We start from the raw sequence: 72,089 nt of genomic DNA on the forward strand, positions 1-72,089 counted from the left end.
CTCCATCTCCTGTAACACCACAGCACATGGGGCTGCCCAGAGGGCATGACCACCCTTAGGCCAAAGGAGATGCTTCCAGAAGCAGTGCCAGGTGTCAGCACAGTCAGCCCCAGGGCAATGCAGGATAGCTACAGACACACGGAGAGCTGGGGGACTGCTCTCAAACCTCTCCCAGACAGTCCCAACTCTTTGGCCTGTGCTAATACCTTCTGGCTCCTTCTATCACTGCTTGGCCAGCCAGGTGTCCAGCCCTGCTCTTATGTGTAAGGTCTCTCATAAGAAATTGTATACAAATCCTAAGGATACATAAATAAGGACTAGAAGGCACTTGAGTGAATCAGGCCCCATCACTCATCTTACAAACCACTGTATCTGATGAGGGTTTCATGCTGAAGGTTCAGAGGCTGTTAGTGAAGAGCTCCTAGAGCTCCAGAAAGCAGCTGAAAGTCCTGGAGTTCCACCCCACTGACAGAGACTTCCCATTCCTAGCTCAAAGGCATTCATGGACATCAGTCAGCCAATTGTTCTTGCACCATTCAGTTCCTTTAGGTCAAATAAATTAATATCTGCCATCACTCTTTAAATTCCCAGTCTTTATTTTCAAAGGGTGAATAGACCAAACCCTCAATCCCTTTGCATCAGGACAGGCAGAACAACCCCAAGAGTTTTTTCCATGTACTATTTTTAACCCAAATCAAACCCTTCCTGAATAGGGTGGTATTTGGCCATACTTCTTTCAAACAGGGAAAACATCAAACAGGGTTTCTTGGAATGGCAATTAAAGTGCCCAGACCTGAGCCCTGCTCCTTGTAACTGTGTATACCCTGTTGTTGATGTGATATATAGACAGTGCATTCCCGTTTATCTCTTTCATAATCCACATGGAGTGACCTGGATGAATTGGACCATCTGGAAAGCAGAGTTACTCACAGCCCATTCCTCCACCTACCTGCTCTGCTCAAAGTGAGACATTTGGAAATGGGCAAACTGTAAACCATTTGCTTGTCTGTGGCATTACTCAGGCCAACATTTTCCACATGGCAGCAGCTGAAAATCATCCTGATGAGCCCCTGCAGCCCAAAGAAGCCTCTGTCAGAAACAAACCCCTCAAGGCACATCAACAAAAGCAAGGAGCACAGGCTGGCTGATCTCCTCTTCACAGGTCTCATTCAAAGTGTAGCTCCCTGGCACCTCAGGCTCCTTCTCACTCATCCTGGACCAAAGCACTGAGCAGGAGAATGTCAGCCACAGTGGTTCATCCTGACAGTGCAAACACAGCCATAGAGCCAGAGCTGTCTTGTCCCAGCAGGCTGAGGCAGGTGGGATGCAAAGATTTGGGGCTCACCCTTCTGAACCTCAGGGCAAGCACAGCCTCTCTACACAGGTAACACATCAAACCACCACCACCGCCCCCAATCAAATTTTGGCAGAGTAGTGCTTGGAGAACTTGCCTGTGCCTGCCTCAGGGGACCCCTTCACACACATCCTTGCAGAAGAGGTGCTCCAGAGTAGAGCCAAGTGTGTTCACCACTGCTCTGCTGCAGGTAAACAACAGCTTGAGAGTCCTCAGGAAAATACTCTGGGCAGCAGCCTTAGCCTCCTGGGACACAGGTGTCTCCCTGCTTCCTGCACGTGGCTGACAGCTCCCTGAATGCAGTCTCCCAACCCATCTGCTCAGGACTATGTTAATTTCTTGTTTCACTAACTCAAAACAAACTGACAGTGAAACTGAGTCAAACGTGACTGACAGTGAAGCCTTTGCCTGTGATGGATTGTGAGCAGCTCCAGGTCCTGCTGCTGGACAGTGACTGCTCTGTGAGTTTCCCAGCTCTGCTCCTGCCCCTGACCCCACAGCCTGCATTGCTGACCATAGCACTTCAAAGCTGAACTTTCCAGAAAGGTTTGGATGGCGAAGCTGGGGCACTCATGAGCCCGTGCAAGGGGCAGTGACACAAATGAGATGCATGCTGGAATTCAATCAGAGAGAAATGGTTTCCTTGTCATTCAGATCCATGCTGGAATTGAGTGAGAGAGAAGTGGTTTCCTTGTAATTCGCTCTGCTCCCAGTGCCTCAGGGCATGTATCACCATGTGTTTGAGCATGGCTGCATCCACACAAATCCAAAATGAGTCAGTCTGCTCCCTGCTTCCAGAGATTCCCTCTGACCACTGCAGATGCAGGGACATCTCAAAGCAAGCATGTTTAATCCAGGGGGAACAAGGGACTGGGTTTCTGGGTTACACCCAGCTGGGAGAAAGACTGGAACTGAGCACTGAAAATATACAAAATCTTCCTTGCTTCAGGTGTTCAGAACATGGCAAATCACTTATTCACCCAAATAAATGTCATCTGGAATACTGGCTTGAGCTGTTGAAATACCACAGAAATTAAACCAGCAGCAGGGCTGCAGCAAGCAGGCTGTTGCTGCATTTCCCTGCAGACAAATGCCAAAGTACCTGCTGAGTCACTGCATGGAGCCTAACAGGTTTAACAGTGCAGAGTCAAGAACGCAACCTAAACTCCAGATCAGATATTCCAGAAACACTCTGGGTTTTAAGTGTGCTTTTTGGGCATGCCCACTCTGCGATTATGTATCTATATGTTGTATCTGCAGGACGGACGCTGCCCCCACCCCAAACAGTTGCTCAATAAGATTAGCAGTCCTTCAGCGGCGCTAATTAGCGCTGACGCAAGCAGGGATTTCTCCAAGCCCTCGGGGCTGCTGCCTGGAGGTGAGGATGCTCCGGGCTCTGCTGCCCTGCCACAGGGTCGCCCATTCATGTCCCTGCCCCGCTGCTTCGACAAAAAAGTTCCTCCTTTGTCCTCCCGAGGGGCTGCCCGGGTTCAAACGGCGTTCTGCAGGTGAGGAGGAGGTGGGGGAGTGAGGACAGGGGAGGTTTGGTCTCCTAAGCACCATTGTAAGGGGATTTTTGAGAATGCCACTGTCCCATGATGTGAGACACCCGCTGCCTCCAGCTGAGGGCAGTGCCAGGGTGACATTTGGGGACACCAGTAGACTAGAGCAGCCCAGCCTGCAAGGCAGCTCCAGAGGAGTCAGGCTGGCTTGAACAAAACATGCCAGTTCTCATTTGGTAACCAGACAGATTCTAAGACTGCTCCAGGAAAACCTCCAGGAAAACCAGTTACAAACCTTCTCACACCTGGACAGTGCACTCCCCTGCAGAACAAACACCTGGACCTTGCTTAGGAGAAAATTTGGGCCCATGGACACAGGAACAGCACTGCAGAGCCTGCATACCCCAAAGGAGCTCTGCTGCCTTACAGAAGCATGAGATGCCTGTGAAAAAAGCACTACAAACTTTTAAAATTTAAAAAAAGAAGACAACAGCACAAGAGGCTTGTGGAGCAGCTTGTTAAACTGAGGAGAAGCACACAGCAATGGGACAAGCAGTGGTGACTCCAGGACACCCAGCATCCCTGCTGGGACTCCATAAGCCAGTGCCTTGGATGACATAATGCTTTATGCAGGGAACTCAGGAAGGAGGAACGTGCCTGTCTGCTTTTCCACTTTCCCTCACATTACCCTGCCAAAGTAAAGCTTATGAAAGTTGGGCTTAACGATTTTGCCTGAAAAGAGGGTATTTACATCCTTAAGAGCATCTGGCATAATTCTGTATTTCATCTTCCTTTCAAAGGATAATGCAGCTTCTAAAAATTCCTTCCAAGAGCCATTATGATTTTATGCTGCTCCTGATACAATAAACAACTTCATTCGTCAGGCTCCAGGCATTTTGCAAAGAAGCCAGCATGACAATTTACATCTTGCAGAAAGGAACCTGAAGCAGCACAGCTTTCCTAGCAGCAACCAAGACAGCCTGGGAGACACCCACACTGGCCCTGCAGCCTCCACACTGCAATGCCCCCATTCCTACACAGCCACAGGACGACCCAACCCTCTGGAAATCTTCTGCCTGGAAGAGTTTAGAAACCTGGCCGTGCCATCCATGGTGCTTTTAAAGTCCCAGTATTCACAAGTGTAAGAAACTGGCTCTGTATTCATGAGAGCTCAACTTCTTCCTTCTTTTTAAGAGCAAGAAAATACTGTATTTACTACATATATATATATATATATATATGATGTGTATGCTATACTTGCTCTATAGAGAATATTATAATTACTAAAGCAGAGGAAGTCCACAGCAGTGTGGGTGCTGCTCTGTATTTTTGTAGCAGGCTCAGTCTCCCTCATGGACCATATTGCTGCAAGGACAGTATGGTGGTTTCATCCATCTGTACACTGTGAACTGCTAAGGCAGTCTCTTAGTAATTCATTAGCTCTTTTCATCCTCTACTCCTCTCTGAAATATATCCTGATTTCCCACATGTACAGAAATGGTGGGACATAAAACACAAGACTGTGCCAATGGAGGAGTATAGTGGCCTTCTGTCAGGTATTGCTTTGCTCATCAATAAAAATAAAAAGCTGAAATATAAAAATTGCTCTGACAATGTGGAGTTTCCCTTGTGTTAAAGAAGGCACAAAGCAGCTCTGAACAAGGATGCTCCAACCCACCATGTTCCCCTTCTCTGGGACACCAGCAGCCTCCCAGTGCTTCCCTCAAGGCAGCAGCAGCTTGTGTCAGCCCTGGCAGCCCTCAGGAGCCAGCTGGCAGTGCCACTCTTTGGGAAATTCCAGTCCCCATCTGCTGGGGATTTTTATATTGCATTCATCCCTCTGGACTAGCATCCTCCTATCCAGGAAAGAAGTCCTAAGCTTCACAAACTGAAATTCAGGTCCAACAAAATGACAATAGTTGGGTTTTTTCTCAACTTATGCTACAGGAGCAATGGCATCAGCCCCAGTACAGAACCAGGTGTTAGTAAAGGTGTTTTAAATCCCTGCCCTGCACTACCTGTGTTGTTCCCATTCCTGTTCCTCCTTGGTTCCTGCTGGCTCCAGCATTCAGAAGGAAACTGTTGATGCCCCGTTTGGTTGTGTCCTCAAACAGATACTGACATTCCCAGATTTCTGCAGCTACCACAGACAGTGGCTAAGTAGCCAGCCAGGCAGCCCTGTCCTGAACAAGGACTGACACTGACTGGCTTCTAACACAGAGATTTTAAACCCTAGGATGGTTTGGGTTGGAAGGGAAACCAAAGAGCATCTCATTCCAACCCCCTGCCATAGGCAGTGACACCTCCCACTAGACCAGGCTGCTCAAGGCCTGCCTGGCTTTGAACACTTCAGGGAAGAGGCATCCACAGCTTCTCTGGGCAACCTGTTCCAGTGCCTCAGCACCCTCACAGTAAAGAATTATACTTTCTTCCATAAGGCACTTTGGTAGAGAAAGAATTCACTACCAGGAACATTAAAAAAGGCTCCTCGGGCTTTATAAATCAGAATCAGGAAGAAGGGGTGGGGGTGGGGGGCAGAAATAGCAAAATAAATTAAAAATCCAATAATTTACTCTTTTAAAAATTAATTTTTAAAGCTTACAAAATACATGATCATTGTTTAAATGTCATGAGAAATTTGGATTACTTTAGGTAAACAGAACATGAAAATACCAAAAAGTGGTTTTGAAATCCAGACACATGCCCCACATGCATCAGGCTGTGCCCTCTACTGGAAAGTGGGAATTTTGTCACCTCAGTGTAGGGACACAAGCCAAAAATTAGGTGGTGACCACATTTGAAAGGGCAAAAAACGCTGTCATTTTCAGTAGAGCAGGCAAAAAAACATCAACAAATCTCCCTGCAGCCATCAACCCTTTCACATCTCAGGTTTGTGAAAAACAGTGACAGATTTCACCCTGGAACACAACACTTACGCTTGCCAGGCTTTTAATGTTGTTCTGAAATTAATAATGTAATTGCCAGATATGGAAAAAAGTCATTTGATGCTGCTCAGGCTGAGAGGAGTTTTGAATTACAAAATCCTTCACTAGACCATAAAACCACAGTAGAGGTCTGCTCTTGTGCAGGGCATTATTTCAGAGGATCCATGTATGGATATTAAAGTAGAATCTTCTGGCAGGTGATCAGTTGGAAACCAAACTGCAAAAGCCTTGTAATGTATTTATTCCTCATTCATAGGCAGCAGCTCATAATTAAAGACCAAAGCCCCTTGTCCTTCTGCACACAAAGTACAATACCTATTTCATGGTTCACTTAAAACATCTGAGCCTGAGCTGCAAGACTTCACCATTTGTCTCCTTGACATCCCACTCAACAATCAGCTCCTCTGAAATGGGAAGCAGCATTTCACACATTCTAAAATATAACAGAAGTATCTGATTAACCCCCTAAAACACATCAGCTGCACAAGCCACTGCTCCTGTTTCTGGATCTCTGATGAGCTGGAGCCAGCAATGCAAGCCTGGCATGCTCTGGGCAGCCACCATGGTCCAGTACAACCTTCTGGCATGCACAAGCACAAACCTGACCCCCAGGTAAGCCACGGAGCTCTGCTGGAGTTCTAAGCTGCTTTAAAGAAAACTTCTGATTTTAAAAAGGTCTTTTCCTTTGTCCTTGTAAAATTCCATGGGCTCCCACTGACCTGTTCCTCCAGCAGCCCCATGCCCAAGTTCACCAGCTGGCTCTCCCCAGCATGGTGTCACTTGCAAACCTGTTTAGAGTGCACCGAGTTGGCTCCTTCAGATCAGGAAAATGTTCAGGAAGCCAGGTGAGACCCTGCAGCCTTTCCCTTGTCACCAGACTCTGCCTGGAGGTCAGCCTGGCACACACTGAGGGCCTCCACTCCCTCTGAGTCCATCAGTCAGTGCTTTACCCAGCCCACAACACCCTGAACCTTGATATCAAAACAGGGTGGGAACAGTGCTGAAAGGCTTGCTGAGCTGAGGTAAAAGCATACACTGCTCTCGCCTCACCCACAGGTTCAGTCACTTCATCACAGAGGGCAATCCTGGTGGGCAGGTGGGGCTGACTCCAGTAAATCCATACATTTACACAGACCATTCCCAACCACTTCTTTTATCTGCCCAAAAACTTGTTCCAGGAGGATTCATTGCATGACTTCCCATGCAACGAAGCAAGGATGACTCCCTGCAGTGCTCTACATTGTTTCCCAGGCCTTGCTTGAAGAGGGGGGCAGCACTTGCTTTCCTCCAGCCACCAGGAATTTCCCTGGAATTTCTGTTAGTTCCCAATGGAATTTCCATTAAAGATGCTCATGAAAGATGTCCCAGAGGGCATCAGCAGGTTCTCTCTCCATCTTGGATGGGCTCCATCAGGTCCCTGTGCATTTGTATGGGTCAAGTCCTCCAAAATAACCCTTGCCTTGATCCTTACCCACTGCTCCTGCCTCTTCTCTCCTCATTCTACCTCCTCACACAGACCTTAGAAACCAGGTTAGTCAAGAGACATCTGGGTACTGTGTCTACTGTCACTAAATCACCCAGCAACAGCTCCCCATCTTCCTTGTCCAGCACCTAACTCCTGAAAGACAGAGGGGAATGGTCTAGAATATGTCACATTCAGTCCTAGCAATATCAAGATGTAAACAAGGAGTTCTAAGGGGTTGCTCTGGTGCTACAAGTGAGAAACAGGTGTGTATTTTCTATTTCCACAGCCCTTCAAGGACATTCAACAAGTAATACTGCTGGAAAGAAATCATCACAAAGCACCTCCTGGCAGCAATGGAAGAGCCCAAACCTTAGAGCCAGGCAGTGACAGATGCCTTCCCAGATACCCTACAAACAAAATTTAGTTTCAGTAATCATGGATGCATTATTTAGCTGAACATGAAGTGTTTATACATAACTTTCTGACTGCAAATTGTATGTTCATTGTTATTATTGTTACTAATGATACACAAATATCACTCATTTTTGCCTTGTCTTTGATATTCCCCACACAGCTGGCAACTATAAAAACTGGCAAACTATTAAGAAATTAAGAATTTGTACAATGTTTTAATTAACACACATCTAATGTTTTAGACTTGGAAGCATCCTTCCTGCTTTTCAAACCAATTTCTTCAGAACCACTATTTATAAACCCATTGTTTTTCCCCAGGTAATTTTACAGAATGCATCCAGATTTTTTTTACAGACCATCCAGATTTTACAGAATGCAAGGAAAATAATTACTCTGAAATAGCCCTGACACACGGTCCCTTTTAACTACAGATCAACAGCTTTGCATTCCTACTCTGTCTGTAGGAGCAGGCACTTGGGCTGTGTGCGGGATCCCGGGAGAGCAGCACTTCCAGCTGCAGCAGGGCTGCCCCTGGTGCCATCTCGTGGTGGGCTGAAGGAGATCCCGGGGCGTTCAGAGCACTCGTGCTCCACTGCTCTTCTGTTCAGTTTAACTGATGTGAAAACTGGGTTTAGCACACCCTAATCCACGCTTTGCACTAAGAGATAGGGAATTATGAGGTTTAATCACTGTCTCTGCTTGCAGTTTTTGGTGTTTGCACTTTGCTTGCTAATTTCTCCCTCTACAATGTCAGAAGCATTTTTTTTAAATGCAGTAATTTAAGAGTGCTAAGGTCACTATAAATAAGAGTCTCTCAAACCCTTAATAAATCAAGTCTTAAATTCCAGAATAGCAAGCAAGAAACAGCAAAGTCTAGAACAGAAAGCAAGCCGAGCACATATTCACAATGTTGTCCCCAAACATTAAGTTTTCCTTGTGGTTTAATCCCTTGCCTTTTCCACATCTGTGGTTTCTCATTTAAAGCTTTTTATCTTCCCAGCTAAAGGCTACTCTAAATACCCCCATCCTCATTTCTGCACCTGACCTGTTGCATCCAAGTGTTCCCATGGTCAGAGCTCTACGAGGATATTTAAGGATCAAGAATTTTCCAAAGTTTTCTGGCCTTCCAACGTGTGTACACAACTTTGGGATTAAGATTTCTACTTGCCACTAAGCAAAACCCAGAATTTGCTTCAAGCCTGCAATTTTAACTTGACTTTACAACAGACCCAGGTAAGAAGCAAAAAAGCCACACTTACAAAGCGATAAACAGTGCATTTCCCATCCAGCATGCCCTAAGCAAGAGCCCATCTTGACAATTTCAAGCCTTCATGTTTTGGCAGGCTGCTGCCCTGCTGTGGTCAGTGCAGTAATGAAGCAAACACTCCCATGCCCCCTATTTCCAGCTCGGTTCTTTTCTTAAATTCTGTTTGAGTGTTTCTTTTATCATGGTTCTGGTATGTGAGGGTAACCAACATCAAAATCTGCACCTAAATCAAGTGCAAATGCCTGACCTTTCCCAGCAATGAACTTCTGAAGAATAAGTGCAGATAATTTTTGGCACTGCTGGGCTTGTGGTGACTGCCTTCAAAAGCCTCCTGTTTGGAATAAGTTCATCAAGGTCGTGTAACAAGATGTGGCAAGGCCAGTCAGCGACTACACACCACCACGGGTGAAATCGTGTCACATAAATGATGTCAGAAGAACCTCAGCCAATATTTTTGTTATAATCCAGACTTGAACTTTATCAATGATGACTAACCACAAGGCCATGCATTAAAGTCAGAGTTTTCCTTGGCATTAGTGGGAGTTAACACCTTCCAAATGCGTTTTGTTTTATTAACCCTTTCACAACAGCTCATCTCATGCTCCCATACATAGAACGGCTTTTGCCCATGAGCACAACAACCCCACTCCTCATCCAGCAGAGCAGCAGGTTCAGCAGTGTGAGAGGCCAGCAAGAGCTGCTACTTTGTGCTTTGAAATACAGATGCAGACCCTACCCTGGGCTCTAGGAAGAACAGGACATCATTGCTGGGTACATTTCAAACTCTCTAGATTCCTGAACTGCAAGTTTAATAGATTTATGGATGCAGCCTTGAACTAAGTGACAAATGTTAAAGCATTTCTTCTGCCAGGAAAAGTTGTAAGAATCTCTCTTGGGCTGTCAGCTAAACCCTATCCTACAGCAAGGTGGCAATGCTGTAAATTCACAACCAATCCAAGGCCTAAGGATGAGGGCTATTACTTTTAAAAAGACTGACAAGGTCCCTATTCTATTGTTTCAAGCAGCACACCAGGGCCAGAAGCATCATTTTTCACCATTACTTTCAGCTACAACAATTAGAAAAGCAAATCACTGAAATACCTTCGGCTGTTTTGAACTCACAACCACCTAGATCACCATTACAGACCAAAAACCCCTACTGCCTTTCTAAAGACTTACTTCATGTCTGAAGAGTAGGATCCAAATGCCTCCATTTAACATCTCCTTAAAGTGCCACAGTCCAGAAAAGAGATGATACCACATAGATTTCTCTGCACATTCTCTCCAACAGAAGCCTTAAAAAGCACATGCACATGTCTTAGTTAATAAACTTTGCACAGCAGGTGCTGGTGGTGCCAGGGTTGTTTATTTTGTTTGTAAGGTTCACCATGTTTACAGCGTGGCTTAGCAGGTGTCGGTTCTTTAGCATCAACCTCCTCAAAGTTATCCATCTCTCCAGGTGGAGCTCTACCACCTTCTCTATCAGCTATGAGGAGCTGCATGTTAAAAAACTTCTTTTTCTAACTCCACTTTTTAAAGCCATTTTACCATGAGTGAAAGGTTTAAAAATAAAGAAAAAAAAGTTATAAAATCTAAAGATATGCTCACTGAACAAGTTCAGTCTCAGCACACATGCTGTAATCTGTTGTCTTAACTCATTCTAAAGCCACATATTCAGTGATTTACCTCCAGAGAGCTTTACATAGTTAAGAAAACACGTGGTGTTTGCACAGGCTGTAATTTCTTACATTTGACTTGAAAAATGCAATGCATCTCCCAAATGTGTTTCCACTGTAACTCCTTGTTTGAATCTTCCACACACTCCTCCTAAGTAGCCTTTCATCAACCAATAAATCCAGCAGGGAGGGGAAGCTCCCCACTCTCTCAAAACTGCATTACACAAGCTAATCTAAATTACATTTAAAAAAAATTAAATTCCTCTGCAATGCCTGGCAGGAGTTTGAATCCAAGGTTTAATGCCTTGCTGCTGTAAAGGTACCTGGAACTTGTTTCAGCCCTGTTTTCTCAGGAGACACTTCCAGATTTATGGCAGAGCACCTGACAGTGAGCACAGCCTGAAAACACAAGGATTGTTTACTGGACCACTGACTACACATTTCAAGCCAAAGCAAACATCAGCTTTTGTCATCTATAATGGTTTAAGCTGAAATGTTTCTTGAAAGTAAAGTTTCTTTCCTTCCAAGCTTGAGGCAAATGCTGTTGCAGGTATGTATTGCTCTTCCCCAGCCAGGTTCCATGACTCCCTTTTCCCCCCTATCCCCCCAAAAATGCAGCTTTTGGAAGAGATTCAGAAAGAGGCAGTGTGTTTACCCCCCGAAAATGGTTAGATCATCTTTAATTCTAGCACCTGAAGTTATACAAGGGTTTGCTTAATCAAGTTTCAAAGAACTGTTGGACACATTCAGTTAAGGTGACAACTGTGCAATACCACTCAGTATTTCAATATCAGGGACCATACTCTTGAATTGTTTAAACACAATCCACAGAACTCAAAATTAAACAACCATCCACAGTTTAACTAAACAATCAGTTAAAAGTCTTACAGTTTAATAATTCACATAATGGTCAGTCTTTAGTAAGGGATACTGAAATTCATTAAAACACAACACTAGATTTTACTCTATAGGTGTGCTGGGCAGGCACGTAATTGGCCATTCTTGGGTATAACCGGGAGAGTAAGGAGAAATTTACCACAGTTTGGCAAATCCCACATTTTGTCAGTTAAAAGTGAACTGTGAGAATTAAATACTCATCTTTACATATACACAAGTTATGCTGTGAAAGCATATTTGCTTACAAACATATAAAAATACTTGTTAACTAGTTTGATAAGAAAATAATGTATAAAAGTATATAGCAAAAACATTTAATCATCTCTGACAATGGAAAGATCAAATTCATTTTTATATCACATGAAACAAAAACAGCTACAATTTTAGTTTTCCTTAATCCCTTACCCAGAAATACAAAGGAAGACACAATTTGTTTTCAAACATAATGTGAAATTTCTTAATAAGCTGAAATGCCTCAATCCAGAATGAGCTCAGGTATTTGGCCATATCCTAATAGTAGTAGTAATCATCCTGTAGCTGTTCTGGATTCAAAAAATAAATACAGTAGAATGTTTTGGCCACCGAAATAAAACTGCAGCATAAATGAGAGATGAAAATTTTTGCTGACAATGAAATTCAGTGTAGGTTTCTTAAGGCTAGCTGAATACTCAAGTCTAATTTAACTGAGGGCAGAAACAAACAAACAAAAAAAAGCCAATCCACCCCTTTTTTAAAAAGTATTCTCTATACCCCAATATAGGTCTCTGTAATAGCTAATGAAATGTCAGAAGTAAAAATAAATTAATTCACAAGAGACAACTTATGCATGACTTCAACACCTCGTTCTACATGGTTTTGTTTCATCTCCTTTGCGAATAAAACTCCACAAGGTGCAAGCTCAGAAGGGACAGAAGGAAGGAACTGTGGTATTAGAGAAGCAGCCTTAGTGTTTTGGTTTGAAGTCTGCCCCAGGATGACCGAGTCTTCTTCAAGAACTATTCTGCCAGCTTCTTGGACTAAGGCTATTCTGGTGACCACTTTTAGGACATGCACATATAAGGCTAGACCAATACCAGAAGTGATGTAAAATGATGGAAAGAAAAAATATGATCTGGCAGTTGATAGCTTGGTTCTTGGGATTCTCAGAAAATAACACAATGGCAGCCTTTCTTGTCTTTTTCTTTCCGTGTTGGCTCTGGTGAAGGAGGGCACTCTTGTTCCTGAAATTTCCTGGAAACAGGTATTTCAAATTAAATTCATAGAATGATTTTCAGGTAAATAAACACAACTACTGTATTCCAACACTTTCTTTTTATACTTTCATAGGGAATGCACTTCCTTTTTATACTCAAATTACTGATAAAGTAAGTAATAGTTTTTGAGTTCACATTCTAGGATTGTTTTTTTTAAGAAACTAAATTTTTTACAGAAGGCCAGTCTGAGATGCAGTTTATCATATTTACTGACTGAGTGACCAATAAAATCCAAAGATTAAAACAACAAAATTATCATTCAAATATATATTAAATTAATGTAAGCATTTTTCCTAATGCACCTGAGTGTTTTATAATGGAGATTATTGGCTAAAGCTTAAAGGTAACAGCAGGCAGAATCCTCCCAGCAATTTCCCACTGCATTTCAACACCTTTGCTGCAGCTATCCATTAATACATGGACATGAATTATCAGGTCTCAATTACCATACCTTATAACTCTGACAAGTTCATGAAAAGCTTGGTCTACATTCATTCTGATTTTTGCTGAGGCTTCCATGTACATTACTTTAAGTTGCCGTGCCAGCTGCTGGCCTTCCTCGAGTGTCACCTGCAACAGACAGCAGTCATTAAGCACTAGGGTTCTGCAAGCAGCTTTGTGCCACTACACTCTGCATCTTAAGGCATGTTAGGGATCCAGCTCCCTCAAAAAATAATGGTTATTTGGGCACAGCTTTCACCTTGCCCACGTTACACAGCTGGGAAACAGTTTTTTTTAAGGAAGTTTCTGCAATAGACAAAGACTGACTTTCCAAGAAATCCCCCTCACTCCGGGTGCCTCCAGTTCTGCATAAGACCAAGTTTTCTTCCCCAGGCAGACATTAGTCCCTTGCTCCTCCTCAAAGCAAGTGCTTCAGTCAGCATCTGCTGGATTACTAACAGAATTCTGAATATTATTACTAAATTCACCTTTCATTGTCCCAGCTAAATCCAGAGAAACAAACAAACAAAAATCAGACTACTCTTAAAACAACTGCTTTAACTTCTAAGTCTTTTTTTAAAATAATTTAAAAAAGATCTATTAATGACATAGCAAAACACAGCCAGTTTTAAACATAGCTTAGATTATCAGAGTTCTAAAAATCCATGAGGCCTTCAAGCAATTCAGAAATACTAAAGAAACCCTGGTTACATAATGACTCCTTGAGACAACAGTGGAAAAGGAGATGAACAGGAAACAATGAGCCTTGTGAAAAGTTGGTACAAATTTAAAGTGATGAGGCAGAAGGCAGGAGGGCAGTGGACCATTCTAGGAAGGAGGAATAAGTCAGGCACAAGGCAAAACCAAAGGAGACCACAGTGTATTTTTGGATGAGGTGGAAAGCAGTGAGGTCAGAGAACAGAGGCCACCCTGAGTGGTGCAAGGCTCCAAAGGGAAGGTCACCCCCAGGGCCAGGGAGGAAAGGGCAGCTCTCAGTGACAAAAGGAAGTACAACAGATCTTGCCAAGACAATGCCTCATGAAGAAATGTCAAAGATTACACTGCTGTCACAGAAAAACATTAAACCAGCACGTAGATGACTGATACAAGAACAAAAAAAAAGGAGGGTTTATTTTAAAATTAGTTCTGAAAAGGAACTCAGAGTATTCATTAGATTAAGCAGCTGCACAGAAATGGAAATAGATGGGAATAGAAAAGTAGTGGCAGCATGACCACAGTGCATGGTCTAGAAGTACTTTTCAGCTTGCAAAATAGTTTCTTAACAGCTTCACAGTGGTTTAAGAGCCTCCATGCATGGCATCTCCACATGGTTGATTTCTCTGTCCTTAGCATCCCACTGGCACCATATCCATACACCTCCTGCTGAAATCAAGGCTGCTCCCAGTAAACCCTGGGAAGCTCTACAAAATGCTCCCAGCACCCTGTGCCATTAGCTGGAGTAATCCAGGATGCATCTGCTGATCTCAAACACTCACAGCAACTCTGCACTCATTTCAGTGTTATCACCACCAGCTGAAGCCAAAAAAGAAACCCTCAGGACCAACTCAGCCCCAAATCAACCACTGGAGCTGCCTTTTTAACTGCAGGGCACTCAAGGAGAACTGGAAGACCTGGAACTGCAGTCCTCTACTACTGTTTGAAAACTGAAAAATAATGAAAACTCCTGTTCCCCCAGCCAGAACTGGGAAAGCCAGAATTCCACTTCAGCTCTCCACTCTGACCTCTGATGTTGAAATATTCCAATTGCAAAGCTTATGAAGGCTGCACTTGGACAAATATTTGGCACTTCAATGACTGTAGAATCTCCTGAAGTTTGCACCAGTGCTTCCAGAGCCTTCTGCACATCACTACCTCAGACTAATAAGTTATATCTATAACAGTTCTACCAAAATTAACTCTTTTTACTTTTCTTCATCCCTGCATAGTTTACTGCAGCCCCAGAAAGTGAGAGGCTGAAGTTCAACAAAAATAAATAATTGGCAAGGAATGTTTAATTCTGAGGAGACGCTGAACTCAATCTTTAAACACGTTTAAAGAATTTGTTGTACCTAAAGAACTTTACAGGTACAAGTCAAACTAACACTAATGAAGTTAAGCTACACTTCCACAATATCCTGTATCTAAAACACTATAAATACACTGAAGTTCTTGTTGTATTTACTAGAATATCTGTAACTGTTAAATTCCAAAATAATTTTTTTTCCAGACTCACAAGTATATTGTCAAGTTACTGGTGGTAAATTTTGGTGACCTCAAAAGTCAGTTTAAAACAATATTTAGTTTGGAAACACTATGGAAACGTGTGCAGTGCCCAAGATGTTAATTAGAGGCCAGAACATACCAGTTCCATCTTCAAAGCTGAGGGAAATGTAAGTACAAACATAGAAATACTTGTAAATAAAAACATGAATTTTTCTATTTTTGTTGTCCCTTCTTGAGTACGACAACCCTGTAGCACAACAAGTTTTCCAGGATGTGTGATGGGACAGCTTATTTAACACCACCACCAAAATAAAAACTAAATCCTTTTTCTTCAAAGACGACTGGATGTTATTTTGACAGAGTTAAAGAGAGCCACAGATTTGATGGCAGTGATTGTGTGTACATCTGTGTGTGTTGGTTCTGCAGTTTTACTGAGCTTAAGGCTGAATGCAAATGAGAACCACCCATAATGCTCACCCTTTTGCTATAGGATATTTCACTGTTTGTTTCTGGATATCACTCATTCTCCCTGTTCTGACAGTTAGTAAAAGTTTCTCAAATGAAAACTCATTACAGAAGATGTGAGCCAGTCAGACATGGAAAAGTTTATTCCCCACCTCCCTAAACTAACATTCTTCTTCTGAAACAGTTTCCATTTGAGTATCTGCACAATAATCCTGTGAACATAGGTCCTCCTCTCTTCACTATTCTGTCTGGTATCTGTCAGAAATACATTAATTTCTGAAGTTTTCATGCTTTCCTCCACCTAAATCAACTCTACAAGGCTGCCTAACCTAACACTGCACCTGTGTTTTGCCTGGACACTTACACAAGACTAAAGGACACACCACACAGGTAACAATTAAATGTTTCCTCAAGTTTGAGAGAAATCCATTTCTACCACTCTATGGTCACCCTACACTGCTCCCAACACAAAAACACTGTCCATTTCTGCCAAGACTTCCATCACTCCTGAAGAGTGCACCTGTCATCCCAATTGTCCTACAGGGATAATTCACTGTCCCCTAACTCCAGTTTGTCCACACTCTCCTGTCAAAGCTACAATTTGTCTGTGGGCACAGAGCTGTCCCTGGACATAGTCCCAACATCTACCACTGCAAGTAGTTATTGTCACACTTTCATACAAGAAAGAGATGGTTAAGAGTTAAGTCAGATGGATCTCTCTTTCTCTTCTTGCTTAAAAGGTAACAGAGGTGATCTCAGCTCTAGGTCATTGTGTTAGTTCAGTCATGATATAAAAGCAAGAACTGGCATTTAATGAAACCCAAGCACTTTCCTGTTGCAACTTGGATTTTCCTTGAAATCCTGCCATCTGGGGAATGATCAGACTTGACCCAGTTTAAGCTAGCAGTTATCTACAGAAAGTCAGACATATCCTGCACTGGCAAGTCTACTCCTCCACCACTAGTGGTTATTATTAAAACATCTGGTGCTCTACTGAATTATCTTACAGTAGAAACATCCAGTGTTGAGTTCTAAGGAATTAACCCATTTAACAGAAAGACTGCTACACAGCATTTACTTTAGGAAAGAGCAGTGAAGAGATGGTGCTTCAATTCTGGTTTCAGAGTCAGCAATTTGTGACTGGGGAATTCGGAAACACTGGCAGCCTCACTGCTTATCATACATTCTAAAGATTAATGCTTCCTTGTCCTCTAAAGACTCACTTTTCTTTGTCAATGTAACCCATGGAGATTGAGAGATGAAAATCACAAGAAAGCTGCTTAACTCTATTTATCTATACAATTATTACCATGACAAATTGCCATTTCAAACTTGCTCTTTCACGTCCCTCCCAAAACCACTTGTGAGTTGGTCTCTGGTTTATAAAGCCCCACTAATTTGCACCACACCTTTGGTGAGCCCCAACAATTCATCAAGATCATACCATTGTTTGTGCACTTCTGCTGTACAACCCAGTTCATGTATTTCCTGAGAAACAGTTGCCACCACACGAGCATGATTAGCTATGCATCATTAGCCTCCAGATTTATGGTGTCACAACGACAGTACTCTGTACTCTGCTCAACCTCAACACATATTTACTTGGATAAAGGTGTGGCCAGACCCTTGAGACAGCCAGAACTCTTCCACATGTTTAACTCCTTTGGGTTCTGGGAAGATTGGTTGTTGAGTATTATCTGCTGATCCAAACACACACTAAATTACTTTAACTGGGTTTAAGTCTTTCAGAGATTGCATGTGTTTCACTGGTCTGCCTCCTGCCTTTAGGAAAAAGCAGGCAGATGCCCAGTACAAGCAGTTTTGCCCTAAAAACTGATACCCAGCTTCCTGACTTTCTAGAAATGTTACCTTAATGAAAAGTGTACAGTTGGGATTAAACAAGAGAGAAAAAAAACAGATAAGTAAAAGATAAGCATGGCCTAGCAGGTTTTTGGTGGTGCCCAATGGGGCCTGACACATCAGCAGGCAAAGTGTAAAAATGCAGAGGACTTGCCCTTATCACACTTCTGCCCACAAGTTACAGCCTGGGGCTGCCCCACACTCCCCACTGAGCCAGCACTCCCAGCCAAGGGGAGGGAGCACTCTCTCCTTTGACCCCACTGCTCCCAGCACAGCTCCCTGCCAGGAAACCTGCAGCCACAGCAGGGTGACTTTGCTTGTCAGGCTGAAGTTTTCCTCACTTTTGGACTGGTTGTTTTAGCTGGTGGCAGGACTGGTTGACAAGTTTTCAGGCAGATGAACAAGCTGGTGCCCCTCAGAGAGTGCAACACCCAGCTGATAACATCTCCCTGCTGGCTGCTGCAAAGGGCGAGGTCTCACTGCTCCCCCAGCCCAGCTCCTGCCTGCTCTGCCCCAAGCCACAGTCCCACCCCTTCCCATGCTACCAGCACTGGCACTCCAATCTTGCTGCAAGCTCATTTAGCTCACACAGCTCCCAGGAAGCCATTCCTGCTCCTCCCCATCCAGAGAGATGATTCAACTCTAAAAGTGCTTCAAGTGAGATCTGGGAAAGAATGGGAATGTGAAGTCAAGTGGGAGGGGAGCCTCTCCCTTGTGGGGTCCAATTATGTCAGCTCAGCATCCCACAATCATTCCTTCACACTGACTGAAGCCCAAGTGAAACACACCATATGATGGGGAAGGGGCAGGGAAGAGTTAAGAACATGTAGTAGCTGTTTAAGCAAACCCAGAAAAGTTTTCTCTGCTATATCTGCCTAAGCCCTAGCTTGTGATGGCAGTGACAAGTCCACCAATTGGTATATAAATGGTGAGTGAGAGCAACAAAAAATAATGCCCATCAGCATTTAATCAATTAAGGTAATTAATATAGCCATATAAAGCAAAAGGAGATTTTGGAGCCATATATTGTTATAAGCAGCAAAATTGCAAAGTTAGGCAATTCAGAAAAAGCTGCTCTAAGCCTGAATGTGTTCCAGCCCATCTCCACCTGAAAAAGCAGCTTGGAACAGGGCAGAGGGAGCAGCAGAACAGGAGACAGGCACCTCTCTGCCTTTAAGGGAGAAACAGAGGCAGTGTAATTAATTACATGAGGAGGGTGGAGGAGAGAGCAAAGTTCACAGCTGTTGCTAGAAATGGATGTCCAGGGTTACCAGCTACAATTGCAGGGATCCTGAGAGCTGAGGCTGAGAGCCACGATATTATTTCCCTCCCAAAGCATCTGGGGGTTTCTCCTTCAGCAATTACAATTAGCAGAATAGTTTAGTTTCACCTCCATAATTTCAATGCCAACATTTGTGCAGGAGATGAAGTACAGATGTTCCAGGACCTGCAAGGTTAAATCTAGGGATTTTGATGAGGGCATGATGGTAAGTGAAGAATGAAATGTCCCTGTCTCAGGGACAGACTGTTCTCTGAATGTGTGAGTACTCAAAGTTATTTCAGAGGAATTTGTGAGCTACTTCTGTGAAAACTTCTTTCGATGCAGCATCTTTCAGCATAGCATTTAATTTAGTCATGATCTTTCTACACAGCTTCTGGGATGAAGAGGCTGTGACAGCCAAGGGACCATATTCAACAGGAAATTTTCTGTACTGTAATTGCAATACAGAATTGCACAAACTAAGTCACTGAGCTCTTTAAACCGTGGGGGTTTTTCCTTGTGAAACTCTTAGAACAATTACAGCAATTTTTACTTTTTTCTCAGAAAATTATGTGTTGCCACCAAGCTTTCAATGTCCTCTAACTGTCTCAAGAAAAAAATATTAAGCTTCTCAAATTAGTTGCTGAAGAAAATACAAGTTTGACATCCTCCTTTCCTGCTGCTATAGTAAGATTATTTTCATTTCAGCCCAAATTAGGTTGATTCATTAAAAATCAACAGCAACTAAGAAAAATATATTTGAAAGTCCTTTAAATAATTCTAAATTAAATATTTTAAGTAGTCTTGTGACTAGAGGTGAGGTTGAAAACTATTGGTTTCAAAACTTTAGGTACATAAATGCAACAGAAATTGTGTTGAAGTACTTCCAACTTTTAAAGCTTTAAGTCACTTCTGCAGAAGATGAGTGGACAAAGAGAAAACAGTGACTAACCACTAATTTATACATAACAGCAGTGAAAGGTAAAAGCAAGAGCATTGAAGGCTAAGGATGGCTGGAGTTAGTGCTGGAATGCACTCTGCTGGCACAGTGCAGTGTGAGTAACAGAACTGAAGAATTAGACACGTTCATGCCTGAGTAATCAAGTCATGACAGCAAGCTCTCAGCTCTGTGAATAGACTTGGTCTCCACATAACCCCACTGAGTCAGACAGAAGATGTGCTGGGTATGGAATGCCATCATGCTCCTAAGGTTCTTCAAGTACAGAAACTGAGTGGAGTTTCTTGCATTGGAATTAGTTTGCATGATAGGACTTTTTCCATTTGTTTGTTCCCATTCTGGAAGGAAGTTTAATTTTGGGGGAAAACTGAATTTTCTGGAAGAAAGTGAGCAGTAACTAAGAGCAAGTGAATTACCTGTCTTTGGTGGTCCAGATCTGCTTTATTACCAATGAGAATCATTGGAAACTCATCGCGATCTTTCACTCTAAGAATCTGTCGCTGAAACTTGTAGATTTCTTCAAAGCTGTGAAAGAACACAAGCAGAGCATCAGTGCACTAATTCACAGATTCTCAGGTTCTGAAAAAGTTCAGAAATTATGAGTCATATACTGGGACTTGCCCTGCCATGACACACAAGCACAGACAGCTGCAGGCACTCCAGAGTCACAGCATGACCAGTTAGAGAACCATCCAACACTCAAACCAAAAAAATCCCCAAGTGAGCAGTGTCCTCTGCACTGGGCTGAGGTGGGGCTGCAGGGTGAGCAAAACACTGACTGTGTCTCAGTCCATAGGGACCCAGGGCCAGCGTGCTGCAGAGAGTCAAGCAACCACAGTCCATTCTACAAATACTGACCCTGGAGTTCTGCTCCATCTAGAATATTCAAACCACAGCATAGAGACCCTGGTGATCAATATCAGCTGGCAACCTCCACAGCTACTTATAAGAATTTTGGGGGAAGCTATCAAAGCTGGAAAGCCTTGTTTTGTCAAGGACAGAAAAATGGCAGGGCTAAACAAGCAGAAGGCTTTCCAGTTACCAACTAAGTTAAACCAGGTACTGATGCTTTTCAAGCATAAGGAATATTCCAGCAGTGTTTAAAGCAAGGTGAGCAGAGCAGAAAACTTCTTCCAGGATGGTATGCTAAACAAGATAATTCTGGCCTAAGCAAGGATTTTTGGAGAATGAATAATTCAGTGATTTAATGAATGAATGAAAATACAGTGATTTAACTGTAAACACTGTTAAAGCCACATCACTACATAAGGACCTTCAGCACAGACATTTGCAGATAATCACATACTCTTTGTAGCCTTCCAGACATATAGCCTGAAGGTATTTACACCTAATTTGCCAGCTAAAGTTTAAAAGCAAGATGATCACCAGTAAAAAAGTCACATTGAAAAGAACCAGGTGCCAGAAGGGATGTATGTCACTAAGCACAGCTCTCCATCAGCTTCTAAGAAGATGTTTCATCTGCATTCTGCAGTTATTCAGTCAATGCATGGGGAAAGCAGAGGGACCTCTGCCTGCAAAAGAGTGCAGGCACATACCCTAAACCCACTCAGAAACCCAGGGTCAGCTACTTGATGCTGCACATGGCACAGGGATATTCCTAAGGACTGACTGAATACCAGACACTCCCAGGAAAATGGTATTCTGGACTGTAATAAAGTTCTTGAACAGAGCTGTCCTCTTTTTTTTTGTATGCTTTCAAGTCATCTATTGAAAAAAATAAGACGCTTTCACAAAATGATTGGTTCAAAATTGTTCTTCAGTGCTGAAGGAGCATCACATCTTGCACCTAAAAATGAACACATGCTTAATGTTTTGTTTGAGATAATTTCAGTTAAGGATCATGTGCAATTTAAGAATAATTAAAACTTGTTTGTTTTAATTACTTGACCTCAGGCTTACCTTCCTCTATCTGTGACTGAGAAAACAAGCAGAAAACCTTCCCCTGTCCTCATGTACTGCTCACGCATGGCTCCGAATTCTTCTTGTCCTGCTGTATCCAGAACTGAACACAAGCAAAAATATGGATTATTACATTTCATGTTCTGACAGACTGAAAAAAAAGTTATTCCTGATAAGATATTGTGAAAGTCTGTCCTGTGCATCATAGCCAAGCAGAAACCACTTTTGGCAGATACTACTGGATATTTTTCCAATATTCCCAACAAGTTTTTGCACTGACTGAACAATTCAAGACCTACCAAACAAACTGAACAACAAAACACCTGAGGACTTCTGCTAATTTCTGACCATCTGAAACAGATGGAAAATGCTCAGAGATACATGAGGATGAGGGTTGTTGGTTTATTCATAAAGAAACCACCAACATGCAAGAATTGCAATTTTTAAAGCAAAGCATTTCTATTGCACTTGGGAGAGGCAGCACAGAGGTGTGTTTTCCATGTCACCCAGGTAACTCCTAGGAATCAAAACAATTCCCAATCCTAGTTTTGTGGGCACTGTGGGCGGGATACTTACTGTCCAAGCGCGCGGCTCTGTCGTCGATCACGCATTGCTTGGTGTAGGAGTCCTCAATGGTCGGGTCATAATCCGTAACAAAGTAGGACTGCAGAGAAGAAAACAGGTTTGTGGCTTAGACAAGCACAGGACACTCACAGAGGGAGATGCTAAAACTGGACACTTGGCAGCATGAGGAATAAGTGAGTGTGTTTATCCATGTACAACCATTTGGTTCTTCATCCAAAGATATCCAGGAATGGTTTTCCTATTCCTAGTAAATGCTCATAAATTGTAGGGATTACTAGCAGGGTCACTGAGTTAACTGGATTCCTACAGCCTTTCCAACATTTTGTAGACATTACTGGTAACTCCTACGATTTCTCAGAAATCCTTAGAAATTTTCAGTTTCTATGGACTTCTAAGGTCTCTTGTAATTTCTGTGAACTTCTGGTAGGGTTTAGAAGTTCTTTGACATTCTCAAGTTTACAGGACTTCCTCTCCCCATCCCAGAGCCAGAGATTTCTAGGAAGTGCCAGGACTTTCTCAGCTGTTCCTACAATTCCCCAGCAGTTCTAGAACAATGTCTAGCAACAGTTCCTCACAGCACAAGTAGCACTTAGTTTGCTAGCTGAAAGAAGTTTGGTGGAACATCCTGGGTTCCCAGGATTTCTCTCCTGGTTTAAATGACTTTAAGCACTCACAGCCCCCAGACAGACAACCCCTGAAAGCAGAATTAGCCATGAAATGCCTGTGCCACCCATGGTCTAAGTACAAGGCTCCACCAGACCCTGCCAGGCTGTTGCTCATCACCCACACTGTAGAGCAAAGCACATTCTGGTACATTTCTCTAGAGACTGGGTGATCTGGTACTGAATACTGGGTTAACAACACCATCAGAAGGCAAGTTTAGAATTCAAAGGATGAAGTTTTAGCTTGCATGCAGTCATAGTAAAGTTAACTTCACCTAAAACTGAAGGAATCACATTAGCATAACAAATCTAAACCCTGATCAAATTCCTTCCCATCTATGTTCCCAGCAGGCACTCAGTGCACAATTTGTGCAGAACTGCAGGTGTACCATGTGTACATTATTGAGTTCTGTAAACCAGGAAGGAATTAGGAACATTTTGACACTACATATTGGCTCCTAGGATGAAAAAAAAAAAGAAGGGGACTTTGCTGAAGCACCTTTCCAACCACACAAACCTAAAGACACTGGTCTTCTCAACTTACTGAAATCAAGTTAACAGATGTCACAGTTGGGAAAAGAAAAAAAAAAAAGAGGGGGAAAAAAAAAGAACTGAAATCACAGCACTAGCCCACTAACCTTCTCCAGACACACCACTGGCAGTGCAGAACACAGTTAAAACTCTGTTCCTTGCAGATCATTTACGTGGCTGTTTTTGCCCGTGTCCAGTCCAGGTGAGGAGCTGCTCATGAGGACAGCCTGCAGGACACTGTCCTGGCTGCACCCAGCTGAGCCCAGCACTGGGAAATGGCCATGCCAGGCTCCTGGCTCAGCAGCATTCAGGACAGGGGTTCCCCAGCAGAGCTCCTGGGCTGAGCTGCAGCTCCCTTGCTGGGAGAAGCACATCCCCAGCTGTGGGTGCTGTGTATAACCTGGGCTCATCACCACAGCCACCATGCAGCTGGCTGCAGGAGGAGTTTGTACAGGCTGCTGTTGATCTGTTCCTTCAGAGCTGGCACCACACTAAAAATCTGCTGCCCCCAGAGCAGAGGCCCTGAGAGCTCCTTTGCATTTCAGGCAGACAGCAGTGTCCTCTCAGGATACACCTACACAGCAGCCACAGCTGCTCTGCACTGATGCACCCAGGCTAAACAGTCACCCTGCTGCAACCCCACCCACACCAAGCAAAACAAAAAAACCCTCCAACAAACCCTCTACCACTAAAAAATTCCAGTAAACCAACAGGCATGGGATCCTAAATGCAACACACAGCCGAAGTGCCCATCTATAGGCAGCAGAACACTCACCTCAGAACAAGAAGCTCAACTCATCCCTTTACCTTGCTTCCCTTTAAGATTTAAAGAGGAGAAAATTCAGCCTTCAAAAGTGTACTCTATCATTCCTTTTGCCTGTGTCCATGACTCAAAACCTGTTATCCAGGAGCTTAGGAAGAGACTTTGAGGAATGAATTTACACAAACTCAATTCTTCTGTGGCCTTTAACAAACCTTAAAGGATGGATGAGAAACTGCGGTGAACATACAAATGTATAAATAAAATAATTTACAGAATCTGACTTTAAAGGGATGATCACAAGGAAGGGAATTTAAATCCTCTGTTTCACTAAGGAAACAATGTGATATTGATAAAAAGCATTAGGTGACTAAACCATGGAAAATAAAGCACTCTGAAATTACTCCAGCTTCAGCTTTTATTCCTCCATCCTGCAGAATTCAAAGTTACTGTTTAAACCTTTACATCTACAAAATGATAAAGGATAGCAGCTTTTATTTAAAAGGGAGATTTTGGAATCAATTTATTTTTCTCTAATGAATCAGTGTTAGTAGAACATCTAAAGCAGCAAGTTTATATCCAGCAAGGGCAGTATTTTTCACCAAGAGAGTTCAGAAAAAGAAAGCCATAATGATCTCAGATGGATTCTTCTTATTTTCCTCATTATCTGTCCAAGGGCCAACAACTACAGCATGTTCTGTAATCTGCAGGGCATTTCTGTGATTCCCTCCACCCTTTTTAGTTTGTTTTTTTTTTTTTTAATTTAATTTAAAAAACCTGACTATATACAAAGCAAGAGTGCAAGACTAGGTACAGAGACATGGAACATGGTTCCTCCCTCAAAAAGGGAAACAAGATTAAGTCATCCTGATCCAGCATCAGCCACATGTCAAATTCAGAACGAGCAGATGCCACAGATCCTCCATGTAACAATTGCTCTTACAAGTATTTTCTTCCCTCCCATGGAGCTGGCACAGCCAAATCTGCTGTCACAGCCACTATGGGAGAGCTTTGCAAAGCAATTAGTGCTGAGGTTTAGCTCCAGGCACTGGGCAAGGCTTATGTGCCTCAAACAGCTGCTGGTTTTGAAGGAGCCTTCCTTCCCAAATTGCACTGGGACTATGTGCAGCAGGACACACAAACACCACAGCTCGCAGGCTTTATCCAGCTTTGGTTGATCTACAAAAAATAGATGTAGCAGACACAGTATTTATCAATTTGAGCAGAAATGGACCCTCCTCCTGCTGCTCAGGCAGTGTTTAAAGAATTAAGGCATGGCAGATATGCTGAAACATTCCATGAGGCCATCCCTTCACTCCTGAATGCTGTCTGGGCAAGGTGCCTGCTCACCCAGCAAGCCCAAGACCCTACACCAGCACAAATAACTCTGCTGAGGTCAAGGAGTTTGTGGCACAACTGCCTAAAAGCCCAACAGGAGCCCAGTCACAGCAGACACAAACCACTGACAGCCTACTGGCTTCAAAGTGATGCCAAGCCCCGAGAAATCAGAGGAGCCAGCACACGCAGAGTGCTGGAATAGCCAGGCCTGCCTAGTGCTGGGTGTTTATGAGAGCTGTCAGTGCAAGCCCTGACACCTCAGGGCAGCCACCCTGCCAGGCCACAGCAGCTCCAGAAGCAGAGCAGGAGCTGGGATGGGAGCTGGCATGGAACATGGGGCATGGCTCTCTAGGGTGGCCCCACACAGCCCAGGGTGTCAGATCCCCTCCTCTAGGACTCATTGAGCTCCTCTGACAAATCCAAGGAGCCACAACTCATTCAGCTGGCTCCACTGCAGCTGGCCACTGCCTGCAGGAAATAATTAGAAGCAGTTAAATTTCTTCTAAGGAGATAGTAACTTGAACATGCTCTCCTGTTACACCACTCCCTTAATCACCAGCAAAATCAAAGTTCTTTCCACCCATCTCCTAGAAGGGAAACGAGAAGCTGAGCCCAGTACTCTCATCAACCATTCAATTCACCCAGAATATTATGCAACAGGTTTTCTAGGTTTTCTCTTTCTATGACTGCTGAGGCAATCAAACCCAGAGATGGGAAAGCTGGGAAAGCCTGCTGCCAAGGGCTTTTGTAAAGGGGGAAAAAAACAAAAGAGCATAAAAATACCCAATCCCACACCACCTACATCACTTAGAGCTGGGGAACCCACCACTAAAATCCCTTATGTACACATTTGTCATCTTAAAATGCATTTCAAACGATCTCCTGACCTTCACAGGAGTTTCTACTCACAGTGCATGGAAACAGTGACACTACACAGAATACTGCTCCAGCAGTCTTTGCTTAAGGCAATAGCAATCCCTAAATCAGTGTTTCAATCACTCAAGTATTTTGGTAAGATATGAAAACCTGCTCTTAAGTTTATCCTCTTCCTCCATTTATTTGTTTCCTTTAGTACACATAGAGAAATTCCTCCATTAGCTGACAAGCTTGGAGTCCCACTCCATAAATTAATAAAAATGACTAAGTAAAGACACCTTTGATGGAAAACCTCAATGCAAATTCATGGCTCTTATGCCACTTTTCATAAAGTAATTAACAGTGCACAAAATGAAAAGTAAGGAGATAACTTTCTTTTGCACTTTGTGTTTTAGGGTGGGGAGAAGTAGGATGCTGTTGACAGGAAGCTGCCTCCCTAAGCTGCAGAACATTCCCCCCTTTCTCTTTACACCAGGCTGGAAGGGCATGCAATGAAAGGCAGCCCAGCACAGTGAGAGCACACCACCACTGTGAGTGAGTTAAAGGAGAGGTACATGCCAAAATATATATTCACCCTTGCTGTCTCTATAATCTCCATCTGTATTTACTAAACATACACATAATGTTTCAAAGAGCCACTGGTTGCTTATTTAAATTTTTTCCACATGTTTTAAGTTTTTGGTTCAAACCCAGCAAAGGCAAGGAAATAGAAGGGTTTCCACCCTCCAGCTACAGTTACAGACCAGCTCTGGATTTAAATAAGCATCTGCAATTTGAGCATTGCAAACAGCCCAAAAATCCTCCCTAGCTATAATTTTTATGCTAGGACTTAAAACAAACATGTGTAGCATCCACCAACACCAAAGCTTCGACTTCAGACTTGAATAAATTACCAAATACCTGGAATGTAAGATCCCAAGACATTCCTGTGCTGTGCTCCTTGACAGAGTATTTCTTCTGGCAGTCTCTCCTTTGCCTGCCTTTTACACTATCATCTCTTCTCTAGGTTTTACCTCATTTCTCCTGCATTTCACCAAGAATATGCCTGCTCCTGAGCCACTCAACCATTGTGAAGCCCAGTTCACTCCCTGCACTGCCAGGTCTTCACCATGGGCATATAACACACAGTTGTATGTAGCAGTACCAGGTACAGCCCCATCACACACCACACTGATCACATCAGAAATATTTAACCCAGAAAGACAGACACCTAAGCTCTCTTCATTTAAATAAGTATTTCCAGCATTCATTCCAAGCCATAGACAAAGCCAGTGTCAGAGGTTAAGACCAGAGCTCCACTGCCATGGCCAAAAGTGGACACCTTTCTCTTTGAGGTACTTGGCTACACCATAAAAGTCTTCCCAGACCATGAATTAAGATCTAAATGACTGATTGCATAACTCAGTTTGCAACTTCCATTGTCCTTCCACCCATGACATCTGATAGCCTCTGCCATCAACTCTTCTCCCTAAGAGTGGCAGGGAAGCCAAGTCTGTACTAAAGTGACCCCAGTGACACACTGTGCCCTCCTCCAGCTGGCAAAGGAAGTGAGAGACCATTTCTAGGAGTTCTGATCTATGTTCCTGTCTCTGGAGGAGGAGGAAGCAGACAGGTTCTATGTCACCACAGGCAAGTTGCTGGAGTAACCTGTCACCTTGCCCAAGCACCGTGCTGCCCTGGTCCAGGGCTAACCTGCCCAGCAGCAGGGGCAATCAGGCAAAGCAGCAGCCCAGGGCCCCAGCACCTCAAGGGATTTAAAGAACCTCCTTTCACAGCACAAAGGAGAAGTCACTCCTTTAGACTACGTGAGTTGGCTGGCTAGAAAACAAGGAAAACATGCAGTAAAAAAACCCTGACTTCTAGAAGCAAACATAAACCCAGACTGCATTCCAGAATAAAGGAACAGACAGAGCAAAACACACGAATTTAGCATTTCACAGAGCCCCAAGCACTTGGGTCACAGCAAAACCCAAACAAACTAAGAGCACACCACTAATCAGAGAGTCTCTGACAAGCTTGTTCCAACAGCAAACACACACCTCCCCAAGAGCAGGTGCTTCACTAGGACCCACTATTTCCAGACAGGGTGAATTGGTTGGTGCTGGAAAAGCAGGAGGAGGATGCTGTTAGGGTTGATGACAGCTTTGCCACCTCTGCAAAGGTTTTGTGCAATGCTCAAACCAGTGACAGTAAAGGACTGCAGGAGGGACCCACAGCAACCCAGCAGCACTTCAAACACAAACTGCACTCAGCAGGCTTTGCTGGCATAATTTACAGAACGAGGGCAAATATTTTGCTGTTGAATGTTGGGAGAATAGGAGACCAAAGGTCTAGCCTTATCCTGATAAAGACCAGACTAAAGAAACAATGATTAGAAAACTGCCTCATGCTACAGAAGGCTAAGTGTGTCATCATCCAATCATCCCATATTCCTACAAATCTTTAAGAGGTTCTTTCTTTTAATTATACAAACAGTAAGAGCACCCATTCCTTTCTTCCAAGAAATATAAATTAAAAGATAGTCAGTGCTTGCAAGTAATCAATGATGCTTCCCTCAATTTGCACTAATTCCCAGCGCCCTAATGTGTACTGTCAGCATTGTTATGGCTGTCCAGGGAAACAGATGTCATTTGTAACTTCAATTACTGCCATTACCCAGTGATGTGAAACACTTCATGAAGTCACAAAGACAGAAGGGGATTAAGCTGAAGGAAGTTATAGTGAAAGAAAGATGACATGAGACATGTACAAGCTAAGCCCTTTGGAAATTCATACACAAGCTGAAAATTTTTATTTGTTCCTGAAAAAATAACAACACACATATATAAAATACCAAACAACACATGCTTAATCAAACATTAACAGATCTACTAAAGAAGAAAATAATAATGGAAAATGAAAAGTTGTTGTACCAGCCATGGCAGCCTCAGAGTACATCCATTAGATTACTCCCCTGCCAACATACAACTGGAAGACAGAGGAGAGTAGGATACAGAAATAAACACCTGACTTGGTTAAGTAGAGGTAAGTCTTCTCCTTAATTTTTTTTTTGTGCAATGCAAGGATTCTCAAAAGCTGTGCTTAGCCTGGAAACACTAAAAGTGTCAGTCCTATTACACATCACTCAGTGTCCATGGAGGGAGAGGGACACCTCTGTCCCTCTCCCTCCATGGACACTGAGTGAGCACACCAGAAAAAGAAAACTGCTAAGAAAACTCTGTTCAGTGCATGGGCATATTTTAGGCACATAGCTAAATATAACATGGCTCTCTTCTGTATGGGCTTTGTTCTGCTCACTACCCAGAATACCTAATAACAAAAGTGGTTTTGCATCCCTCACAGGTGTGGGGAAAGATGAGCTGGGATGGGGGGACAAGGGGGAAGGGGTATGGAAGGTAAAGTATCTTCAGTTTGAATGTGAACACATAAATCTGTCTGTGCACCTTTAATTTTTGCATTTCCTAAATGAACACTTGGATTTTGTATCCATCAGCACACTCATTTCCAATGATATTTCTCCAGATAGCTGTATGCTAGGAAATTTCAGATTTCATCCCCAGTTAAGCAGGACTGGCTTGTGTGACAGATTTAGAAACCAGATTGGTTCTGGAGCATCAACTTATTCTGCAGTCAAGTACTGGACCAACACTCAGGGATACGAAAGACTGAAATCAAACTGAATTTTGTGCACTGAAAGGGAACAATCCATCAGCTCTTACACATTTCAACATGCCTAAAAAACTGTCTGCTAATTTTTGCCCTTTCCCTAACTGCTACTTAAAATAAAGCAGCTTTACTTTCTCCAACCCCACCCTTCTTTTCTCCCTGGCACCTAAGGCATGGCTGGCAAAATAGCTTGGATTTACAGGTAGAAATCTGGAGAGTGTAACTGCTAAAGAGATAATTACAAGATCCAGTGGAAAAAAAAAATAAACCCAGCTATAGTAGATTTGCTTGGGGAACAGAAAGTGTCTTTGCCACTTTGACTAATACAGCCTTTCAGAGAATGTTCAAATCATAGAACTGAATTATTTCAATTGCAAAAAAGTGTCTTGAAAATTAACAATATTCGAGAATATTCATTCTTGAATGAATAATTCAATTATAATCATTAAAACTATTTTTCTGAAAAATTAGGTGCCCTTTTACTAACACACTGCCAAGCTTAAACACACCATCAGATGCCAGGACAGTCTCAACTTGAGGGCCTTAAATGCCTTTTCCAATCTAAAGGATTATATGATTCAAATTATGGGTGCTGGCCACATGAACATCATGTGAATACTGATGAGAGTGGGTTTTCTTTTCATATATGTTTTGCAGTGCACGTGAACATCTTTTAAAAAATTAACTTCCTTAAAAAACAGCAAATTGATACTTTTTAAAGACAGCTTCCACCTTTTAAACTCAAACTGAATCTGCACTGTGCTTAGGTCTCCTTTCAGTTCCCAGCTTACAGCTCTCCCCATGGGACAGCAGCTTGGTATGAACAGCTCACCACCCTGTGAGCATTTCCCTCCAATTTATAATTCTCCAAAACCAAACCACACCAAACACACTCACTCAGACACCTGGTCTAGGCAATATGTGCACTAAACTTTGGCCTCTCTGGTACTTCCTAGTGGTGCAGTTTTCATTGCTCAAGATCAGAGGAGGTGCACTTTCACTGTCTGAGCAGACTTCTTTGTAATGCCTTCAGTTAATGCCCTTTAATGCCAGTAAGCACCTCCAGAGTTCTTTGAAGGCAGCTCTGCAATTTCTCAAGTTGAAACACGTCTGACTGTAAAGCATATTCTATACTGCAAGCTTAGTTGAGTCTTGATTTAATTTCACTTCATTTTTGTTTCTCAGTAAATATGTGCAGGAACTATGAACACACCAGGTACTTCATCTTCCTCATCTTAACCACTTGCAATTCAAAGAATGTTAAAAACATTCACAACACACCATCTTTTAATCTAGAAAGTTTTATCAGGCTTAGATAGCTTTCAAACTAGCAGCTCACACAGGCTCTTCACTATGAACTCAAGGTTTTTCTCAAGAAAGCAGTGATTTTTTTTTAAAGTACATATCTGATTTTAGGACTGTGTATAACCAGCCTACAGCTGTAAGAGAAAAAGTAAGGCTGCTTCAAAAATCCCCTGGTGAGGCAAGTCATAGATTACTTTTTCCCTGTACACAAGAAATCATTATCAAATCAACCTCAAGATAGACAGTGTAATTAAGAGATTTTGGTTTATAAACTAAGTAACTGGAGGAGACTTAGTCAATTAAAATCTCTCTTCACTTCTGTAATTTAGATGTATCTGTACCACAGTGAGCAACAGTCTTCAGCCTAGTGGCTGCAAGGAGACCCGTGTTTAGGGCATTTCCAGCCTATTCACAAAGAAGCCACTTCATAACTCTGATCAACTTGGACTTTTCAGATTGTCTAGCTTAGGTTATGGGCATTTGGAGCCAGACAATTACATTAATTAAATTAATTAAAGTGAGAAGTTCTTCTTGCCCAACAAGCCAGTGAAACAAAGCTGCACTCCAGCAACTCTAACCCCTATTTCACATTTTAAGTACCTGAAAATGTTTCATCCCTGGGACTCCACAGCAAGCTAAAATCAGAACTTTCTGAAGTGAACACCTTTTTTATTCTGACTCCATTCATCAGAAAGAGTCAGGTAGAAAGCCTGAGGAAGGTAAATTCTCCACATTCTTCCTCTTAAAACCTTTGTTTAACATGGCGATACAATCAGGTTGACTAACCCACTAATCCCAGAGCCCACAGTTTTCTAGAATGAGTCAAGCTAGGATTAAATATTATAAGATAGTATTTCATTCCACAATTAAACTACAGCAACATCCTAGTGAAAGAGGGAGGTTTTATCATCCCCAGTCCTGACGTTCCACTGTAATTCCCTGCTGCCTTCAGGATGATCCAGAGATCAGAAAGTTCAAATTGCCACATAAAAATTATAAAAATCCCTCATCCAAATAAATACTAGCCATGCAAACCACAATAAAGGCACCTCAATAAAGTTCACATAATATACCCAAGAGACACCTTTTGACCCAACTTCAATATATTCAATTACTTTATTAATACACAATTTGCTCAAATATGTAAAGGCCAAACAGGGACTGAACCCAAAGAATGAAAGCTTCCAGAAGTTCTGATCATACCACTTATTCTGCTGGAAAACAAAAACCTTGAAATGACTCTTTCAGACCCAGTAACACATTTTATTTACACTGCCAGATCATTGTAGACATTGATAGCAATGCACTAGTTCCTGTCCTGTAGGGCTTTTTTCTATTACCAGTAAATTCCATGAAATTTTTGAACACCAGCTTGGACAATATCCAACACATTAACACTCAGATTCATTAGCAAAGTCTGGAGTGCTTTATTTTTCAAAGATTTGTTGACTGATCATTAAAAGCTAATTATTTAGGGAAAAGCTACAAAATAGCACTTCTATCTAATAAGAACTATTGCTTCAAGATAAGCACAGCTTTAACAGCTTATTTGCCCAAATTACATATTTATTCAACTCCAACCTTTTGGCCTTAGATTAGACTGTCTAGACTAATTTTGCAGACTACAGACAATTACTATTATCTTTAAGTTTGGAAAGTGTCATAATCAGAAATGTCAGGAATGCTGAAATTACAGCTGTGTAAGTGTTATTTAGCCATCTATTTTCATTAGCAAGGCTAATAATTACTAACCTTCCCCCCAGATTCTCACCCAGCTCAGTAGAACACATAGCAGTTATCCTGGAGTATGACAATCTTAAATGATAATGAAATAATTGGTTGCCTACCCATGAAATAATGGACTCCTTCAAAGTGTGTTACTCATTCAGGAGTGCAAGCATCAGAGGCTGCATGGTGCATATATTATAATGGTAAGATGTGCTGCAAAATTAATTAAAACAAAAACACACTGGGTAACTTTCCTTTAGAAAAGGGTGCCTGAACAGTTTGCAGGTGGCAAGCCATTGACAAGAAATTAATGCTAAAAACTCCAACAGCAAAACCATACTAAACACACATTAATTTGTAAAGTTTTCCACACATCACAGTGGCAGGGTATGACAGCCAGGCTGATTAACCCAAGGCCCAGTGGTCCCATGCTGCAGACCCAGCAGCTCAGTAGCCAGGGGTTTTTTGCACACCCATATCAGTAAATCACACTGTATTTTAAGATGAAAACGTGCTTTCCCCCACCTGAAAGCATTTCTCAGAAGTTTGTGACTAAGCAGCAAAACCTCAGAAAGAAGGAGAACTTGCACTGGTCAATAGGTGTTTTTTTTCCATGTGATCTGTGCTTGCAGATTTGGCTGCTCTGAGCCAGGCCAGCACACGGGCTCCCACCGGGACCAGGAGGCAGAACAAAGCACTTCACACCACTCACTCCCAAACCAGCAAAAAGCTCCACAACCCTCATGGTCCCTCTACCAAGTGAAGTTTTTCAAGAGATTCAAATTTCACCATCTGATTTTTAACCCAGACACATCAAGGAGAAGCACTTACAACCTCAGTTTGGGATTTAGAGCCAAACAACAAAAATCTTAAGGTTATTTTTATTGTGGCTCTAACCTAAGGTGTCAGGTTAATGCACCTGATTGTGAGAGTGGAAAGGAAGGAAGGGGATCTCTTCCAAGGTGGGGCAGGCTGCGTAAGCCTTTTCTCACTAGGGACAGAGTGTTCAGACCTTCTTGGCACTAAAGCCTTTGTTTTGTCCCACTGCTTGGGCACGGTGTTCAACATGTCTCATTCTGACTGATGGGAAGGAAAAGAACCCAGATTTAGCCATTGTAAACTGAACTCAGCAAAGCAATGTGGTAAGCCACTCCACCTTTGGAGCAAGATGCAGAAATCCTACCCCATGAGAGCAGGGAGATCCCAGCACAGATATTTCGGTGACAAAGGCTGACCTGAGATCAGGATGAGGTGTGATGCCTGGCAGAAAGCACAAGCGTGTTAAACAGAGGCTGGTCTCACAGATGAGGACACTACTGCTTCAGAAATAATAGTTCAAACTAATACCACTATCCTCAAAATTCCAGGTTTCTGGAAGAACAAAAGCTTAGAAATCAAATACAGGGTGGGCAAGAGCCATCAGTGCAGACTGGTGTAACTGAAACAAAGTTTCAGCTGCACAAACCACTTTGGAAAACAGCAATGCAGAGTATTTTCCATCACAGATACCAGGGGAGTACAACGCTTTCCTTTCCAGCCTAATCAGTGCTCACAGAGAAGTTTAATCTTAATGTCCTTGAAGATAGTCTCTCTCAGCACCAGCAGCAGCAGATTTCAAGATCAAAGGTTATACTCCTTCCCATCTGACAACAGCGTAATTCAGCCTGGTTTTCTCATCAAGTGGCTGGGGCACAGTACAGCACATGTGCATTGTTTACAACAGGCTGTGTAGCACTTCATTTCTGACTCTTCAGAAGCAAAGCCATGTCTACTGGAACTGCTACATTACAGGCAGACAGCTGGAGTTCTTAGAAGAAACACAAGAGGTAAAAGAGAGAGTTTTATCCTAAATATAAATAAAACCAACAAGGAAACCCAAACCAGCAGATTCATGGTTGGGAAGACAGAATTTAGGCCTCCACTCCATGTTTTGCATCAGCACCCCACAAGTCAGCACAAACATGCTGTCCTGCAGCATCTCCAGACCCTGCACCTCGGTGGCACAAAGTTACTCAGCGAGATCACTTTTAAATCAGCACATTTGCACAGTGACACACAAAGCTTATGTACAGCCCTAACATTGTCTGTGCCCCTCCTTCAGATCCACACTTGCTTATACTCAGCTGAAGAGTATCAAACAGGGCAGTACCTATTTTTCCTGAGTTATTATTTTACAGTGTGCATGAAGTCCCATCAACATCAGAACCACAGAAAAGCAAGGGGGAGATCAGAGGACACTTTCCTGGCAGAAGATGCATGGATGGCCACCCTTCTGTTCCACCAAGCAAGCTGCACACACAGGCCCACCCCAGCAGCATGGCAGACACAAAGCCAAAACATTCACAACTGGAATAGTCACTGGGGAGCTTGACAGAGAGAAGTGCTTGAGTAGCATTATCCTCCCAATTAGTCAAGACTTTAAAAGCACAATGTGACCAATATTGTCCCAACTCACATACAGGGAAATGTGCACACAGTCAAATTCCCCTAACCAGAAACTACAGAGTCAAATTCCCCTAACCAGAAACTACAGAGTGGTACCCATTGCTGATCCTGACATGAGTACAATTTCATAGCACAGAACTGGTTATAAGCACTGTCTTGCTAAATTAGCTTGTTAGTGGATCTACAGGGAAAAGGAAGAGATCCTAAAGCCCCTGTAAGCACAATTAAAATGCTCTTAAGCAGTGCCAGAATTCTCAGCCTCAGCAACTTCAGGTGTCAAAGAACTGTCAAATGGATACACATTTATGTCCTTAAATTTTATTTTAAATGCTTTTGCCCTTAGTAGTCAGTCTACGAATTTCAGCAAGCAACGATTTCCATCTAAAAAAAAACTTATTTACCAGCAAAACATGTGGTTGTACTAAAACCAACCACATTGTTTCTTCCCCTTCGCCTGTGCACCTGCGGGTGTAGTACCACACTTAGTCAGCATCAACCCACTCACAGGGCAGGGAAACACACAGAAATCTCAGAGGGAGTTTATTTTTCACTTTAAACTATCACAGACACTGCATGGAATAGAATAAGATGGAGATAACTAACATTAATTAATATATGTGGCATTGATGCTAATGTTAAGAATGTTCAAGAAAAGACTGGATAAGGCACTTTGTGCCATGGTCTAGGTAATATGGTGGTGATGAGTCAAAGACTGGACCTGATGACCTCAGAGGTCTTTTCCAGCCTGATTCTGTGATTGTTAGGTGAATATTTCACATGACTTTTTGAGCTGGAGGACCCACCCAGTTGGATGTTAATCCCGGCATTTGCACTTTTAGAGCATGCATACCTTAAAAGCAAGGATTGTTCTACCCCAGTGAGAATATAATTAACCCTAAACCACATGCTTTTACAACTAAAGCAAAAAAGCCAAACATCTGCTGTAAGGGACCATTCTCATTCCACTAAAACCCAGAGACACAGCACACTCAAGGTGCATGTTGGGAGACCTGCTCTGATGTTAAGATCTACTTCACGCCACAAACTAGTTTTACTTGCAAACACCGACTTTCACGTGTCAAAAAGCCACATCTATGATGAACCACATCAAGAAACTGCAAGCAAACATTCAGCTGAGGTGCTACACACTCAAACACCACACACAGTCAACTAATGTTTTTACACTATGGCCATTTATGGTAGCAGTAAAGAAGGCAAATGAAAGATTGGAGCAATTTCACACCGAGCACCATCACTCCCCATGCTGGAGCTGATTCTAAGTAACAGATAAACAACCATGATTTGTATCAAACACCGCCTCTACAGGCAATCCAGCCTTATTTCAGAAATTCACAGTTTGAGCTACAAGCATTTTCTAGTCACATAGACCTTAGGATAACTGAAAATCTGTTTAGTATTTTCTTCTCCAACATCCTACTTAGCAATACATTAGAGCGGGTTCCAAAATAGTTCTCTACCCATTTGTGAGTGAAGTTCCTCCAAGGGGAAGAGGAGTTTAAAGATCAAATTAAGAGCAAACACTTCCCATTCAGAAGCACATGAACTGCTGAAGGGAAACAGTTCCCAATTTCCTTCCAGAGCTGGATGCTCAGGCTGAACCTTTCTCATGAAACAATAGCATTGAAATTCCTTGTTGGAAGCACAAGTGCTCCATACACCGACCCAGCCACACCTGGACCCTCAGACAGTCAATTCCCCACTCTTGGTTCTGTCATCTAAAGCTTGTAAACACAGCTCCCTTAAATAATTGGGCAAGCAGATTAGGGCTTTAACATCAAAATGCTCTCCCTACAGTACAGCAGCAAACTCTGTAAAAACTATTAAAAGCATCTACAGAACATGATACCATCAAGAGCATGCAAACCTCCACTGGATATAGAAACTTTCTGCATCCTTTCCTTGCACTTCACCTCATACTAAAAACTCTGGGGCACCACCTATGCTGCAGGTACACAAATCCTGACAAGATGGTATCTCTAAAATGGAATCCCAAGGTTTAGCAGACCAACCATCCACAGAAAGCAAAGACCTTTGGCTGAGAGATCTTGCTCTGTGCACAAGCTTTGCTTTTTTTGCTCCCTCCCAACTAGAAGAGGACAGAAGCACCATCAGATTACACACAATACAGCTCAGCTCCATTCAGGTAAACAAACCATTTTTCTCATCCTTCTGCAAAACTGTAACTTTATGTGCTTATCTAAACAGATTTGAGCCCAGTTTTCTATCACCATTTCCTAAGAGCTAAATCTCTGGAGTCACCTGGGTAGGTCCACACAAACCTTCAAAAGTAACTCTTCAAACAAACTGCACTTGAATAGAATAAATTCTTCTCTCCCTCTCCTGCTACTCCAGTTCTGAATAAAATAATCTAGTATTTTAGGAGGCTTTCAAGATTTAAGGGAAAATAAGGAAGGTACACCACTAAAAATGCAAAGAATTTATTTTTCTCCTACAGCATATTCACACTGACCAGGTTATCATCACCACCTCATGAAGACTGGCAGACTTTGGGATTTTTAGAATGTTGAAGGTGTGAACTTAAAAACGAAGGGTTCAAATTCAGATACTTCAGTTCAGTAACAGCATATAGTCAAGATCTGCTCCGGGGGTTTCCAGCAAGGTGATTTCCCTTCTGCCCCGTGTGCACTCATTCTTACAAAGAATTTACATAAATGCTCAAATAAACTTGTTTTCTAAACTTACAGGCCAGCCTGCATGGGGCAGCCAGATCACATCATTTTTACTTCATTTGCATTAGAAGATACAGGCTGACTTCTCTACACATTATTATTTTACAGACATTAGTTGTAGGAGAATATTATTTTATTATGTATTATTTTTAAAGACATAGTTATTAGGAGAAAAGTATTATAATCTGGAAAACAGAGGTGCACATCAGATGAACATAGCTCACAAAAAGAATTAGTAAACACATTGTCTAAGCCACCTACAAGGATGATCAAAGGGAAGGAGGACAAGGGCTGATGAAAAATAATTTAATCATGCTAGTTGTATTTCTCCACTTCAGACAAGCTGGTTCCACTAGCAGCTGCTATCTCTCCCTCTGACTTTATGTTACTAACTTGTAACAAATCTTCAGTGAAGCAAGCTCCCTTCTTCAGGACAGACACTGCGAACAGCCACTGGCAAAAAGTAACTCTAATTTGTTTATTACCAAAATATTTTGCCTTTGAAAACCACGTTAGACCAGTATTCTTGAGGCATATAGCAAGCTCAGAAAAGAGGATACTTTTATGGATTCCACAAACAGCACAGAAAGGATTAGATTTGTCCACAGTCTAGGACCAACTTCCAAGGAAGATCCTTTTTGTTTATCATCTCAACATGCCAAATGATACTCACATGCCATTATCGGCCACACAATGTTAGTTTACAGTCTTTCAACTTGACAGGACCTATAAGACTTTCCAGGAGGGGAGCCAGTACTCCTGAAATGTAACTCTGCTGCTCTCACTTGCTGTTTAGTCCTTTCCAAAGCAATCCCTCCATTCCTCACTTTATTTCTGGAGCCAATAGTCCTGCAGAGGCTGGTTCCAGAGTGCAGAAGTGACAGCACAAAAAGGCCTTGCTACCCCATGCAAAGACAGAAGGCAACCCAAGAGCTTCTGTAGCATGAAATGCAGCAATTATAAAATCCACAAACAAAATTCAAGTTGTTCCCTCTGCAAGCAAGTTCACACTGACAGGAAATTAGTAGCTAACAAGAAGTAAATTACCCAAGCCCAGTTCAGAACATGTACAGAAGTAAGGGACTATAGCAAACCAACCAGACTCACTACATGTGTACTTTTACTAACTCTAACCTCCGCTAACCTGCTACAAACACGTTTACAGCACGTGCAAAAGTGGCTTTACCATACATCTAGGAGGGAGGACAGCTTAAAACATCCTGCCCTGAAGGCAAGAACACACTCCATCACCTAAAGCCACTTGTTTTCATTAGGAAATTGATCTACAGAGCAACATCTGAATGCAAATTGCAACGTGCAACATTCTCTCCTGGTCTGACAGGCACACATAATGAAGTATCGTGTCAAATAAGTAGAGAGCATCATTATTCAATTGCTTTCTTGAGCAAAGAACTCCTGCAAATGTTTCATTTAAAGGTATAAAGAGGCAGCAGTACAGCAAATGCCACCTAAAACTGTGAGCAGTATGCAAAGACCTTCAATTTGTTTACTTACAGAAAGCAGCTTTAGAATGCACTGGGTTTGATCAGAGGGGGTTTTTTCTTGGCTTTTTTTTTTTTTTTTTTTAAACCCTACTGCTATTTCCGCTCCCATATTCTACCAAGTAGAGATCTTGTGGTTAAGGCATTCAGTGAAGAGAAAACAGAGCATGGAATGCACAGGCAGACAGCCTTCTGCACCAGAAACCACAGGAAAGCACATTAGTTTCTCTCAATTTTTATAGATTAGAAACAGGTTTTTCAACTTCATCACACTCAGAATAATGGACTACTCAGATTTCCATTAATCATAGGTGAAGCCTCTGGACAGGCAGTCCAGAAACCCTTCAGGAGGCCTTATCTACTTGGTGCTTAACTTGGATGTAGCAGAGTGTGAATGTCCCTCTGATCACAGCATTAGCACCACACAGCTCTGCCAGCCTTTAACAGGCTGCAAAGCTGATGTTATTTACAAAGACAGGCTGGATGCTACCAATTAAAGGCAAGTAGTTTCTCTTTTGAGCTTTCTTCCAGCATTAGAAAGTATTTTAATTTAAGTCATAAGTCTTAGAAGACTCATTTCCTGTGCATGTGTTAAACTCAACCTTTCATAATGACCAAAACTCAAAGCTGCCTGGAGGGACCGTATGTGTTACAGACACGTGGGACAGAATCAAAGCCCACTAATGCATTGTAGTTTTTCCTATATACATACATATATATATATAAATACTTGGCTTGTTGGGTTTTTTTTTTTTTTTTGTTTTGTTTTTTTTTAACCAGGAAAGCAGAGTTACAACAAAGACCTCTTCAAGTAGGTTTTGGCACTGACAGCCTACATGCTTCAGGTTTAGGAAATGACCGTCAGATCCTGAAGACATAAAAACAAATCTGGGGAAATCTTCCTGGGAATGGCAGTGGCAGCAGCTCACACTTCAAAGCATGGCCTGGAAGCTGACAAAAGTCAGTGCTCCAACTTGGAGATGTTCAGTCAGCAGGAACAGAACATGGGGTTTTGTCCAGGAGAATCAAGCAGCCCGAGTCCTTTTCCCTGTATCTATCATGTGTTTTCTGGATTGAGGAGAGACTATCCATTCAAGGAAGAAGTTAAAGAGATGATAAATAACCAGGTGAATAGTGCTGGGCAGCCACAGCAGCAGCTCATAACTCCTAGCACAGGGGAAAAGCTGAGATACTTTTAAATTTCTCATGCTACTCAACTGGCATGGGATTAACTCAAGTACAAAACAGCTACCTAAAGTACACGAGCTGCAGGGAATTTTTAAAGTTTGAACATAAGCTGTTAGAAAACCCAGCCTCAATTATCTAGTCTGAAGCAAGTGGCTGCAGTTTTAATTATTCATCTTCTGAAATCACCCTGAACAAAATCTTCCAGATCACCACCTTCCCTCATGCAGGCAGGCATCCAGTATCTTTTTCAGGAGATCAGCTCAAGAGATGCAGGGCTTTTGTTTATTGTCTTCAGAGTATTTGTAAACTGAAGAAATGCACAGAAGATAGAATTTCAAGGTGCAATTTTAGCTCTTAAACAACAACAACAACAAAAAAAACCCAACAAACAAACAAAAACCTCAAATCTTGAGCAAAATTCCCAATTCAATTGGATTTTAAAACCCCAGTCACAATTTCAACAGACACCCAGATCAGGACAGACTCGATTATTTTCAAAATCTGCTCTAAGTGAACAACTTTATTATCGATTTCCTTTTTTGGGAGAAAACCTCTGGCATGTCAGCTGAAATATTCAAGCCCTCCCACAAAACAAGTCAAAGCAGCTAAGGAGGAGGGGAAGCCACTATTAAAAATGTGTGGAATGTAACCTACTGGGCAGAAGGCAGATAATGGGACAAGGAAGTCAACTACTTCAGATCCGAGGCTCTTTTCCCACCAGCAGAGGCACTGGGCAGTTTCAAATTTACAAATGCTAATGAATTTTGTCAACTTTTGTAGGATATACATGACTAAAAATAGTTTGACAAAAATAATTTGTCAAATCTGCCATTTACTGGATAGACACTAATGGATGCAAAAACTTCTAGACAGCTAAAGAAAAACATTTCTTTAGCTACTTCAAAAGCTGATCTTTCAAGTGTCTTTTAAATTCAAAGAAGTTGAGATGTCTACAGCAATAGATTTGGGTGCACTGCTCCAGCAAGACAGAAACAAAGCAGAAACTCCACATGAGACAAAACCTTTTCTATAGTTAGTAGATTTAGGTCACAGATACAGGAATTCAGAAATGCCTCAGGTTTTAAACATCCTTGATGAAAGTGAAGCACTCTGTTTAAACCATCTCCTTGCACTAAGCAATGTTCTCAGGACAGATCAAAGAGCAAACCCACTGCCAGGCGCTCTCAGAGATGTGCAGGCTCCCTCAGCAGCTGCATCAGCCAGGAGACCACACCTCAAAAAGTCAAGAGCTGCCCTGACACTACAAGCTGAACCTGAAGGAAACCAAACCTCCTGCTCCATTAGCTGCTCTGACACAGCCTGACCTCTGAGAGGCTTCAGCTGAACACCCTCTTTTCTGAAAGCAAGACTTGCTCATCAGGATTACACACAGGGGGCATTTCACAACCCTTCCTTGCAGCCTCTGCAAGAGGAACAGCCACCCCAAGTGGTCAGCCTGCACCCCAGAACGGCTCAGCTTCCCCCCATTGCACAAGGCAGAGCCACATCATCTCCTGTGGTTCATCTGCTGCACAAGCAGCTGCCTGTCCCACCCACCCTGTACTATTGCTCTGTTGGTCCCCATGAGCACAAAGAATTCTCCCAGTTCTACCTGGATGTTTGTGAGCCTTTCTACAGCATCACCCCAGGGCTGACACGGTATGACAGAGCAAGTTACAAACCACGTAATTGCCAGAAGCAGGAGCATCTTAAATTACATTACAGCAGAAGGTCTGGTTTTCATGTAAAATTTAATGCTAAAACCATGCCCAAGAAGTTACAGTGAGCAGCCTGATTCCCTTCTGATAATTTCTTGATGATTCTGGAATACCCCCAGAGAATTACACCTCCTGTATTCCAGGCATGGCATGCAGCTTAGATGTGCAGTTACTGCAGCAATCAAACCAGACAAGAGCTTTTAGGTTTAGGACTCCTTCAGTTGGTAGTATCACTTGTACAACATAAAATAGTATTGTCCCAACAGCTGGAGAAGCAGTTAAAATGACTCAAAAGAGCTGGAAGCACAAGACTCCAAACCAAAGCTAAGTAGACACCAGCACTGTGGCTTGATGACAACCTAAGAGCCAGCAATAAAAACAGCAAGGCAGGACATTCAGAGTGGTTGGTCCACTGGATGCCACAGACAGAACAATTTATTTCCAGAAACAAAAAAATCCCCACCACAAACATCCCTCTTATGGCCCCTACAGAGACAGAAAGAAGATTATCTCCACAGTTTAAAAGTTCTTTAAATACTCTCAGATGGTAAGACAAGGCACAGTTGGTTAACTTTGCTGATGTGCTAAGAAGGATCTTGGCCTCACAGGTTCACTTTCAAATTAGAGGGTCTGGAAAATGTTTATCATGGCATACACCACCCATCAGAAAAAAAGCTTCAGAATTTGCTGCAGCACTGCAGGAGTGCTGCTGAGCACAGGAGGATATCACCTCCATCCATGATGCTTTGAGAATTCCCATCAGGAGGCAAACCTGCTTCACAAGGAGGGGGAACAACATCAGTTTAGGGAAAATCAAAGTATGGGAAATCAAAGTGATACAGCACATATGGGTGCACCTTGGAAATCTCTCAGGACATGGCCAAGATTCAGGTAACAGAGTTTGGGGTCTGAGAAGAGGCAGGAGAAAGGATGCAAAGGCAAAGATGCTCTGTTTCTGGAGGACTTCAAACACAAGCTGCTGGGAAAAAAATCCTAAGCAGCAGCTGAAATTGCAAAGCAAAGTTAAAATATACCCGCTATTGCATTCTCAGTAATACTGGGTCATGCAAAGCCAGAATGCATTTAAATAAATCCCCATTACTTTACTGGGTTTTGCTAATGAAGGCTTGTTAGTGTGAGCTACTAGAGGCAAGCACTGTATGCTTCTTTAATAGAGCTGGCAACACTTGTACAAGTAGATTATAGACAGGTTCCTTTTTACATGGTCATAAAGCACCTTCTTAAAAGGAGGCAGAAACACAGAAATATTATGGACACACAGTTAAGTAACTCCCTACCTCAAGCAGTGCATATTACTGTAATCCCACTTATTTTCCCTGCATAGAACAAGTCTAATAACAGAAGAAATTTAGTAGATCATTTTTCTACCCAAAGATGCCAGATTTTTCACACAGATTTATCACTGGCATCCTACCATTTCATGGTCTACTTACCACATATGAAGCAAAACACTCAGATTTGCTTGCAGGTTTATAGATTTATGTCTGCTTAAATGAGGAATACTGAAGATGCTCTGCAATATGAGCTAAGCCTGTTAGTTTTGTCAGGAAAACTCAAAATGCTAACAAGAGTGATTTAAAAATTTCTTTTCCTAGCAAATATAACCGGTGACTCAACAGTGTATCACTACAGTTACAGAATACCCTGAACAGGACAGAAAGAATAATTTGCTGGTAAATTGTGTGGAAGCTCAAGTTTATTTTCTGGCTTAGAAGACTTGAGGAAAGTGACACATTTGATAGCAGTTAATGCGTGTACCCACAGCTAATCTGCTGAGAAATAACACTCCTCATAGGTCCCCTGAATCAAGATCTTTGTGGAGCACTTTGCTTGTGAGTGTTACAATAATTTTTTTCTTCAACTGCACCATTTTTACGTGTCAGTGCTAACATCTAGTTAATTATTAAAGCATGCTGGTCCCACAGCCAGCACTTTATGCTATCTTTAATAGTGCCCTTCTGCATACATTCCAATCTCCTGAACTCATTCCTATCTGGATTCACCAAAAACTCCACTTCACTTTCTGCTCACAACTGAGAGCCTGGTGCAGGCCTGCTTAAAAAGAGCTCCACTGCCAGATGAAGTTGTTTGCAGAGCTGCACAGTGAACCAGACAGGGTAACTGATCCTGGGTAAAAACATTCCCTGGTTATTTTTAACTCCGATGGCTTGCGGAGTTTCGGTGCACTGGAGGGAGTAAATAGCTGTAATGGCAAACTGCTGTGGCAGCAAGGGGACCTTCTCAACATTTCTCCTTACTTGTAGTAGTGCTAGCTTATCAAATTAAACTTGCAGTTACAGCAAAGCCCTGTTTCTTCAGGCTTGAAGAACAAAAACATTTCCCCAGCCTTGTGCCTCCCCACTGTCAGTCCCTTCTAAAAGCAACAATCAACTTGCCCTTGCTCTCAAGGCCCTCCAGATCCCCACCTGCACCAGCACAGCCCTCGTGGTCACATATGCAGCCCTCACTTGCCAACGCGCTCCTGGGGAGCTCCACACAAGCCTGTTCCAGGGGCACCTTCTCCTCTTTAGTCCTTTGTGAGATTTAGCACGAGCACATTTGTGTGTCACAAAGATTCACCATGAACTCCATCATCCATCAGGATCTCCCCCTGTAAGCAGAGTTTATGGCACTTCCCCATGCAACTAGAGAAGTGCACAGTCCTCCCCAGCAGCCCTCCCTCAGTCAGGTTTGAGGCTCTGCATAAGCCCAAGTTCTCCAGCCTTTCCCAATCCAGCAGCAGATCAGAATCCCTGACCTCACTGCAACAGCCCTTGCACACAATGCTTGATTAGTCTCAAGATCAAGCACTTCAAACGTGAATATGTGACCTTCTTTAGCTTAACCAAGAACAGTCCAGGCACAGCAGCCCAGCCAACCCTCTTAAAAACAACCCAGTGAAAGCAAGCAATCTACAAAAAAAGTAATTTCAACCTCAAAGCTCCATCCAGAAGCATCACTGTGTACCACAAACTTCACACACTGGGATGTGACCAGCTTAAGTATATGCACGGTGAAAAAAAAAAATAAGAAAAAACAAAGCAAGCATATTAAGCAAACATCCCTTGTCTGCCATCTACTTTAAGTAATAAAGTTATAAAGAAATATATTTTCTTTTGTGTTACCTGCTCTCATTACGTCCCTATCTCAAACCCAAGCTGCAACCACACTTGAGCCATAAGACAGAGCATACAAAATAGCAAAGAAAAGATAAAAAAAGAGACAAGAAAAAAAGGTGTTCACAGTCAGAGCATGTCTTCATAAAGGAGGACACAGTTCAAGGTGAACAGAAAGAGTCTCACTCACTGTCCAGACAGAAATAATTCACCTGGGATGAAACTAGAAATCTGTAGTAGCAGGCCTCCACTGCTCTCTCTCAGAATTTCAAAACAGATCTCCAGCAACTTTGTACGGCTTTGCACTTCGAGGCCAACATCCCCTAAGTGCATTATTTGCAATTAAACTTTTCAAACTGGTTTCCTCCTACTCCTCACAGTAAGAGTTTGTCTTGGTTGTTCAAAGCTGCACCCAGAAATCTTTGGACATGTCCTATGCAGAGTAACAGGTTTAAAAAAAATTAAAAGTACCAATTACAGGCATGATTTCTGTTTTAATGTTGGTTTTACATACTTCTTGAACTAGAACAAGAAGTGGTGCATTTCCCTGGTTCCATTTTCCTTTAAAAGTGCCTTTTGACCATAATTGAAGACAAGACTACCAAACTGGTGCAGTTCAGCCACCTGAACTGTTGGAACAAAGGGAGAAGCTCTCTGCTTGTGTCACACCAGTCTAGACCTGCAGACTGACTAATTTGGGAAGGTCTGCAGCAAACCCAACTTCCCACCAGCCAGCCAGAAGTCTGCTACATTCCACTTCACGAAGCTGGTATTTATCTTTGGACACTTCAAGGAGTTCAGTCACAACGTTTGCAGCGCCGGGAATGCTTTTGGTAAGTGCGAACAGGTTGCACAAGGTATACAAACATCAGCCATTTAGGCCCTTCCAAACTCTTGGAATATAAGGGCCCTACTTATAAGAGCCACCCTCCAGCACCACTACCGAGCACTGGAATTCAGAGCTCCAGCCAAAACCAGAGGCAGGAGCCTCTCCCTCTAGTACGGGAAGGAGGCTCAGGGCGAGAGGCCAGCGGCTGCCTATTCATCCCTGGGAGTGCAAAGGGCATGCCAGGCAGAGAGAGACCTGGGAAACTGTGCCAGGACTCCTTGTGCAAGGGGCAGTAGAAGACGAGCTGATAACCAAAAGGTACGTCAATATTTACTCGCTGTACAAGAAACCGCTGCTAGGAGCTAGCACACAGAAAGGTGCTCTCGACTGCCACGTGGGTTAGGTTATCCCAAAGGAATCTCACTTGGGAAAAAAATCTGTAAATCACTCAAAACCAGAATGGTGAGTATCTCAGAACTTAAGCACTGCTCCAAATTTATGGCAGCTTTTGAACCCAGCTCAGCTCTACCCTGAGTGTGCACTAGTACAAGGCATGAGCGCTGGATAACAGGATTTGTTATGCCACTGCTGGCTACACTGCAACACTCACATGCAGCCTGAGGCTTCCTGCTTGCCTGCAAAGCAAGCCTAAGTCACCTACTGCATTCCCAGGCTGTAGATCTGTAAGCAGAGCGAGCCCAGACTTTGGTTTGGTAGCAGTGCTGCAGGAAGAAAGGAGCCGAGCGGTTCGAGTTTCACGAGAGGGGCACGAGCAGCCCTTATTATTCCAGGTGACTGCATCACAAGTCCTTTGTTTTGATTAGGATTTTTATTTCCCACCTTTAACCTCAACAGATGTCGACAATCAGTTGCTCCTGAACTGTATTTTGTCACCTTGAGTTAGTGCAAGGAGGCCCCAGGCTTTATCTCAGTGTGAGCATACCAGTCCCAGTGTAGCCCTGCGTGAATCTGCAGCCTGGAATCCGTGGCATCCCATTCCCTTAATTTGCCTGCACACTTACTCCAAGAGCATTTTCTGACTGTCACCGAGGGTTAGTCAGAATACCCAGAAACTGTGGAGGGATTTGCACATCCCAAGTGCAGCCCAGGGAAATGGGACATCAGGGTCTGTCAAACACCCAGCACACTGGCTCCAACACCAGCTGCAGCTGCACATTCAGTTGTTGCTTTTCAATCTACTTTACTACTCTATTTTGGAGCTTGGAATTCATATGTAGAGCATAAAATTCAGAACAAGCTGTTTTGTTGCCCAACAGCTATTTCAGAGATAAAAGACACTTTGAGATAACCCACCTTTGGGTTTATTGCTAGTTAATGGGAACAGTCCTGCGAAAGTAGCAGCTTGGAAAAGGAAAGAAAAAAGGGGGAAAAAAGCCTGAGCAACTGCTCACCCATCTATCTGCAAGTCATATGTCTGCTTTCAGAAAAAGTGTCTGGTATTAAAATTCAACAGTCAAAAATCTACATCCAACTAACTTTACTTACTAGTCAGTGGAACAGTAAGCTCAGCTCCAACCAGAATTTGTAACAGGCACTTTAAGGGCAGAAGGAAAAGTATTTTCTTGTACAAACTTGGCAGCAAGATTTGAGCTTGTAAATACAGCATGAAATCAGTAAACAAATAAAAAAAGTCCCAAACAGTGGAGCCCTACACAGATTTTGTATCGTGTTAAGTGTTTTAGCAGTTTCAAACATGTTCATGCCTCAGCACAGACATCATTAAGCTGACTGACAAACTAAGCTCAACTCAGCCACACTGAACTAAATCCATTCAATATCATCTCAAGGATCTAGTGACATTTATTAACTGATACACTCATACAAATCACCAAAGCCTACTCAGTATGCAAAACTATACATGTCATTGTCACAAAACAAAAGCCATCGTTGTACAAAGAGGAAAAAACACCAGGACAAAAATTTGTCAATTCTGATAAAAAATAGACAGTATTTTGCACAGCAGACTTGAGAAAATAAAATATTAGCGGCTTTCTTGCTGCATACTGCTAAAACTAGCAATATTTGTTCAGTTTCACAAAAAAAAAAAAAGGAAAAAAAAGCATGAAGTAAATGGCAACTGCAAGATAAAAAAAAAATCAGAGGCTGATTAGGTAGTTGCTAGGCTGTATTCCCTTTGAGCAAGGAAACCTGAATATTACAAAGGGCTGAGTTACAAGGGAATGTGGGGTATTTTGTGACAGACCTCTGCATGACAGCTGGAGAAAAGCTATTGTGGCAACAGCTGTGTGCTCTGCACAGCTCATACTCCCAAATACCTCAGCCTGCTAAGAGGCCAGTTAACTGGCTGCAATGCATTTTAAAAGTTTGCTGCCTCTTGGGATGTGAGCATGATGGATTATTTGTGTATGTTTTCAATAACAGAAGGAATGCTTAGTTCTACCACTTAGCCTTTTACAAAATGCTGTGGTGTAATGCTGAACTATCATTCACTGCTGCTTTCCTAGAGTTTATAGCTGCAACATCCCATTAACTCTCCTCCACAATTAAAACATCTTCACTTCCTGTCTTACCAGTGCACAGGCTCGACAGCAGTAAATTCATCTATCATATCCTGATTTAAAGGAAATGATCTGGTATTTCCAGGATGAAATCCTGACCCACCAACAGCAATATTGAGCTGTGTGCACCTCCTTAGAGGAAGAATTTTGAGGAACACGCTACTCATTAACCACTGAAAGCTTTGATCTGCTGATTTGTACTCTAAAGCTGTTCCAGGGTGTCAGGTGAATGTCTGAGAGGTGAGCCCAGGCAGTTGTACACAAGTGACCAGTTACACCTCGCTTGCTCCTGCACCGCCCTAATTAGCACAGCGGGGCTGAACTCAGGACACCAGAGAGCTTCCCTTGTATGGGATGGGTTTGCTCACTCAGCCTCCTTACAAACACCTTGCTGTTTCAGGCCAGGCTGAGGCACAACAACGATCAGCAGGAATTATACTCTGACACACAGGACAGCAAGCACAGGAGCACTCTGCACTGCCCTAACCTCAGCCACTGCTGCTCCTGCAGGAATGAACGCTCTCTGCTTTCCCACCATCATCTAAACAAGGCAGGGGAGGATGAGCTGTGCAGGCATCCCAGAAAGCTGGCAAGAGAAAGAAGATTAACTGGTTCTTCTTACATCCTCACTTTCTCATGTTTCCCTTTGTTTTATCTGAAATCAAGAAAGAGTTTTCCCATTTTCAAGTATGAATCCCCTGTTGTCTTTCAAAGACACAAGGTAAACTGCAGCACATGCTTCCTCATGATATCCTATCACCACAAAAGTCTGATTTACTGGAAAAAAATAAGCACCGAAGTAAAGGCTGCACTTGAGTACTGATTTACTGAAAATTAAAAAGGAAAGCAATAGCAAGTATAGAAGTACTTGCTAGAAGTAAGAAGGAAAAAGCTTTCCTTTTTAAGCTTCAGTTGGTGACAGCCTTATTTTAAACACAAGCAATAAAGAAGCAAAAAGGAATTTAAATCCTTCACTGACATCAGGATCTGTCATGCAGCAAAAGCTAGTACGGATCCATGTTTTAGGGAAGGCCACTACACGTTTGTCACTTAATCCTAAGAAATTCCAAAAATGAAGCACGTGACTTGCTTGTAATCAATTTTAAAAACTTGGAGCAGTTTCTGTGCAGCCTTAAAAGACAAACAACGTATTTGGCAATACACTTGCTGTACAGAAACTACCCAGGTGCCTGCATGGCAAAGCACACACTTGCTAACATCACAGCTTTAAGAGCTCAGAAAGACACTGTGGGATATAAATAGTTCAGCAAGCCTCATCTCTTATTGTCCAAAACCACACAGCAAGCACAGAAACAACACAAAACTCTCCCCCGCTAAGGTACCTGAAGTACTGCCCAGGTCATTTTTTCCCAGCTACTTTTCTTCGGGGTTTTTTTGGGGTTGTTTGGGCTTTTTTTAAGGCTGAATTTTCTGCTAAACTTCACTTTGCAGTGGCAAGATTTTATCTCAGGATAAAGCTGCCGAGAGGGCAAGAAGATGGAGATAACTTAATGCAAACTGACAATAAGTTGTTTTGAAGAATTCACCCTCAATGTGTCAGCTTAACACTACAGCGCTGCAGCCTCAACACTCCTTCAAAGTGAACTATTTATTTTTCTGCTGTTAATTTGAAAAGATCCTTATACGTGGCAAAACAGACACGGGTTCCTCTTTTGCAGAAATTTGCTGCAAGACAAGTGTCAGTCATAGCACTTCACCCAAAATTTATAACTATATTTAATATAAGCTCAAGCTGTTAGATTAAAGAAATAATTTCTACAAGTACTCAAATATTGAAGCCATCCAGTACTCAGCAGAACCTTACTGCTATTTAAAAAGATGGCTATACAAAGGCATCAAGTGTGAACTTCCCCTTTTTTTCCTCTTTACATCTTTAGTGGAAATTACAGGTTTTTTGTTGCAAAGGTAGTTATCCCAAAGCCCTCAGTGCTGCCTCAATCCAGAAATCCCTCCAGCAACATTTCTCAAGACTGAAGCCACGTCCAGCTGCACACATGACTGCCACAGTGAGACACAGGCAACACCACCTACAACAGCAGTGAATGGCACCCTAAACCAGCCGCAGAAAACCCAGGGTTTAATTATCTCCATACGCAAGCAATGAGGAATTCAATCCACACACTGGGAGCACTGCAGTTATTCCAGCCCCATCACCTTCAAACAGACCCACCAGCCAGTGTTTCACCAGAAACTGACCAGCCATCTACACATCTGACTAAAGACACCTGCCCAATACATCTCAAAAAACATCAAACTAAACTAGTTCCAATGAACTAATTCTCCCAAAGGGTTCCCTCTTTTAATGTTCTGTACAACACTGGATCTTATAAGAATAATCTTATTATTCTGGTATCCAGTACTTATCCAAAAATTCAAAGTAATGTTTTCTATGTAGTTACTTAGTCTGCGCTGCGGAGCTTAAATTCTTAACAGAGTAGTTGAGCTAATGAACACATGGATGCATATGTGAATGAAAAACTCGACTGAAATAAAGAAATGGTCTCTTTGCTATCAGAACATCCAACACCTATTTTGTTCTAACAAAATATTAGTGGAGAACATCACTGCCCCAAGCATTCAAAGACAAGTCTGCCCCGCTGTCCAGCAGCCCATCTTAGGGGTAGGCAGAGCATGACCGGCTCTCCACAGTAGAATAAAAGAAAACAAACAAGAAGCCATGCCCTCCACATTTGCTGCTCTGCCGTCAGCAACAGCAGCAACCAGAACGCAAGGAGTTGTCTCCTCCTACCACCATAAGCAGAGGTAGAAATGCTAACAGCAACAGGGCAGGGGCTGAAAACAAGTAAAGGAGGTACGGCTGAATTCGTGGCGAAACACTAAAAAGGGATCTTCCTCGTAGCACTGACGCGCACCCTTTGTATCGCTATTCTGGCGTGGTTTTTACTGAAAGCGAATAGACGAGAAAGTTCAATTGTCTGCAAGTTGAACAGCAGGCGCTCCGAGGCTTGGTGGGCGCTGGCCGGTCCCGCTCGCACGGCGTGCCCCGCCGCAAACACCGCTGCTCTCGGGGGGAGCCGCGGGAGCTCCCCGGCCCCTCGCCGGCCCGGCCCGAGATGCTCAGCCCGGGGCAGCTATTTCGGAGCCGGACGCCGAGTGTCACCGCTCCCCGGCCGCGCCTGCCGCTTCCCGGGCGGAGCGCGGGGCCGGACCCCGCCCGCGACCCCGGAGCCGCCGGTCCCCAGCGCCGCGGCGCCCCGGAGCCCAGCGCGCCCGGCCGGCCAACCCCACCCGGCGGCGGCGCCCGGCGGCCCGGGGGCGGCGGCCGCCCCTTCCCGCCCGCCCTCCAGAACCTTCCCGGGGGCTCGCAGCGGCCCCCAGCCCCTCAAGGTCACAACGCCGCCGGCTCCCCGCCCCGGGCTTCCAGCTGCCCCGCCGGCAGCATCCCGCGGCGCCGCCGGGAGCTGCCGCCCGCCGCGCCGGCTCCGGCCCCGGCCCCCCCGCGCCGGGCAGCGCCCAGGCCCCGGCGGCAGCGGCGCTTCTCCCGGCGCCGCGGCCCCTCACCTGGATGAACTGGATGGTGAGCGCCGACTTGCCCACGCCGCCGCCGCCCACCACCACCAGCCGGTACTTCTCCTGCCCCGGGCCGTCCCTGCAGCCCGCGGCCATGGGGGAGCCGAGCGGGGCGATCGCGGCAGCGCCGCCGCGGGCTCCGACGCCTGCCTCTCTCTCTCCGGCGCTCTTCTGCCGTTCCTCCTCGTGCCGCCGGGGCCGAGCAGCCGCAGGCCCCGCCGAGCGCCGCCGGCAGCGGCAGCAGAAGCAGCGCCCGCCCCGCCGCGCAGTGAGGCAGCGCCGAGCGGAGCGCGCAGCACCGCCCGCCCCCTCTGCCAGGGCGCCGCGGCACTAATGGCCGCCGGGGGCGGGGCCGCGCAGCGCCATGCTAATGAGGGGGGCGGGGCTTCTCTTATCTGCATGCTAATGAGGGTGGGGCCAGCGGGGAGCCGCCGTACACACGGCCGCAGGGGGCGGGGCCAGCTCATCGCCATGCTAATGAGATGTTGCATATGCATGAGGTGCCCGCCCCGCGGCACCGGCACGCCGCGGTGTTTGTGTGGCGCGGGTGGTGGCGGCCCCCGGTGTCCCCTCCGCCCCCCGGCAGACAGCGCGCCGCGGAGGTAATTAGCGATGTCCCCGTGGGCTGCGGTAGGGCGCCCGTCTGAGTGGCTCATCAACATTAATGAGGCGCTGGATGCCCACGGGATGGAGGAACGTGCTGGACACCCTGAGAGCAGATGCAGAGCCAAGGCGCGGGGAGGTTTCAAGCCAGAGGGTCGCTAATGTCGTTTCTCACCAAGAGGGAAAAAAGGGAAAAAGTCATAGTGACTAAAGCCCTTCGCCACTCTTCATCAGGTTTCCTTGTGAGCAGGCACGTGAACGGGTTCCTCACTCATTTAAGCCATTCAGATCAAGTCCACCCTCTCCTCCGAGCGTCACCCACCGCTGGATGTCACAGCCCCATGTTCATACCTCTCTACTGGGTCAGTGCGTGGTGAGTTCACCCTGGGCATCTCCACCGCCTCTGCTGGGGACAGGCTGCTGTGATCTTCCAGTGCTGTCCTTCCCCTTGGGTCATATCTTACTGCCCAGGGCGTTTCTGCACAGCCAGCACTCGGCAGATGGTCATCATACAACAAAGCAGAAGTTTTGCTTTTCAGGGAATTCCTTCTTCACTTCCTCTCCCCTTTTTGTGAAGATATAAAGCAACAACTCTGTGAATATCTAATCTTGCACGCCTGTACACACGTGCGTCCTTTTGCCAACACAGAGCTGTTGTCGTGTTCCTCAATGGCACAATCACATCAGCAGGATGGACACGCTCCTCCTCCCTACAAACAAACCTCCAGAAGTAGTGGCCACGCATGGAATCCTCACTGAAGGGACCTGCCCTGTTCAACACTGGAGCTGTGTGAGGAGGCAGGGACAGCAATCCATGCAGCCTTTTTCAGCCAAGAAACCCCGACTTTGAACGTTCAACACCCATTTCAGCTCTGCACCAAAAGATGGGAGGATCCCACAGGTGGGATTGAGCCTCCTTCCCTCCACAGACCCAGCACTGACAGAGATCCGCAGAGAAATTACAGCTTGTGGAGCTAATTAGGAGCTAACATGATATCATATATACACATGGGGGCAAATCCATGCTGCAGCCTAATCTTAATTCCACTATTACCCAATTTGTCGTGCTGAGCTTTGCAATTCTTTAACTGAATTCCTCTGCTGAAAACCCCAAAACTTCGAAACCAAGAACAACATCCTTCAACGCCCATTCTGTCTCTGGGGAGAAGAGTGTCCGACACGCAGGAAACAAACTGCTACTTTGTGAGTTAATGGTGTAACTCTGTGAGAAGGAGATACTTTGTTCCCGGGACTCACTACAGCATTTTGGAAGAGGAATGCCGGCGCTCAGGCTCAGTTGCCTCGGTATTCTCCTGCAGTGATAAGCTGCTTTTTCACATCCGTTTCCTTATTGCCCATGTCAATCAAAAATAAGGAACAACTCACACAGGAAAGAATACGTAGCCTAATATTTTCCAGTTTGGAAAAAAGATAAGTGAGAGGGAGATAAAGCAGAAGTCTGTAAATTCCTAAGCAGCATGGGGAAGTTGAACAGAGAAAACCTCGAAATAGGAGAACTGAGGGACGCCCAGTGATAGTAGGAAGAAACAAGTTTAAACAAACAAAAGAGCATAAAAAAGGACACTGTTTTCCACAGACACGATCAATGGCACTGTGGAAATCTCTGCCACAAGGGGCTGTGGGAAACGAAACTGCAAGTGAGTGACAAAAGGTTAGACAAAGTCACAGAGCAGGGAGCAGCATAAAGCAGCCACTAAGCACAGCGACCAGGGACTCGGATTTGACTGGGGAAGCCCCCAAAGCCCTGGCAGCCTGGAGGCGGGTTTGCTGAACAAAGAACCCACTTTCCTCCCACATGCCCTGGTTCTGGGCTTCGCTCACCTACAGATCAATTACTGGCCCTGCCAGGATCAGGGACCCGTGAGAGTATTAATCCAGCAGGACAAGTCTCCTAATTCTTAATTACATTCTCTAGGCTAAGAAAAATCACAAGTATAGATTGTGAGGAAGTGAAGCTGCAGCTAATTTATCAAGTATGGGGTGTTTTTTAATCAAAATACAGCTACAATCTCCCAGTTGGCCATTAGCACAGTAACCACTAAACTCCACTGCCAGGAAGGGCAATGACATGAAAAGCACATTTTTAGTGAGTTTTAAGAGCACGCTAATCTCTATGCAAACTATTGAAATAGGATATCTGAGTTCTTGGTTCAAAGTTACATAGAAAGCCAAACATTTTTATCATCCCTTATTTTTTAGGTTTCAGTTTCATTATACATAATTTAAAACAAATTTAGTATTGTGAAAACAATATCAGAATTGTCACTGATACAGCTATCAAATCTTGTGAATTCTGCAAGAAAATCTTGTTCTTTAAATAACACTGACAGATATGACAATGGGTTAAAATAATACAATCATCTGTTATGATCAAAAGATTCTATTGCAAAAACAATACTGTTAAATTCTTTGCATTTGTGAATTTTGAAATCCAGCTTTATAAATAGAGCTATATTCTTTCAAAGCACAAAGCAGTGATCACAGAGAAACAGGAGATGGATTGCAATTGATGAACAGCGGTGGGCTTTGTAGTTTTGTAACTGCACCCAAAGATGTCAATAAGAATTGTTTACTCTTTGCTGTATAAATATAGGTAAAAGGAGAGAATATCAAGTACAGAGACTGTCTAAAACCAGGGCAGCCAGGGCAGATCCAGCTCTGGAAGTGCCACTCTCTACACCTTGCTGTCCCTCAGGAGCAGCCCTTGCTGTGAACCCTGGTTTCAGAAGACAAGGGGTATACATGAGAATAAAGAGAGGGAGATGAGGGAACTACACACTCCAGGATTCTCTTCAAGATCAGCTAACCTGGGAAAGACTTGGCTGCTGATGCAGTTTACCCAGCAGGTGAAGACAAGAAACCTGGGACTGACAGGAGGCAGCAGGGCAAGATGATGCAAAAAGTGTTTGCAATGCTCCACGCAGCCAGGAAAATAAATTTCACAGTGCCAGTTTTCATATCCCCGGGGAGGTAGTAAATGTGGGATTTCATAACAGAGAGGAAGAACTCGAAATACCAAGAGTTGAGACGGTGGAGCCATGACCAAAGTTTTGATGAAGCAGCTGGGAAAGAAAGTACAGCTTTTAGAAGCATTGCATAGAAAGAAGCTGCGTCATTTCAGGTCTAGCCTGAAGATGCATATTTAAAAAGAGACAAAATCAGGAATGACATCCAGATGGCAAGCTTAAAAGAAAGATCACCATAGTGCTTTATATAATGACAGGAGAGAAAAAAAAAGACTTCAGGAAGTGCTTGAGGGAAAGATCCAGAACTTTATTTTACGTTGGCAGCCTTGCAAAGAAGTGGGTTTGGAAGGTTAGAAGACGTGCATGCAGTAAGTGACATACTGAAAGCTAAAAAGCGCTCTGCGAGAACGTAAAAGCTTAATTAGAAGAAAACTTCTTCTCAGGCTTAGCGCAGAAAAAAGTTACAAAAATCTTTGGGACATGAGTCAGAGTGGCAGGTAACTTTAACTCTGAGTTATTCCATGGATTTAGGATTATAAATGTACCTATCACTTGTTTATTGACCTTGCTCAAACAGGCCTTAAACATCACCCCTCCTATGTGTGGATAGTTTCACCTAAAGGACATCCATGTGCTGCAATTCCCACCAAGGACTCCACCGATGACCATAAGAATATTTGAGGAAACTGGCTTTCTCAAAGCCATAAAACAAAAAGCCTTGGGGAAAAAAATATATTAAAAATTTGGTTTTCCTTGGAATAGAAAAGTAAGACCTAATTCAGAAGAAAACAGCTGATAATTTTTCCTGTCTATACAAAAACCATGAGCTATTTAATGAGCAATGAGCACATAGAAACTGGGAGAAAAATAAGCCATTTCTCATCAGACACACTTATTAGTTCTATCTCAGTAAAAAGTAAAACTATTTTCAGCCAAGTAACTACAGCTTTTTTTAAATCTTGATCTATTTTTACATCTACCTATTCCAGTAAACCAGTTTGTAGTAAACACTTCAAAATGTGTCATTTTCTTTGAGGATTGAAACTGATCTACAGACAAAAGTCCTGATTTTTTTCTTTGTTTGTTTGGTTTTGGTTTTTTGCTGTAATGTTAAAGATGGGCTTGTCAATTTTTATTAGTTATTATGATTACATTAGCAATTCACATGTGTTTATACCCAGTAATAATTACAGAGAAATAATATCCCATGAGAAAAGAGTAAAATAAACTGTGTAGGAATAGGATTTTTAGACAAGATTGTTTAAAGTTTGTGATGCTATATATTTTTCCTAACATTTACATAACTGCCTTGAGCAATTAACATGAGGGGAAATATATGGGGCTTTTTTTAGAGAATGCACCAGCATCATCTCTTTAGTGAGCAGCTCAGGTTCTGCACACCTGGGCATTCAGTCAATCCTCTACCAAACCAAGCAATCCAGTCTTGACTGATTTCATATATGTGATTCCAGGTATATTAGATAATATGTATTTATGTATTTTTATACATGTATTGGTTTATCTATTTATTTAATTATGTTACTAGGATAAAAAAGAGGCAGGAAGGAAACCTAAATTAGCACCTTTTAGACCTTCCCTGTAGACCTTAAAAAATGAGAAAGTGATCCCAAGAGGAAATTTCTCCACAAATCACTTCCAGATTAGTACTTGAAAGGAGACCCTTACCCTGTTGGAAAGGTGTGCGTACCTTTCCTGGTCTCTTTCCAGAGGAAGGCAGTAAGGAGGGGTACAAACACTGGCAGCGACACAGAAGTGTGCTCAGAGCAGGTGGCATTCCCTCTGGAGCAGAGTGGCCGTGTCCATGTTGTGCCATGGAGGTGGTGCCTTCAGTCCCTCACACCACAAAGAGGTGGTCATGGTGACCTTAATTAATGCACACAGCTACTCCATGTCCCACCACAGTATGGCCAGAACCTCTGTCCCCACCAGACTCAGAAACTGGCTTTTTCCTTCACCACCAAAACTGCTAAACACTGCTGGTTTCTGTTCCCCTCCTACAGGATATAAGAAACTCCTTATCCCCTTATGCTCACGAGCCTGTTTGCTTTCTTACATTTATGATGATTCCACAGAGCTACAAGAGGCAGCATAATGAAAACACGGTTCTTGTGTAGGAAACACAGAGCTATCCAAACCTCAGAATCTCAACCTTGGGAACAGCCACAGTTTCATACACCTTTCCATCATTCATGATCCTGCTACCCCAAAATGGAGAAGCAGCTGTTATCAGCTGTCCCAAGATCTCTCTGCTGCTCACCTTGCAAAAACCTGAACGTTTGTGGGCACCTCTCAGTTGCCTTCTATTGCTTGTTTGGAGTTGGCAAGACAGTGCAGCCAAGAAAGCCACATTTCCACTTCTCATCAAAGCTCCCACACCAGTATTGCTCTAGATCCACCTAGGAGATAGTTAAGATTGATTAGAGAAAGAAAGGACGAGAAATTGGATAGGTTGGACTAAATCATCTGAGTCTGACAACATTTGTTGTAAGGTACATGGTCAGCACTCTCAGAGGCATTGGTGGTTACCCTTACAACTATATAGAAAGTGGGTGAGAAGTTGAGCAGAAAATTGTCTACTCTAATCTCATTTTCTGGAAGAAAAAAGTATTAAAACAAATAATTAAACTATTTTTGAACACATCTAAGAAAACAAGGAGGCAACTGACAACAAATATGTCCTTCTCCAGGAACAAATGGTGTCAATCAAAATATTGTTCTCCTGTGGTCCATTAACAGGCATTTGAGTAGGAGGAAGCTGTATGCATCCTGTACCTGGATTCTGTCTTTAATGATTCACTTTATTCAGCCTGGAGAAGAGAAGCTCCAGGGTGACCTAATTGTACCTTCTGATATCTAAAGGGAGCTGACGAGAAAGATGGAGAGGGACTTTTTACACAAGCGTGTTAGTGACAGACAGGGGGAATGGCTTCAAACTGAAAGAGATCAGGTTTGGATAGAATATTTGGAAGAAATTTTTTGCTGTGAGGGTGGTGGGGCCCTGGCACAGGTTGCCCAGGGTAGATGGTGGAACACCATCCACTTCCACATCCCTGGAAGTTTTCAAAGCCGGTTTGGATGGGGCTCTGAGCAGTCTGGTCCCATGGAAGCTGTGCTTGCCCATGGCAGGGGGTTGGAACAAGATGATCTTTAAGGTCCCTTCCCAGCCAGGCTATTCTATGGTTTTATGATTCTCTGTGCTTACAATTAGGTTATCACATAACCCCTGTGTTATGCTGGATGGCAGCAGTAAAGCTGGAGCAGGACAGTGGGACAGTTGGACCCAGTGATTTCCAGTGCTCATTGACAAAATTGAGGGTAGCAGCACACAACCATGCAGAAGATGTCACACAATCTAATATTATTAAATATTTTAGTAATAACCTAGATTATGAAACAAGAAAGCAGATGTCCTACATTTTCTGCATGCTAGGGAAGAAAACAAGACTTGGGAATAACCACAAGAATTAAAGAAAAGTTCTAAAAAAAGAGAATGCAATTCAGAAACAATGCACATATTGTTCTGCCCATAGTCAAGAATTTGTTATTTGATTGCAGCTAAATGTATTAGGAAAAAAAAAAAAAAGGAAAAATACTTTCCCTTTTTTTGGTGCTTTTCCTTGCTTCTTGGTATTTTACACCACTTGAGCCTGAGCTCCCTCCTTTTACATATATACTTTCAGAAATTTCCTTCCTTGTATTTTATTTCTCTGGCTATCTTACAGAGTAATTTCCACGATAAAGGCTTGTATTACCATTTGAGTATAACTCTTTAGTATGATGACCTACATTTCATTTTCTGCATATTTCCTCCTTATGCTGAGATCAAAGGAGAGCTAATGATTGAGGCACTGGTCTGACTGAAATTCCCATCCTCCTTTTGCACCGAGGTGATGTGTGCTTGTGCTTCATGGCATTTATTTAGCACACTGCCTACTCTGCTATTTCCTATAAACTGACTTTTTGTAAGGCCACTCACTTCCAGCCTTGGTTCTATTTCCCTTCACCCTTCATGACCCATTCCCACTGATTAATGCTGGGATGCAATTTTTCTAGAATTCGTTGTCCCAGTATTCCTGTACCTCAGCTGGATGCAGAGATCTGTCTGGTTAGTTCTGAGAACTCTAAATCCACAGAGGAGCAAAATGCACTAGGAATCATTTACTGAAATGCATGACCTTGAAATAGCATGGTTTTACAGCACAGATGGAGTTTACCAGATGTCTGAGGCTAGGAAATGATGAGATTTAAAAGAGTCAGTACTTCGGAGTGGTTTAAAAAACTGAGATTACTGGACAGGATAAAGATACTGCAAGAATATTTAAACAAGTGCATTGATGTGTGGATCCATGACTTTGGTGCCCAGATCAGTTTGCCAACCCTGCCTCTCCAGTGTACACTTACCTGTGCAAAGCATGTACATCACAGCACAGTGAAAGGCTCTCTCTTCATTGGTGTGAATTGTGGGCTCTTCCTTGAACCATCAGCACTGGCCTGATGGTGATAACCCCTCTGCTGGTGGTTGTCCAATGTTTGGCTCTTCAAGCCGTCATGTTCTGATTCCCTGCTGGTGTCTGAAATGACCAAAAACCCATGCAATGTGGCATCACCATCTAGGCCCCACAAGAAGAGCTGTTCTTCAAAACAATTACATGATGTTTTAAAATTCCAATGCTAAAAATAGGCAGGAAGGATTCTGCACCCAGAGATGTCTTGAAGCAGTGCTGTTGTTAGCAGAGGGGTTTGTACAGCAAGGTCCTATCTGGAGAGAGGTTCACAAATACATAAGCATTATTCTTTCTAGGACTAAAAGCTGCCTGGGGACATGAATTTCTTTAAAAGAAATACTTTTCCCATCTTCACTCTCTTTTTTATCCATCCTATCACCAAAGTGCCACATTTCTTCATACCTCCAAGATGCCCCAACATTTGAGGCTGCCCTTATTATTTGGGTCAACTATTTGGGAGCTGGTGATCATAGCAGCCTGTGGAACATCACAGGGCATCTCTGCTGTTAGGGAATAAAGAACAGGTTAGTCTGGCTGTGTTTTCAAATGTCACAGCTAGCTGAAATCACAGCTATTGCTTAGGGAAACTCTGTTTTCTCAGCCTACAACCATTTCCCTCAGCACTGTCACTTCATCATGTAAGGGTTACTGTGGGTGAACAGGGGAGGGTTCAGCAGTTCATTTTATTTGGGTGTGAGAATTGAAATACCAATGTTAAATGCTTGTAAAATCTTTCTTTTCCTCCTGTCTACCATTCTTGCTGTATTTTCCTCCTATTCCTTGTTGGCAAACTCTCTCTCCACTGATCTCCTCTGCCAGCCTTTTTCTAAGATTCTGCCACTGAGTCCTGCAGTGTAGTGGGCTCATCAAATCCCCTGTACTTCTCAACACATGATTAATAATGAAGTCAACACCCTTTCCATGCCCTTCATGCCATCAGCAGGCCAGGGAGCCTTTCTCAGGGTACAGGGTATTGCGAGGCACTGCTGAATGCCAGCTCAAGGACCTGGAGGGGTGTTTTTCCAAAACTCAACAGGCACACACTGTACAAGTGAGATTGCTGTCTCCTGGCTTGCCCCAGTTTGGGTATGGGGACACAGGAATGGAAGAATAATTGCTGGAGGAGAGGAAATAGCCTGTAGCAGAGTTGGAGCAATTTCTCTTCCACTCCTTTTCCTCCTGCCCCAATCTGCATACCTCAAGGAAACCCTATACACATAGCAAAACACCCCACATTCACAATACCTTCTGTCCAGCTTCAGAGGCACTTGAGCTCTTGGTTCAAAGGTGATACTGGGAGATTTTGCCAAATCCCTCATGTTTTGACCTGTGAGCCTTTTTTCTGACAAGCAGAAAAAAAATGGTTGTTCAAATATGTGAAGTTAGGTTGTACTGAGATGTCAGCTGAGGAATTAACATTCAATTTTTGTATTTGTCCAAGTTGTTACTTACCATTCATTTAAAGAAGCAGTACCAGTGGATCACACCAGTGGATTCTGCACCGACATGTTGTAAGATCCAGCTTCTGTCACAAGGAAATTATCATCTAGACAGACAGAAGAAACATTATTATCCCATTGCAGACAGGGCATTCAAGCACAAACATGCCAGGGAATATGCCTGAGGACACCCAGAAAGACTACATCAGTCAAGTGAGCCATATTGGGGTAGGAACAACACAAGCCCTTCACTTATTGCTGCTCCAGACACTCTGTATCTTCTCCTAAATCAGCCTATTAATTCATCACCAGGAACACCACAGGTGAAGAAGCTGTTGAAATCTATTTTATTTTTGTTGTCTTTATTTATGTACATGAGGACAAGAGACTGAAGTCAATAAGAATCAATGAGATCAACATATCTGCTGTAGGAATGAATTACCTTTAAATATATATCTTTAAAAAGATATTCTGCTTTCTTCTACTCCTATTCACTGAAAATATGAATCTATCTGAAAAACAGAAAATATATCTAATGATGGGGAAATTCAGGTAAAAGTAAACAAGCCAGCTTGATAAGAAGTGCATGGTAAACAGACATTTCACTGAGAAGGAGACTTTTCAGATATTTTCATGACATGTTGTTGCCACTTGAAATGTGGTGCCTTCTGGTGCTGTCTCAGAATATCTGGCAGAACATGTTGCATGTAATCAGACGCTATTTTTTCAATGTACAATTTTTTTAAATTCTGTCTTCTCTGATAAGCATCGTGCAAGACAAATGTTCTACTTGCCAAATAATTTCTTTCAGAAAAACTGAACAAATACATCTCTAGGATTTTCTGTTCCTAGCAACTCCAACTCCCATCTTTAAAAGTCTTAATGCAATAAAGCAAAATCTTTAAGATGCTTTGGCTCACTGTCAAAACTCCTACTAAAGGAAAGTATATTTAAAAGATATTTAAAAATAGTAGTAGTCACACTAAATCATAATGGAAAAAACTATAATAATAATAAATAAATTTGCCATTAAATATAAATATATCTTTCTATTACATAGAATAAACAGTCACGTTGAGGAACTTACACTTGTGAGCTCACTGAAGTGTGGGCATTCACCACTCACCAAACTCACTCATGTTCTCAAAACACCACTTGCCTTTACTACTTTGTAGTAAATGAATGCTAATGAGAAATATTCCAGTTAACTCTTACCCAACTAAATAATTTCTTGGCTCCCCAGACAGAACTTTTGCATGGACATTCTCCAAAATCATTGTCAAGACTACGGCCTGAGTTTAACGAGCGATGTCTCAAAAAGCACAAAGGACAAAAAGGAAAGTGGTGAAAACGAAAATCAGCAGAGACAATGTTAAATAACACCTTCAGTGGTGACAAGAGAGCTGGCAAGATATCCAACCCCAAGGTCAGCCCATCTTCCCTGGTTACAGGGAAACCAGCAGCTTTTTCTCACATTATCACATTGGCAGGAGCCGGGTGGGGAAGTGCAGAAAGTGACCTGCAGTTTTCCTGGGTCTGGCATCAAGTCTAGTGTGTTAGATTTGCACTTGAGAACAGCTCAGAAGATGCAAGAAACACTTGCCTACTTGGCTCCCGGCAAATGAAAACTGAAGTTCTTGCCTGAGCCCTGCCTGCTAACAAGGAATGTGGTGAAACAGGAGTGGATCAGGAGACAAGAATTCTTGCACACCTTTTTCTTCTGACCATGTTCCTGTTAACATTCCTTGTCCTATTCTAGGTGACCCCATGGAGCTGCTGTCCAGGCCTTCTCCTAGTGCTGAGCTGGGCCACAGGCAGGGGCAGAATGAGAGGCTCATGTGGTGGCCAAGGCAGAGTGAGCTGGCTCCTTCTGAACAGCCTTTGCTAGGGGGAAGGCATTGAAAAAAGCATTGAGTTTCTCAAGCTCTTTGTGGCCCTTGTCAGCCACCCTCTAAATCCTGCAGCCATCATCCAAACCAGAGGACTCACTGAAGCATCCAAGACTCTTCTCTCCACAGATTCCCCTTCATGACAATCCCATTATCCCATTCAGACCCCACCCCAGGGCAGCTCCAACTCCATAACCCTCGAGGACTGCCAGTCAGTGCTGAGCCTGTTGATGGACCAACCCACACACATTTGCAGATATCCTGGCAGGCTGCCCCAGGAGGCCTTGTGGCATCTGTGTTTCCCTCTCCTCCACCATCAGGTTCAAAGGAGATGTCCAAACCTTCTTCCCAAGCAGGATCATTCACAGCATGGAGTGGAAGAGGCTGAGAGCCCTCTGTGCTGCTGGTGGTGAAGCCATGCTGGCACAACAGAGGGAACAGGGCTAGTTTAGCCACATGCTATGAAATACTGTGAATAAATGGAATGTGCTTTTTTCGTTGACTACAATATGGCAGGTCCTGATTGACAGACTAGACACAAATGTGCAAACTGCACAGGCTGCACAAACAGTGCAGCCCTGATGGCTGTTGTGTCCTACACAGCTTCTGCAAGGAACTGCATGAGCCTTTCCATCTGGACCGAGCAAGGACTGCTTCTTCAGCAGCTTTATGCTCATCCTCTGCAGTCTGTGGGTAGGTGGAGAAGCCAGAGGACCCTCTGTGTCTGACCATGCCTCCATTAGCAGGGTAGGGTGGAGTTCAATGACTTTTCCATCCCATTCATTTTCCAGAGGAAAGGTTTAGGTGTGCCTGCTTTACCCTCCCTCCCCAGGCCACCTCAATCTGTGCTTCTGAGGAAGCATGGCTTCTCTGACTGTGTCTGTGCTGGCCCTCTGTGTCTCTTTTGACCTTTTGAGCATTCTGGCATGCAGCTGTGACTGCTGCCTCCACAACCCTCAGGAAACATCACGGGCTGAGGGCTACGTGCTTCGCTGGAGAAAAGCGTGGCTGACAAGTGGCTGTGCCAGGCAGCTCAGGAAAGGGGGGAGGCTGAGGAGAGATTTGCTTGCTGTCTGCTTCCTGGGGGGCAGTGGAGACAGGGGCAGAAGGAATAAAGCTGTGCAAGCAGCTCATATGGATGGGGGAGGAAGAGCTGATGCGGGCTAGAAAGGCAAGGAAAGGAACCAGCTGGTTGGACCACACAGGACAATAAAAGCACCTTTCACCAAGGAAATCCTTTCTCCTTCCTGTCCACAGTAACAGAAGCCCTTCTATCCTGTCCTATTTTCTATCTTTTTTGTCTCTAGAGAAACTGGCCATTTCCCCTTTTACCAAGGCTTTTGGCCAACCACTCTACTCACGGAGTGGCTGTGCCTGCTGAATCTCACAAAAAGCCACCTGCAGCCCAGGTGGTTTTCAGCCTCTCCATGGTGTGGAGAGGAGACTCCCAAAAGGTCACCGTGTGTACAGAGCCTGCTGCCTTTTTGTGCCCTTCAGCCCACACCTAAAGAGTACTCTGAAGGGAGGAGAACACAACAGACATTATCCATCATCCCTCCTTCTGCTCCCTTAACAGGCCCACCTGGCACTGCTTGGGAAGACAACCAGTGGAGCAAGGAACTATCCTGGCAGAAAATGCAATTTGTACCCCATGACAATTGCTCCACAGTGCTGCTGTGAGGGAATTGCAGACCAAGGACATGGTGGTGGTACAGCCCTGGGATCAGAGAGAGCAGCACAGTCCTGATCACAGCTTGGCACCACACCAGGTCACAGCACAGCCAAGCCAAGGACTGCCAAGTTAGCTGTCCCCACAGCGGCTGGGAGCAGATGAGTGTGTGGCTCAGCCACAGCCCACAGCAGTGAGGATCCTTGAGTGGCTGTGGCCAAGGAGCCTCCTGCATGGCAGGACAGGGCAGGAGGGAGCAAACCCAGCTTGCTCCTCAACAGAATCCCATCACCAGAAGCTGCTTGATGACACAGCCAAAAGGTCTGGTCTGTTCATTGTTCAGATTTTCATTTTGTTTGGATTTACCTGATACCAGTGAAATGGTAGACATTCATATTAGTACTGGCATTAAGATTTTTTACACTTAGGGCCAAAATGATTAAAAGGCTTTGGCTTCCAAATACTTTCATTAAGCCATGCCTTCGAATTTGCTGAAAATGCTTCTTGCTTTGTTGAAAGCAAGATTTCACACTACATGTTTGACCAAATTTCTTTGCAATTCCCACTCTCAGAAAAGTAAAATAATTTCTCATTTCATTGTAGGAAGTCACAAAAACAAACCTGTCATTCATCCATGCCTTACGGGCTTTTTGATTCTTCTTTTGGCACTTGCCTTAGTATTGGAGAATCTTCATAGATAATCATAATGAAGTGTAAATGCTTTTCGGTGTAGGAAGTAAAAGATAGCCCTTTTTTTTCCCAGAAAAAATGTCTAATATTGACAAAATCTCAGTTTTGTTTTTGACCTTTTAGTGTGATGTTATATCTGAGCATGGATTCATCCTCACCACTTCTTGCTTTCATGTCAGTCTGTATTTAATGAGAGGCACAGTGCAAGGACCACCTTTTCTGGCCGTGTTGGAATAGACTGCCCACAGTTATAGACATTACATCCAAAGCAGCATGATTGTATTATTTTTGTGTCTCAATATATACAAAAGCTGCCCTAGGGATAACAGGCAGATCTAAGTAATATACACATAACATAAGGGCTCCTGCTGTGTATTTTTGACACCCCTTAACAGTGAGAATTAAGATCTATGACTCCCATCTCTCAGCTGATAACATCAAGACAGGCTGCAGTGACTGCACAGAGCCTTTCTGAAATCAAATTGGTCTCTGTGCAAGCACAGCAGGTCACATGGGGACTGTCAGACAAGAACAGTTTAGAAGGGCAGCATGCATAGAAACAAGCCCTGTTTCCTGCCCCAGGTGAAGCTGCATAGTGGTCTCTGGCTCTATTCTGTGACACCGGGACAAGCTTTTGCTGGGGACAGGGACAGCAGCTGCCACCAGCAGCTCATAGCCATGCAAAGAGGTAATCTCTGGTGGAAGAAAACCCAGCCATCACACAATAACTGTTCTTGCATTCCACTTGAGATCTCTCCCACACAAATGGGGGAAGGTGTGTCATGATTCAGATCACTGCCAAAATAGCACGGTGTGGCATTTTGCAGTTTAATTGTTTCAACAGATCATTTATTCTTCCTGTAAGAGCGAGCTTGACTGCAGCTCTCATCCTTGGAACACCAGGGTGAACTTCACCAAATGCAGTTTACTTTTCCTGAGTGACTAACAGGACCCTGTGGGAAGTACAGCAGACTGCACAGCCCTTAGCAGAAACTGATGCTCAGGAATTTCACCTGAACATGAGGAAGAACCTCTTCACTGAGCAGTGACCGAGCACTTACCAGGCTGCACAGAGAGGGTGGGGGTGTCCCTCAAGGGAGATATTCCAGAACCATCTGGAATGACACAGTCCTGTGCCATGGCATCACCCTGCTGGAGCAGAGAAGTTGGATGAGATGATCTCCCTGTGGTCCATTCACAGACCCATTCTGTGATTCTGTGAATTTAATAATTTCCTCAGTTAATGTGGTTTATTTTTCCCTGGAAATGTCAGAAGTGGCTTCTTGTTCAGTAGTTTTAGTTCAGCACTTACATATTAGGGACTTAGTAAGTATTTTAAAGTAGGTTTGTAATAAGTTCATAAAACATTTGTAAAATCTCAATGCATTCAGCATGTACTTTTATACATCACTCTGGCTTTCTCAGAAATAAAAATTAAGGCAGTGAATCCCTAGTTAGACAATTAAAACACAGGATAGTGAAATGCTTTTCAGCAAAATATATGAGGGCACAGGTGTGGCTACCAACAAGCTCTTGGGTTCTCTAACCATGCAACTACCATATTGAGAGAAAAATACACAGATATAGGAAGTCAGTTGTAGAAACAAACAGAGTAAGGGGCTACAGTTTCCCTGTTTATTCCCCACTGGATGATAAAGATGTATTTGTATAATTCCCTGACCCACTAGATTGAGATTAGGATGAATTTGATTTGATCTCACTGCAGGGTTCCTGAGCTTGAAGTATGCATGGTGAGGTAAGCAAAGCACTCAGCAATTCACCCCAAGAGTGCCATTTTATCTATCCCTTTTTAAGGGATTAATGCAACTCTGGCTGAAATTGGTGAAGTTTTTACTGCAGAGTTCATAAGAATTGTAGCTATCAAACACGACAGGAAAAAAGGGCTCTGCAGCCACTATGGAGGCTACATGAACAAACAGGAAATAGATCTGCTATTTAAGTGTCCTAGTGTTTATCTGCAAGCAATCTCTAAGTGCACACCAAGCACGTTACTTCTTCATAACTCATAAACGGAGGCAATTCCATTTCACCTTTACACAGAGACAGCCTTGTTCTTCAGGAGGGAGAGCCACAGGGCACAGGCACATTTCTGCAAGGCAGCAGGGTCACTTACCTTATCTTAGTCATGGAAATGGCACGTGAGCTGGGACAGAGTCCCCAGGACCTTCCCTGATACTGCCACAGAGGTTGTGTTTCAGCTTTCAGAAGCTTTCTTCACACTCCACTGCTGCAATGGAATGTTTGGATTTAATTCCCTACTACTAATAAAATAATATTTATAAATTAAGACAGGAGGTAATCTGTGATCCAGCAACCAATATTTATGTTGTTTTTTTTATTTTTAAAGGCCAAGCTTAGAAGAAATGAAGCACAAGGACTGCAATTCAATCCATACATCCTTAGAGAGCAAATCTTCCTGAATTTTTCAGCTCCAGACACCTGCCCAGAAGGCAGTTTGCACTAGTTACCAGTGAACTTTAACCTTCCTTAAATAACACATCTAAGAAATACCAGCAACAACACAAATAATACTCTCCCCTTCATCCCCTTCAGTATCTGAAACAGAAATTAGTAGAATGAGAAAAGCAAATAGACCCACCACACATATGATGATGCTGAACAAACATGAAAGCTGAGCTGCAGCCTGGCTTGCAACAGCCCTTGACTTCCACTTGGAGCAGCCAGCCTTGGAACAGCCAGCCATGACTTCACTGGTGTACACATCAGGGATGAACAGTAGATTCACTTACAGAGAAGTTGCTGTGACAGGGATTTATCCAATAAAAAGCAGCGCATGTCCACCCCATCACAAACCCCTAATAAATAGATTCTATTTATCTCTCCACCTAGTTCTTATTCCAGTCTGCCCCAGTGCTCATTATTCTCTCAGCAGTCACAGCATCTGAAGTGTTTCTTCACCAGCACTCATTTCCTCAGTTCAAACCTTACCAGAGAACTCCCCCAGTAGGAAAGCTTGATCCCCACTCAATGGGATTATTTCTAATAATAATTAGAAATAATAATAATCAGCCCTCCATGGGCTCCCAAACCCCTCACAGCAATTCCTTACCTTGCCCTAGGCTGGTCACAGTGGATCTCTAACAGTAAATCATCTTTCCCTTCACACTGTTTTGGAGTCCCCTCTTTTAAGGAATTCCTTTGCTGGTCTCCTTCCCTTGTGTTCGTGTTTCCCAGCTTCAGTGACTGACACAATCTCACTTCCATCATTGCTGCCATTTCCCTCTTTCTTTCCATAAAGCTTTCCTGAGCAACTCTTCCAACTCAAACCCTGTGTCTTTGCCATCATCTCCTTTCTTCAGCTGCAATGTGCTAAACCCAAGACTTTGTTTAAGCACATTGGAGACAGATTTACAGTTCATGGAAGGTTTTTTGAGGTCATAAATGTCTGAAATCAGAGGTCATGGGTCAGGCTAATACAGTATCTATTAAATGTGCCCTCAAGCTGTGTTTGATGCATTTGTAAAAGCAGAAATAGCAGTAACAGCAAGGAAAGGAGCAATTGCTGGGAATTTCCAAGAGCTGTAGCACATGCCAGGCACAAAAGAAGGGGATGACAGTAATCAAGGTCAGACCCCTCTGTCAGAATTGTCTACTTGCCCCTCATACCAGGATTTTGCACTGAGTTCTCCTGATGCTCATCACCTCTAAGAGGACAAAATGAAACCCCATTGTCCCACAGGTTAAGGTGAATAGCTGGTAGGTGTGCTGGGAACATCACCTGACAGTTGTAGTACCTCGTTTCCCCTAAGTAAAGAGAAGGAAAAGGCATTGTGCATCAGAAAAGCATGGGAGTGGCCTGAGGCTTCTCCTTGGACACTGTTAATCACACATAATCCTTACCTTAGAACCTTCCCTCAGGCACTGTCGAACAGAGAAAGAATGAACGAGATTTAAAAGCTCAGGACATCATTAAAAGCATGGTTAAGGGCCAAATTAAAGGAGGAGAGCAATGGAGGAAGGTATTGGAAGGTGAGAAATAGTATCAAAGGTTAAACTAATTTTAAGTTTAAAAAAATCCCAAACAACAGAGAGTGGGAAGCTAGTGAACATGAATAAAAACAGAGCTGAAAACCTCTGAACATCAAAATATTCCAATATACAGTATCAGATCGTTCCTATCATGTACATACTGGGAATAAAGCCAAGAGACTGGGTCAAAGGAAATGGAAGAACATGAAGGAGAGAAGGAAGTCTAGAAGAAGTATCCATTTCAATATTGAATCACTTCACAGCTTTCCCAGTTTCACTAAAATAGATCCTTACAAGCAAGAAACTTTTTCCAGAGGGAAGCAAATTAATAAAAAAAATTAAAATATTATCAGGTCTTGCTATAAATGATACTTGTCTCTGTGCCCAGATATTTTGCCTTTGGGAGCAAAGCAGGTTTTTTCCCCCATCTGCTGTTATTGGAGAGATTTTACAATATTTCCTCATGCTGCCTCCCCATGGTTCCAGAGCATAACTAGGTGTAGACTGGGGCTATGGATAGATCATGACAAATTTTACAGAGAGGAATAAGAGATGATAAATCTGGTTCTAAAAAGTTAGCTGTCAAGGTCATCTGCTGACAGGTTTCATATGACTGCCAGATTACTGTTCGAGTTCAGGTACTGCCTAGGAATATCAGACAGAATCTAAGAGTCTATTTCTGAATAAAACATGGAGATAATTAACAAAAATTACACCACTTCTAATAAATTACAGTTCTTCTAATGAATTTAAAAATGTAGACAAATCCTGTGCTCAGTCAGACAGTTTCAGTGCAGAAGCTCACAGTCTAGGAGTTGGTTCTGACAGAGTGGAGAGGCTAAAGAGGAAAGAGTGAGAGGGGCAGGCGAGAAAACAGACAACAAAAAAGCAAATAAACAGGAAGCCAGGACTTTGAGGATGCAGCTCCTTATTTGCTCAGTCTCCATCTTCTAAAAGCTGTGACAAGGTTCCCCTCAAAACATTTTGTTATAGAACCTTTTCGTCATTTCTGGTTTATTCTATTCAGCAGTCACTCAAAAGTTAGATAATGGAAAGTAATATTAAAGGTTATGAAAGAAGCAGAGTTCAAATTTTGAACAGACATGCAAGTGAGCCTTGTGCTTGCCTCTTCACTGGAGGAGAAAGGTGGGAACTAATATTGCACACCTCTGCTAAATACTCACCTGATGTCATGAGACCTGCACTAAATATACTATCAAGTCAACCACATTTAAGAAGTTCATTGGCATTTTCTGCTTTTTTTATGGAAGGATCTTCTAACTTTTGCAGATCATTCAGTA

At 43.3% G+C, this 72,089-nt stretch overlaps 1 protein-coding gene and 1 long non-coding RNA gene across 2 annotated transcripts; both read right to left on the reverse strand.

Moving 5' to 3' along the window:
• Window positions 1-11,273: 11,273 nt before the first annotated feature.
• RRAS2 (RAS related 2) lies at window positions 11,274-53,285 on the reverse strand. Its single transcript, XM_059473925.1, has 6 exons — window positions 52,966-53,285; window positions 22,478-22,565; window positions 21,902-22,004; window positions 20,398-20,506; window positions 13,225-13,343; window positions 11,274-12,750 (listed from the first exon to the last, which is right to left on the reverse strand). Exons 1-6 carry the CDS (start codon window positions 53,068-53,070, stop codon window positions 12,663-12,665), a joined length of 612 nt encoding a protein of 203 aa, XP_059329908.1. The 5' UTR covers window positions 53,071-53,285; the 3' UTR covers window positions 11,274-12,662.
• Window positions 53,286-58,882: 5,597 nt separating this feature from the next.
• Window positions 58,883-62,417, reverse strand: LOC132074117 (uncharacterized). The gene is made up of 3 exons (XR_009418586.1): window positions 62,336-62,417; window positions 60,987-61,156; window positions 58,883-58,981 (listed from the first exon to the last, which is right to left on the reverse strand). It is a non-coding gene; the product is annotated as an uncharacterized LOC132074117 (long non-coding RNA).
• Between the last annotated feature and the right edge of the window lie 9,672 nt (window positions 62,418-72,089).

The sequence above is a fragment of the Ammospiza nelsoni genome, chromosome 6 (genome assembly GCF_027579445.1).
Source record: "Ammospiza nelsoni isolate bAmmNel1 chromosome 6, bAmmNel1.pri, whole genome shotgun sequence".
In the NCBI taxonomy this organism is placed as follows: Eukaryota; Metazoa; Chordata; class Aves; order Passeriformes; family Passerellidae; genus Ammospiza; species Ammospiza nelsoni.

What these genes read in the sequence shown, in the direction of transcription:
- RRAS2 (XM_059473925.1), bottom strand. Translation starts at nt 53,070, where the DNA reads ATGGCCGCGGGCTGCAGGGACGGCCCGGGGCAGGAGAAGTACCGGCTG. An exon ending in TCACCATCCAGTTCATCCAG is followed by an intron (nt 22,566 to 52,965) that starts GTGAGGGGCCGC and finishes TCTTCTCTGCAG; the next exon opens with TCCTACTTTGTTACGGATTA. An exon ending in CAGAGCCGCGCGCTTGGACA is followed by an intron (nt 22,005 to 22,477) that starts GTAAGTATCCCG and finishes GCTTGTGTTCAG; the next exon opens with TTCTGGATACAGCAGGACAA.